At 32.1% G+C, this 72,089-nt stretch overlaps 4 protein-coding genes across 4 annotated transcripts; 3 read left to right on the plus strand and 1 right to left on the minus strand.

Moving 5' to 3' along the window:
* Positions 1-9,980: 9,980 nt before the first annotated feature.
* On the plus strand, positions 9,981-11,373 carry LOC148599556 (uncharacterized). Its single transcript, XM_088558383.1, has 3 exons — positions 9,981-10,431; positions 10,632-10,700; positions 11,266-11,373. Exons 1-2 carry the CDS (start codon positions 9,981-9,983, stop codon positions 10,679-10,681), a joined length of 501 nt encoding a protein of 166 aa, XP_088414509.1. The 3' UTR covers positions 10,682-10,700; positions 11,266-11,373.
* Positions 11,374-17,668: 6,295 nt separating this feature from the next.
* LOC148599557 (uncharacterized) lies at positions 17,669-19,037 on the plus strand. Its single transcript, XM_088557341.1, has 2 exons — positions 17,669-18,056; positions 19,021-19,037. The coding sequence occupies exons 1-2, from the start codon at positions 17,669-17,671 to the stop codon at positions 19,035-19,037; spliced, it is 405 nt and encodes a 134-aa protein (XP_088413467.1).
* Positions 19,038-24,497: 5,460 nt separating this feature from the next.
* LOC148599558 (uncharacterized) lies at positions 24,498-26,980 on the minus strand. The gene is made up of 4 exons (XM_088557787.1): positions 26,832-26,980; positions 25,366-25,892; positions 25,070-25,138; positions 24,498-24,594 (listed from the first exon to the last, which is right to left on the minus strand). Exons 2-3 carry the CDS (start codon positions 25,889-25,891, stop codon positions 25,089-25,091), a joined length of 576 nt encoding a protein of 191 aa, XP_088413913.1. The 5' UTR covers position 25,892; positions 26,832-26,980; the 3' UTR covers positions 24,498-24,594; positions 25,070-25,088.
* Positions 26,981-31,901: 4,921 nt separating this feature from the next.
* On the plus strand, positions 31,902-43,073 carry LOC148599559 (uncharacterized). The gene is made up of 3 exons (XM_088558645.1): positions 31,902-32,119; positions 34,931-35,401; positions 42,597-43,073. The coding sequence occupies exons 1-3, from the start codon at positions 32,062-32,064 to the stop codon at positions 43,007-43,009; spliced, it is 942 nt and encodes a 313-aa protein (XP_088414771.1). The 5' UTR covers positions 31,902-32,061; the 3' UTR covers positions 43,010-43,073.
* Positions 43,074-72,089: the final 29,016 nt, after the last annotated feature.

Here is a 72,089-nt window from a genome sequence, read left to right on the forward strand (position 1 = left end):
TTATAGCTAAATAAATAATCAATAAAACATCCAATCAAGGACGTATAAACATGAAAAGAGATATGTAAGCTTTTAATAATCTTAGTCCATATGGGGAAAATTAATTGCCATTTTTTTAATGTTTGTTCTAAGCATCAAGAACTGTAAATGTATCAATTTTCGCGGTTGCTAATTTTCGCGGATTCTGCCAAGTAAACATATTCGCGGGTATCAATTTTTGCGAATTTAAAAAAATGATAAGCCTTATGTAGTGTTAAAAATCAATATCGCGGGTACTATTTTCGCTCTTTTATGTTCACCGCGAAAATAGCGAAAATAAGTACACCGCGAAATTCAATACATTTACAGTATATTAAGTAAAGTAATGTCGGCATAATTTTGTCTAGAACTCGATCTATTTCATTTCCAAGACAACAAAACCCATTGCTATCATTCACATGTATACGACAGATGTTTTCGGTTCTTTTTGATTATTGTAGTTCTACATTAATTTTGAATACTATTCGTGGGAAATGTTTGTACCAGTTATAAGTTAAAGTTATCTAAAGCATATATCACCTTAACAGTAAATCAAATTATAACGGATGTGTTTTTTTTACTACATTTAACACTGAGTTGACTAAATTTTTTTGAGCATCGCACAAATTTGCACTTGAACTTTGAAGTCAAAAATGGATACTGTAGGTTTGATTACATGTACAGCCTGGCTTAACCTACCATGACAGTGTGAAACTCCTTTACCAAACCACGAAATTAATAGCTAGTTTGATATTTTCGCTTATTCTTGATTCAGGATGTTAAATATTGATTGAAATAATACACCTACAGAAATAATATCGGAAAGTGATGTAAGAGTTGATGGCTTATCAGGTGAATAAATTGCTGGAAACATTTCTATATATTTACATGTTATCCGTATCAAAAGACACTCTATTCACCTTAAATGTATATGGAAAAAATGTGCAGTTGTAGTCAACGTTTTTTAAATAGATATTATTGATTTGTTTTCTTCTTGATTCTTGTAAATGTTAAAGTTGTTTATTTTTTTCAGGGTGGAAGAAGAACGAGTATTAACAAATGCCACGAATGTCATCGAAAGGGGATTTTTTTGTCTGTTTCTGTACATAAATTTATAACAAAATTTATTTATTTATTGTGATTATGTAACGATATAGACAACATCCAAATATTACATGTTATTTTGTTTCTTTAATTGTAAATCATATTTGATCATTTACATGTACATGCATTTTCTTTTCTTAAAATACTTATTCGAATACCTGTAACGAAAATTTGTGGTTGATTTCTTTATACTGTCATAGAGAGCAATAGGGAATTCATAATATATAAAACAAATGTAAAAAAAATCATATTAATTTTACAATCCGTAGAAAAATTTCTGCTTGATGGCAAGTGTTTTTAATATCCTTTATGATTATAGGAATATACACAATTTCATTATATCTTGTTTGCTCTTAGATTAACAAAAACATAATTAAGGCAATTTAGAACTGGTTCATCGCTTGAAATTTGATAGGCCAGGAAGAGAATAAAAATTCTTACAGTTTTACGGATTGTGAAATTTGTCATTTTACTTTCACTTTAAATTGTATGCTGAGGACGCTTACCCTACCGGCACACCTGGTCCATGCTCCCAGTTTTTAGTGGAGTCTGAGTTGCTCATTTACTTTTGTTACTTTGTATGTATGATTTTAGTTACTTTATGTTCTTTGTTGTGTATGTCTGTTTTCCATGTCTGGTCTTTGTCCCTGGATTACATTCTTTTGATTACCGCTATAACCTTGGTTCCCTTGATTACTCTTTCAATATCATTGAACTTTTATGTTAGATTTTAAAATTCCTCATGGCCCTGTGATACCAAAAACTTTAACCTCATGAAATTAGATGCATCTTAACTTGACTTATTTTATTATTATTACCAGCATAATCAATCGTTATCGTTTTGATATTTCTTATCGCTTTTTAGTGCATCTTTATGATCTAGGTTCGTCTTTGTTACCATTCCTATGTTGAACTACTGTGAGAAAATTATTGATAGTGGGGTACTGATTTTTGTGGTTTTCGTGGGTTTGCTAAACAACAAAATTTGATTCCCACCGAAAAGAAAATTTTCCATTTGTTTGTATGAAAGAGTTGTCAAATTCACGAATCTTCGAACAGATAGTGTTTTCCAAACCACAAAAAAGTACATTCACAGTATTAGATGAACCATTCCAATTCTCCATTCCCACACTCCGGGTGTTTTCCCGTAACACATGCTTCGTGATCTATAGCATGTATAAATTTGAAGAAATATCTCCTTATGCTATACTACTTGTCCGACACAATAAGCTGGATCTTCATTGTTCTAGCTAACAGAAGCAATATCCCGCAACTAGGCATGTAACGCCACTTGAACACATTATTCTGACAAAACAATCCAGTCGTCACTCTATCCCCTTAATAACGCGTGCTTGGCAGATAAGCAGGGACAACCAACAATAAGGTCATTGGTTTGACTCGACCGGCAATCGAACCTACGACCTCTGGCCCATTCTATGCAAGCACGCTTCCATGAACACTAAGACGGTTATCTGTCAAGAGGTGTTAAAACCTCCATTAAAAACGAAATATATGAAATCTTCTAAGATAAAGATATTGTGTGAAATTATGCTTTATATATCATTTACATTTTTGACAGAAGGGAAAATGGATCAGGGTTTATTTATCAAATTTAAAGTTTATTTCAACATATCAGGAACTGTCTTTCAAAATTCAATTTTTTATCATTGTGATTAGTCCATAACATACGTAAAATGATTTAAGCCAGTTTTATTGGTTACTATACTCATTTCTTGAATCAAATTTCGAAATCCTTTATGCCGTAATTTTGTCCTCTATTTTTTCTCGTCATGAAACATTCAACCACTTCAGTGGAAAAATGACTCAAAACCGTATAGATACTCATTGCACCTGGTTTTTTTAAATGGTGTTGTTAATTTAGTTTAAGTTCTCTGTTTAACTTTGGAGTTGCTGTTATGGTTGAAATTATTGCATTGATAAGTCTTTATTTCTTAACTTTCGAGTTTCTGATGTAAAAGGACGACTGTTTCCCTTGATTTATTTACATGTATGTGCCTTGAATCAATCGGGTTTGCTTGTCGTTCGAATAAAAACCTTAGATTCTCTTCATTATAAACTAGATTGATAAATCGTTGAAAAATATTGCTTGCCGCTACAAATCGCCATTGTAAATAAAACTGTTGATAAACAGTGAAATATATATAAAACAAAACAACTGAACAAAGACAACAAATACCCGAAATAAAATTAAAAAAAAAACAATAATAATAAAATAAGAGCAAAGATGGACTGACGATATGTATAAATTATGTTATTACAATTTTACGTTAAGTGATATTCACGTTTATTTAAAAATATACGGATATTTAACACATACACATTGTTAGAAGACACAAATTGCGTGTTTTGAAGTAAATCAGTTTTGCATAAATTTATTGCAGGAGTCAGTATTATTTATAACGTCCAACTTTGTGTAGAGTTCACCTCTTAAAGAGTGTATTTTAAGTTCTCGATTTCTTTTTTTTTCTATCATTTCCAACAAAGATGGAGGATTAAACCAAAATAATGCTTTATCCGCATTATGCTTGTTTAAATGGATAGCTTTGACACAAATCAAGCAGTAGAAGTTATCAATTTCGTATCCACAAAACAACTAACACAAATATACACAAAAACAAAACAAAAAAAAACCAACAAAAACAACAAATTCAAAACAGAAATCTAACAAACAAACAAGTAATTAAATAATTAAGATGCATTACCTGCTTCTTTATATGATTTGAATAATAATAATAACGGTACACTAATTAAGAATATGTGGGAAGATCCAGCGACATTGAGAAGAAAGGCTTATCACATTGGTGATAAAACTAATGTTACATCACTTGGTCATGAAGTAAAGGAACGCTGGTAATGAACATGTAGCAATTTGAAATTCACAAACTTTTTGGCACAACAAAAAACGTTACTTGTCCCTACAAATTTAAGAACATTGACGTAATAATGTTTTATCACCTACTTTACATAATAAAAAAACAGGAGAACTAGAATTTGATTTGCGGTAATCAAAAAGAAAACAAATCTGGGAGAACAACTAGACAGAGAAAATGGACACACAATAAAGAATATGAAATAAACAAATTACACGCACACAAAAATAAATGCAGATGAACAAACCGGAATCCACTATAGCTACAAACTGGGAGCATGGGCTAAGTGTACCGGTAGGGCAAGTGATGTCATTTGAATTCTTTAGCGTCGGACCCAAAGATTTTGAAGAGGGACAAGGTTCTATGAAAGGGGTACCAGGCTTCGATTTGCTTAATCTACTTATATTTTACCTTTTGCTTTTGTTACTTTGTATGTATGATTTTAGTTACTTCATGTTCTTTGTTGTGTATGTCTGTTTTCTATGTCTGGTCTTTGTCCCTGGATTACATTCTTTTGATTACCGCTATAACCTTGGTTCCCTAGATTACTCTTACCCAAACTAAAGACCACCGGTACACCTGGATTCTCTACTGTTCTCGTAAGCTTATCTATTTGATAAATCTAATCGTCTACTTTAAAGAATAGTATACGAGTTGTCATTTTGTGACGGATGTTCTGCTCTGTGTGTGGTATGTGTAACAGCACATAGGTATACCTTTCAAATCTTATGTTTATAGTCGGCTAATATCTACAGAACAAGCAACAAACATACATTATTAAAAACCGAACATTTTTTTTTCCATTCAGTTCAGGTATATCTTTCTTTACAAAGGTTTATAATCATTAAAATTTACGAAAAAAAAATTTGAAAATTTCTGAATTAAACAGGCTTCTGGATTCCCCAATTTGTCAATAATTTCTTATCGTGTGAGAAGCAACAGTCCGCAGGTGTCCTTGCCACCCTTTTCAAACATATCTGGCTCGTAACCAACCATTTGTTATTTTATCCCATTTAATTTCGCGTACTTGGCGTACATATTCCAAGAATTCATATTTATAAAATATATATCACTCGCAAATATTTCCTGCAATGTGGTAAAACATTTGTATTTTGTCTTCGTATTAATCTGATATAAAGAAATAACCTGTCACAGAAATAGAATAAACATTTATCGTTTGAAACATGCCGAAATAAACTCATTTTTGAACAACAATTACAAAAAAACATAATAAAGGTATAACAATCAGACAGAGAAAATCTACATACAACAAAGATAATGGAATAATCAAATTATTTATGCATTAAAACAATGCAATAGATAATGAGCATATTGAACAAAACTACAGACAAACAAAACAAACAAAAAAACAAACAAAAAAACAAAAACAAAAACAAAAAACAAAAACAAAACAAAACAAAACAAAACAAAATAAATAAAGAATACGCTAGGTGCACCAGTGGTTTTAATTCTAATATTTATATATATTTCATGCATTTTCATGAAGAGAACACAGATTAGTTTATTTAGTGCATTTCGGAAAGTAACGTCATGGACATTGGTAAAATAGAAGGAATATGCAATGCAAGACTGGTACATGACGTGTGATATGTATAAGCGTTCCGACAGATGTATATATTAGATTTCGCCTGATAAGAAGAAATAAGGCCCAAAGATACAACGAATTGAAAGAGCAAAACAAATTATAACTTCGCAACAAACTTATTTGAACAAACAACATAACTGAGATGTAATGTACAAATTTCCATAAACAGTCAAAATTACGAGAATAAAAATAGGGATACTAATAAAAAGAAATACCAAACATGAAAAGAAAACCCAAATAGCCGAAACACTGAAAAACTCAAATTTAAAAGAAAATTAAATGAAAGATGACATTGCTATGAAGGGAAATTTATAAAAACAACATTTATACAACATAACAGAGTTTTCGTGTCATAGTCAAATAAAAGAATGAAATCATACACTATTTGTTAAACATGTAAAGTACATAGAAATATCACCAAGATGGCGAAAATTGGGTATCTGACACGATAACTTCCTCAAACTCCCTCGACTTCTTCACATCACTAGATATCGGACTAAAATGTCGAAATTTGTTCTGCCAAGCCGATCCAAGATTAACTGGAAACACAAACTTATGTTTCTACATTTAAGATTACCTGTCAGTTATTACTAAAGCTTGTAAATTCAATCGACTATTTGTTCTATGATTTTCATTATGCATCCATGGTTACGTATGGAAAAAATGATCAAAAGAATGTGGGGATGGGGGAATAAAAAAATTAGAAAATAAATAGAAATAGAAACTACGAAATACATTTATAAAACAAAATAAAACATAATACAAATAATTACTGAAGCATTCGAATAAGTAGTATTTTAAAAGCACTGTAATTATCAATAGTTCTATCCGAAATTGATATTTCAGATGTGAAAATGTGTTGAAAGTAACATATAAAAATTCTACTAGCGTTTTGTTCCCAATCAATGCAAGTGTCGAATTAAATGTGGTTTACATGTTTTATTATATCTGTTATAAGGAAAATCTGTCTGATATTTAGACTAGATGTCCAGAAAACGATTTCCTATTATTCAATCATACCACATTTCCTTTTTTAATATATGTTTAATAATACTATGCAATAAACCGCCAATATTACAGAGGATCTTTTCACGCATTACACGAAAAAATAAATCTGGTCACTACCTCCTCGGGGTGGAAAATTTTGACATACATTAAAATATCCAATTAGGTATCGTGTCTTTCAAATACTGTAAGCGTATTGATTTTCGCGGATTCTGCCAAGCGAACATATTCGCGGGTATCAATTTTTAATTCCAAAACATTATTAGACTTATATAGTGTCACAAATCAGTTTTACTGGTACTATTTGTTCGCGCTTTTATGTTCACCGCAGAATATAAAAAATTAGTACACTGCGAAAATTTATACTTTTACAGTATATTACAAGCAAGAAATTTTGAGGTTACATGGGGCACTTTATTAGTTGGTTCACATAATCCCAACATTACAAATTATTTGTTATCAGAGCGGTTCTTCCAAATTTATCCTTGACCACTTTCCTTTTGAACAAAACTTCCAGGAAACGGTATCATTACTTAAGTGTCAGTATCTGTAAGAATCAGGCAGTGGGTGAAAAATGGTATGAAAACATCCACCATTTTGATAGTATAATTTGATTATTTTCACCGTCAGAATCAAAGAAAACAGACAAGATGTTCCATATCATGCTGACCCATTGACCTACAATTTCATAGAAATGCACTGAAAATGAACATTTCAAGGGCAGATAACTCTGTCAAAAACATCATTTTTCTAACATTCCATTGAACAATTTCTGCCCAAATCCAGTGATGCAGAGATCAAATAATGGTCTTTTCAATAGAGAAATTATCCTTGAGTGACATTACAATGTCAGATTGGTTGTGACAGGCATGCTTCTGATATTTCCCATTTAGCCTGATTCTTCCAAACATTTATACTCAAAGAGCATGTCATACATAAGTCGTGTCTGTTTTGTTAATATTAGTGTAAGACTCTCGTGGTCAATTAAATTGTAAAAGTAAAACAAAGTAATAGTCCAAAGAATAATGATTTTCCAGCATAGAACATTTCGAATAAAAAAATACAAATAAATGAAAAGAAATATACAATTGATTAAAATAAATAAGCAAACAAATTAAATGAAATAAAGAGTATTAAATGAAATGAAATTAAATTAAATTATTAAACATGCTACAACACAAGTTAACGAGAGATAAATCATTTTGTCATAAATTCAATTATTTGGGGTTTAAAATGTAAATACGAGGAGACCATAATTTGCTAATGTTGCAAAAGGTACAACTTTACTAAGACTAATAACTTGAGAACTAAAATTACAATAAAGTGGTCTTTTTATATATAGTTAAACAAAAGGAATATGTGCAAATACGTAATTGTAAATGGATACCCTTTTTTTCATTTCTTCTTTCCTGGGAACAAAGTTGTATCGAACACAGGGACCCTTACATGTGCCCAATTGGGGTATTTAAGGATATTGTTAAGATAGTACAATACGGTTAGATCATTTCTGAAAATTTTATCTCATTTTGTTGAAATAAAGCTGTTTTAGACAGTCCGCATAGAAAATTGAAGTGTTTTGTCATAAAAAGTGCATATTTTTGTAAATGATTAGACTCTTTTCGATTCATTCTCTCACAATTTTAGTTCCAAAAGTTCGTGCGAAATAAGGTATTTTGAAAATCAGCCATCTGATGCTGAGGAGAGAACCTAACACGGCAGGGGACTAAAACAGATACCATTCTTTATTTAAATTACACCTGTTTACCATAACATATATTATACATGTCTATGTTTAAATGCTTAACTACATTCAAACACTATATCCACCACATTTCAACTTTTGATTTTAAGTTTTACAAAATTTGACAGGGGTAACTTGGTTTGCGAAACAGCGCGCCTTAATATAACTGTATAGTGCACCCTAACAACAAGAGAGTATTCAATAAAGTGTTTTAGAATTTAAGAAAAACCTGCGTATGATTTTAATGGTACTATAAAAAGACAATATATTTCTCTACGATGCTTACTTATACAGTCTAAGAATCACGCAAGATGTGTATACATGTATGATGTGAAACATGAAGAACAGCAAAAAATCAACAAGAAACAAACAAAAAAACAAACAAACAAAAAGACAACAAACAAAAAAAACCGCAGATGTTTGATTGCATTATCCAAGTGCTTATACTTATAACCTTCAGAAATAACGATCAAAGTGTTTGTAAAGTTTTCCGTTTTAAGATATTGATTGGTCAGTTGTCAATCGATGATATCTTTGATTTAATATTAAGTTCTAATGTAACAAAATGCAATGACTCAATACGACTAGTAAAGACTAATTTTTGTAGATTACATGTAATTAGACATAACACCATGTAAGAAGGGAGACAACGTTTGGAGTATATAACGAGCGCTGTCTTTCTAATGATCACTGTTAGTTTAGTCAAGAACAAGAATAACTTATCCAGGTAAAATATACTTTCTCTATATATGAATATTGAATCTTATATATTAAAAAAATGTATAATGTATTTAATGTAAAATGTATAATGAATAAGTTATTAATGCTTCAAAATTTATGATTTTGCATGAACTAATGCTCTTTTTTAAATAGTAAAATTATAGATTTTTCAAACTATTTTGCAGGAATAGTAATTATTTTCATATTAAAAAGAAAATAATAAAAAAAGATAATTATTAGTACATAATTTTTGTTTTCATTTTGGCACTATCGATACGCAAACAAAAAGACTGTCGGCGAACTCCGATGACATTTAAAATCATTATACATATTCATTGTATTATTTCAGTATATAATAGAATGTTTATGCTGTGTTATCGTGTGATCTGATATCATTTTACCAAATCAAAAATTTATTTTAATTTAGTACAGTACAAGCAATTACAAAAAGTTTCTATGTTTCTGTATTCTTTCTATGCCAGGGGCTCTTATCATAATTATTACAAAATTAATCCCCAAGGTACTTATAATTATATAATTATAAATAGATCATGATGCTATGCTCCGGTCCATATATTTCTGACAGTAAAGAAATAAAAAATCTTAAAAATATTGTGAAATATTAAAAAGCAAAATATTTTTATATGAATTTCAAACAATTTTGTCTAAGTTCTTTTTTTTTAATTTGACTATATTTTTATTTCATCTACAATGTCATTTTCAATTATTGAATGAACACAAAGTATTCTGAAAAGGTTACCTGAACAAAAAGAATTATGAAGCATTTTAAATTTCACGTACAGAGACTGAATTGATAGACAATAAGTATGTCGAACTTTTATTTGATTGCAAGCAACCACAAATAAAATTATGAATGTTTAATCTCCCTTTTAGAATGAAGCTTGTTATCGCCACCGTTGCTGTCTTGGTTTGTCTTTTCGGCATGAAGGGAATCCATGCTGACGACGGATATGGTTATGGTGGAAATTACGGAGTCGGAGGCTATGGAGCTGGAACTTACGGAATGGGAAGCTACGGAGGCTCACACGGTGGATGGGGAAGCGGAAGTTTCGGATACGGAGGAATTGGAAAAACTGGTTTCTCTGGGTATGGCAAATCTGGTTATTCCGGATACCACGGAGGACTTGTTGGTGGGTTTGGATCTGGATACGGAAAGAAAGGATACTCCGGGTACGGCAAGAAGGGAGGATTTGTCGACGAAACCATCGTCATTCCCGGAGTCGCTCCAGTTGGCATTGGTGCCGGAGTTGGTGCGGGTATTGGGGCTGGAGTTGGTGCAGGACTTGGAGGAGGACTTTTTGGAGGAGACAGTGCACTCCCACTTCGTAAGTCTATACAAACAATTTGATTATTAAAAATAAATAAACAATTAAAAAAAGAAACATTGCCGGAAATTTATCTAATCTACAAAGATCAGACGAATGTATCAAGTGTTTTTGAAAGATTCTATGGACGTTACTTATTTATCGCATTGTTCAAGGTACTATCTTACTTATTTTTAATCTGTATATGTTTTTTATTACAGTTGCACTTCTGTTGGGAGCCACCCTTTTGTTCCGTAACAACAACAACTAAATAACATAATAATTGGCAGGTGAGTAATCAAAACAGTGTAAATTCAAATATTATTGTGATTTTGTACTTTTAGATTTAGATGTTGAGCAAAAAATACACATTAGTCCAAATTCCATGATGCAAGTTCGGGTCATTGCGATAATAATTGTCGTATTTTTTGCAATACCAAAATAAATGGCCATATATGCAATATTTAAAGTTATTGAATGTAACTTTAATTTATCAAGGATGGGTTCCTATGAGTGTTACAACTGATTCTACATTTATGCACTGAAGAATACTTTACAGTTTAAATGCAATGTATTTGTAAAATATATCATAATGTTGTGCCTACGAATCGCTAGTTAGCAGTACGTACACTTCTAGATAGATCCTATTTCGTAGTTTGTTTACACAATATTTAAGGAATTTCTAGTTTTACTTGCATAAATTGTAGCTATTCAGTTATTTACAAAGCACATTGCCTTTTGTGAAATATTATGATTTCGAAACTGTTAATCAATTGAAGGTGATAAAAACACAACATTTTGAAAATAATTTATTCATACATGTTACATTGATATTGTGTACTTTCATATGTTTAGGTTGAAAACCTGATGACAAAGTAACATTATTACGTACAGCTGCAGCAGCATAGTAGAAGTAGACTAGTTGTAATAGTTTGTTATTGTTTTAATAAAAATAGTAATTTATTTGCATGTTTTTTTTTTCAATAATGTCGGCAAAAAACAGGTGTTATTTTTTCATCTCATACAATGACATGATAACATGTTTATAAAATGCATATAATGCTTACAAATGAGCAAGTTACATATGTAAATTGTATAAACTTCTGATTTAAACAATAGAACATCCCCGTTTTCAATTTTCATATATCCGCATCCCCCTAGAAACAGCATTTGTTTATCTTGATATAAATCATATATCATTATAATACGAAGTCAAATTCCATAGTAATACTTATAGTTGGTTCTCCGATCGACTGATGAACAGAGAAAACGAAGTCAAGAGTATTTTTTGATAGTTTATTCAGTATAGGATACAATAAATAACAATTAGTTAGATACACGGGTTATAGTTTAGGCGATATATATAACATTCACATAAACACAATCACAACAATTTGTATAACAAAGCAGAATTCAACACACATCGAAAGTGAATGTTCCTAAAGATCAAAAGGTGACATGTACTTTAACTATCAAAAATTTGAACAGCTATATATGAATTAGCAATAATTTCAAATCAGTATCAGCGAGTGTTCCTAAAAAGCAGAAGGCGTTAACCTAATTGGTGCATCTGGGTCTCATTTACTTTTGTTTCTTTATACGTGTAATTTTGGCTATTTCATGTTACTTTTTCCCTGTCTAGTCTTTATTCTCGAAATTTATTCTTTTGATTCCTGCTTGAATCTTGGTTTCTTTGATAAATCCCTTCTTTAACAATAATACAGTAATCAATTTCATTAAGAAGAAAACATTCATCGATAAAGTCAAATGACGTCAATATTGGAATTTATAAAAAGCAATACACATTAAAGGAAAGATGTCTCGGATATTTCCCAAACAGTATAAGAAAACTAATACAAACAACTAAGTTTAATTCTTACCATTTATGGAATGAGCAATACAACACTGAAATTAAGTAGGAACTCACTTTAATCAATGTCAGTCTTTAAAATCAATACACAATGATTAAATAACTTGGACCTGTAAAAAATAATTTAAAGTGCAAATATCACCAAAAAAATCCGCGTCGGTACTTAGACATATATGATTCACTTCAATTAACTCCAGAAAATATAATACAATGTACAAGGTATTCATATCAATGAACGTGCTATGTCGAATATTTACATTTCATTGCCGTGGTTTCCAATTGTCCTGTTTTTTACCCTGAATATTTTCATTTGTTATATCGTGCCGTTGAAAATGTCAACAGCAACTGAAGACAATCATTCAAGTTGAAAGCAGAGAATATAAACAAGCTGAGTAAGACATTTAAGTAGATTCGAACAAAAATACATATAAAAAGGAGAGCAAAACCTTAATTAAAAAACAAAGAAAACCAACTGTAGGATCGTTTTGTTAGAAATTTGTATTTTTAGCAACACCGAATTGCCAATTTTAGGTCCATGTGTAAATTGAATTATATAAGGTATTATGGAAAAGAAGCCCAAGGTGGTAATGACAACATTTAACTTTTGAACATATTCACACGCGGAAAATGGGCAGATCAATCGATTTATTTACGACTTAGTAATAGAGAAAAAAGAAATGTAATCCGCATTCTGTTTTCTTGCCTGTCACAATAAGGCCAAGAAGGATTACAACAAAATTACCGAACTGATAAACTCTAGCCAAAAGTCAAAACAAATAAAGATAATCTGTATAACAAATTAAAATATCATGGGAAAAACTGGAAAGTACGAAACCACCGCAATTGTCATAAAATGTAAATATTCGACATAGCAAGGTTATTGAGAGATGTACATAATATCTTGTACATTAATTTAGACAAAACGAAACTATAATAAAACTAAAATCATATAATATGAAATATTGTTGTTAAGTTTTGTTAGTGTGTGTTGAAGACACTTCATTAAGTTATATTGATCTATTTGGTATTAACTAGTCAGACGAGGGTATTACAATCATTTCTTTCATGAAGGCTAGGTTAATTCATTCTCAATTTAAATCTGAGGCATGTTTGATCTTTTCTGTTAATTAATTTCATAGTGTCGTTATCAATAATTGATTTCCGTATCAAAACCAATTAACGGATTCTATGATCTTCCGTTAAAGATAATGACCTCGAACGTTGAGATAAGAAGAAATAATCAAACATCATTTGTAATGGTTTTGTATTCGTTGCGTTGATTTGTTGGTTGAATCTGTGGTTTGATTTTACACATGATGCGTTAAGAAATAATAAATGTTTAAGTTTTGACTATGATTGATTCATCAAATGGTTATTTTTGTAGTATTACGTCTTAGGTCAGATAACTGATGAATTTAATTGCCCGAACGTTTGATTAATCAAACAGACCCTACAATGAACTAGTCAGAGATGCTGTGCATGAGTACGGTATCTCAAAGCAACAACATGGTAGACATATCCTCCCAGTAGGACTTGGAGCAATCCACTAATCATCACTATTGCCTAATATGCCATGAACATAGAGGGGAATCTGTGACTACCGAATTAATAGCGTTATGCATTACTCAACAAAGGTTGATCCGACGACTCGAAGCGTGAAAATTACCACGAGACTCCGGAGAAACGAGTATTGCAATACATCTTGCATATATATCCACTAAACATATTGTACTAGTAATTAAAGAGCGACACCTAGGACTTTGGGATAATGCACTTGAGTCTTTCCAATTTGCACCAATGCGGTAGTTTATTAAGCATGACGATACGATCTACACAGAAATAGGAGGCTGAAAGTTAAAGGTGGAGGAAAATGTATCAAAATAATGTTTGGAAAAGTTTTATATTAACAGTCTACAATCTTTTTAATCTTCATTTGACAAAATTAAATTTTGCCTATTGCGTATTCCTAACAATTTAAAAAAAATATATGATAATTTTAGAGCCATTTTTTTTAAATAAAATTAACTACAAAAGTATTTTAACAACCAACCAATAGAAAAAAAAAAAACAAAAACAAACAAAACAATTTAATTTTAGGTTCTTCATCGATAATTTTTACCAATTGAAATCCGCTCATAATCTATTTAACATTATATTGTATCCTGTATTCCCATGCTTCTAAAATTGTCAAAAATATATAGTTCCTAGACACTGTTACTTGTTGTACGAAAAGACCTAGTTTAATACCTTTTCTCTATTTATTTCACTCTCCATTTTTAGTTTTGATTTGAAATTAAGACATTTTAAACTTGAAATACCAACATATCTAGATTTCAAGATAACTGACAATTAATGGCGACAAAACTAACTAACGTACGTACTTGTACTTGCTTACTTCTCGGCATGCTGTCAGCATGTAGGCTGCAACATGGGTTACCTTGGGTCTATCTTTGGCTATTCTTTTTCCTATTTTACTCCATTTCTTATTCATGCCTCTAGGTTCTTTGTACATAGTCTTCCTTACAAAGATCTTATTTTTTTTTTTTTGATGCAATGCAATAGTCAGGATGAATATAAAATTGACCAATAGCCATTTTCAAGGTAAAAAGGAATTTAATATAAATAAAATATAATTAAAATGTAAAAACGCAGAAAATGATACCAAAATTTTCAAAATAAAAAACTCAGACTTTAACTTAATGAACAAGATGGATATCATTTTATTAAGCCCTATGCGTTTCAACTTTCTTTTGACTGGTATGGTGATAATATACGGTTATTGCATGAATACTGGTTATTATTATCCAAAGAAATATTTTATATTGCATGAGTTCCAGAAATTTGTACTTTCTTATCTACTTTAGACTAGAATACTTTGTTACCGGAAGACAACTAAATTCAACAACTAGCGGACTATTTTCGACTTAATTCAGATAATGCTTTAACTCAGTGAGCTTATGTCAAGAATTTTTTAAGGGATTTCAATGGAGACACTACTAGTAGTGGTTTGCTGAACATGTTAAAAAGAACCAAACCTTCTGTTGGACATGTGTATTCAAACATAGTTTACTTGTTATGCATTCACGAAGATTTAAGACCACAAATGTGAACAAACTGATGAACATTGGTTTGAATATCCAGTCAGATTTAGATTTTGTTGTGAAATGTATCTTTCGAAGAGAGAAATATAGAATAATATTTTATCAAGTTTCAACTAGAACTGTTCAACAACTAAAATACTAAATTAAATTGAAATTCAAATATTTTACATTTTATTTAAATGCTGTATTTTTTTAGACCTTGGTTTTAAACAGATTTCCATTGATGTGTATACTGACAATATCATTTTCAAGAATCCATGAAAGTGTGCTTCTAATCAACGAAAATTTAAACTACTTTCACAGTATTATCTTAAATGATCATCGAAACAAACGACAGCTAATACGGTTTTTCAAACAACGGATTACAAAGCTCATGCAGGAAATGGTAAATTAAATAGACCTTTCTTTCATATTTCCGACTTTGACTTTCGTTCTTTTAAATTCTGAGCAAAGTGAAATACACTTCCAACCCAACAGACTGGTTTACTGTCCGATTGGAACAATACCTAACTTCTAACTGCGATAAGTACTTTGTTAATATCGACTAACTAATTTCAAACCATTTAGGTACTTACCAAAGTGTAAATAATTAAAGTTTATAAGAAATTTTTTTTTATAGTTTTTCCTTTCCCCGTTGAGACCGCCAACCAGGTTGTCGGGTGTTGGTGGGTTACGTCTCTTTGGAGAACTTGCTACAATGGTTTGCATATGAAAAAAACTACTATTAAAGGATCTTAATGACAGAATGCCGACAAAACTTTACGAGCAGAAGGAAATCACCTTTCTTTATCAAAGATTCATCGAACAAGAATTCATAATTGAAAGAACTTAATAATATTACATATTATTAAAATTAGATGTTTAAATATAAAATACAATCTAACAAAAAAAAATGTTCAATAAAAATGCCATTCAAGACTTTGTATTATTCAATTATACCAGAAAATGCCACGATCAGGGAAAAACTTTCGTAATCATGGTACATGTCCGGGTTATTTAGTTTTACGTGAACAAAAAGTAGAATTGCAAAGACTAAACAGTAATAACTAACTAGTACGTGTAGCAGGCATGTAATTGGACATAACTCCCTGTAAGGAGGAAGATAGAGGTGTATATAAGAACTGTAGAATGTCTGGAAATCACTGGTATTCTAGTCAAGAACACGAACAAGTTATCCAGGTAAAATATACTTGTATTTCTTTGCAGCTAGATTTTAATTTTAGGGTTGTACGCAAACTAAATTTGTTCAATACTGCTTTAACCTACCATTGTGATGTTTTTAGGTTGATATATCTTTTTGGTTAAGGGTTTTGAAGTGATCGTTATATAACATGTAAAAGTATTACGACAAAATCCAAAGCAGAATATTCTAAACGGGGAAATTGTTCCAAATTCGTAACACTTTTGGATGTAGAGCATTTTTGTTTTTATTCGTATTTCTTTTGATATTTGATGAACTAATACAAATATTCCATTGAAATTATGATTTTTGAAAATTCTAAGGGAAATTGTCCCAAATTCGTGAGCTTTGAATATAAATCAAGTCTTTTTTCTACTCGTATTTCATTTGATATTTGATAAACTAATTCAGAAATTCAAGCGATATTATGATTTTCGAGTCCCGCTAAATTCATTTGCCTGTTCATCCACGAAACTCCCATTTGCATCACAGTTTTACACTACTTTAGACTCATATTTTTGTTATTTTGAAAGATTTAAAAAATGTCTTTTTTTGCCTAATTCAAAATAAGTGACAGAATATATTTCATCCAACTACGCAATCAATAGATTTAACTCAATTACAAGATAATGACCATGTAATTATCAGATATTAAATAATTTTTTTTCTGAAAGTGATATTATGCCGCCAGAGGCTTTGAACTGATCATATAAAGTACATGGTTTGATCACATACGATAATCAAAAAAAGATTATGCATGATTAGAAAGACGTACGAGTGTTCTATGAGACATCCAATATAAAAGAGAGAAAATGACACTTCAAACATTGACTTGTTTGAAATTTAGTAGCGATAAGATAGTTTTAGATATTTAGTGACAATAACGATGGTAAAATTTATGGAATAACGTGAACAAAAAGGCCATAACAAAGATTTTAAAATGATTTTTTTTGTGGAGGGGGGTTGTTAGGAATCAACACATTTTTAGAATAGTTATTATTACAGATTCGGTTTTTACATATGCCAAAAAAGAAGCTATGGGTGCAATTAAATTGTTTATTTTCCACTGGTTATGTGTCATGTTTTTTAATTGTTATCTCTTACAGAATGAAGCTTGCCATCGCCACCGTTGCTGTTTTAGTCTGCCTTTTCGGCATGAAGGGAATCCTTGCTGATGAGGGATATGGCTATGGAGGAAACTACGGACTAAGCTATGGGTCAATGGGAGGATGGGGAAGCAGCAAATACGGACTTTCCGGATATGGAAAATCTGGTTATTCAGGATATGGAAAATCAGGATACCACGGAGGATATGTTGGTGGATTCGGATCTGGATACGGAAAGAAGGGATACTCCGGATACGGCAAGAAGGGTGGATTTGTTGATGAAACAATCATCATGCCTGGAGTCGCTCCTGTAGGAGTTGGTATAGGAGCTGGAGTTGGTGCTGGAGTTGGTGGAGGACTTTTCGGAGGAGACAGTGTTCTCCCACTTCGTAAGTCTCAACAATATTACGACTTCATGCTGTTAAACAAACCCTGCAAGTCTGATCTAAAACCAAACAAACATATTTTATGCAAAGTTAAGTAAAGGAAAATGTTTATATGTAATACAATTTAAATCAAAATATGTTGCTTTGTGACTGAAAAGTTCTGTCTGTGCCATTAATAATACATGTACAAATACATTTGAGAGTTTATGCATATTTTGTTTCTTTGCAGTCGGACTTTTGTTGGCAGCAACCCTTTTGTTCCGTAACAACGACAATTAAATTATTTATTATTAATAGGTGAGTTATGACAACGGGAATATTATATGAAATAGACTACATGATTTATTCCTTTTAGAAATGTATTATCGTTTGATCGTATTGCAAAATGGATAAAATACAATTTCTAATTTATTTTTTATCGAGTTTTATGGCACAACGAATCATTTTAACTGTCAATATTTGTTCATTTTTATTTCATATTTCTAAAATATAGCATGTTATAAAGATTGAGGTAAAAATTGTGCCAAATGAAGATACATATATATATTAATCGTTATGCTTGATCAGTATTGAATCTATTTCTATGTTTAAAAGGGCATTTTAAAATGTCTTCATTCAAAATATTCGGAACATTATCTGACTTTTACTTGCAACATTTTATGACCCGAGAAAAAAGGACCGATTCCTGACTTGTCATAGAAAAAATGTGACATATATTTAACAAGTAAAGAAAGATATGGAAATACAATTTGACCTAATTTTTTATTGAAATGCTTGCTGGATTTTTTTATACGGGATTTTCTTCTCAATGTAAATTATCGAGGGTAAAAATCTATATTTTTATATGACGGGCTTCAAGGCTCTTATCCGGTAATTGTACAAACAGCAAAAACTATTATCTAAATTCATTGAAGTATGTTGCTCATGCATGTCTTATAACTTATTATTTACTTTTTTATCATTTTAGGTTCAAAACCTGTTTGATGAATTTAAATTATTTATTGGATGCAGGCAAAATTTGCCAGTTGTATTTGTTATTATCACAATAAAATGTATCATATATGAGCTGTTTTATTACTGATGCAAAAAAAAATGTGCAGAGCGTAAATAATTAAGTGTAAGTTTTTGTAAGAATCAGGCAAAATGGGAAAAATCAGAAACATGCCTATCAAAATCACACGGATCTGACAATAAGATATCACTCCAGGATGCTTTTTCAATTTGGAAAAAAAGAACTATTTGATCTCTGCATCATTGGATTTGCCCTGAAATTTGTCAATAGCATCTTAGAAAAATGAGTTATCTGCCTTTTAAATGATCATTTTCAGTGCATTTCAATGGAATTGTAACTCAATGGTCCACCATGATATGGAAAATCTTGTCTGTTTTCCTAGATTCTGATGGTGCAAATGTGCAAATTGTCAAATTACACTGTCAAAATGTTTGTTGTTTCGTACCTTGTTTCACCTACTGCCTGATTCTTACAGGGAATGACACTTAAATGATTAAGCGAAGCTTATATAGAAAAGAGGTTTACTATTACCATCTACAGTAACACTAGCATATACTATAGATCTAACTTTAAATTTCATTAGCTTATTAATGAAAACAACCGTGCTATTGAATTAGCCGTATTTGTAGGTTTTAATTCCCGAAATTTTTAATTCAGTTTTGAATTTTAGTTTTGATAACAACAAATAACGAACACCACGAAAATTATTACCTCATTAATTCTTCCACAGTATTCCTAGATGTGTTGTGCAAAACGCAGACATGATCATGATTGGATTGCAAATACACATCAACGGTCAACTAGGAATTAGTTTCAAGAAAATATAGTCGTTTTTTATGTTATCATTAAAGAAAAGAAACTTTCGGTGTCTTTGCTTACACTAACGTTGATTTGATTTACTATTAACGACGTGAATGATATATCGGGATTTATGCTACCTTTGGCATAAAAATAAGTGACAAACGATAGCATTGAACCTCTTTCTCTATATAAGTTTCTTGATCGGATCCACATCCCCCTTTTTTGTAAATATTTGGATCCGCCAGAGCCTGCATGAAATATCTGATGACAGCTTCAGCATTCCTCTCTTTATTTCATTTCTATGATTGATGAATATTTATAGCCTCGCAGGGTTTTCATTTCTAGCTAAACATTAGATAGGTTGTTATGCGTCTAAAATAAATAGACAACCTGAATATGTCGGCAGTGAAATACTAGTTGCTTAGAAATAAGCAGGTACTGATACGAGGTTAGAGGTCAACTATTTTTAATTTGATCGATGTGAATACAAATGTGCACTCCTAATTAATCAGCTAATTTAGTTCACGGTAAAAGTTGTTTATTGGGTTTGTTTATTGGCGAAAATAATGGACCTAATTTCTGTATTTGAACCTAAATGGGCTATGCCAATGGGGCTATTTGGCTGCGGTAGTGTAAGATAATTGCAGATGCAATCAGGCTTTACAAATTTAAAGGCTGTGGCGATTGCTATATCAATTCTGATCTTCGATCTAAATTGATAACAACATGCACACGGTCATTTTAAAATATGTTGTCTGTGTCATTATAAAATTCAGACACTGCCAATGGTAAAGTAGTTCATGAAGAAGAAAAACCCACCAAACAACCAGGCTTTTTCAGTCTTCATATGCTGTACTTTCTCTTAACAAGAATCATTTCTACATTTGGATCTGCACTTTTTTAAAAAGCAAACATTCATCTCCCATTAGAATTAACCAAATGGACTTAACTCAAGAACGAATACTCTTGCGAAGTGCAAATTTCATGTACACCCTATATGATTTTTATCTAAAAAGCGCAATAACCAAATGAAAAATAGGACTGGTTTTGTGATCAGTAAATATTTCTAGATATGAAATAAAACTGAATTCAGTCGGTTTTTGACATGAATCACCTTCTGCCTGATTTTTAGAAAGACTGCTACTTCAATGGCCAAAAGAAAGTAAATCTGTAATGAAGACAAATATTTGATAAATGTGAAATTTCCAGTATATACTTTTTTAATCAGAGGTGTTTACGATATGAACTAAACTATACATAATCGCCTATTTCTAAAGTCATAATATATCAAGACTCGTACATTCTGCCTTTAATAGTATATTCTTTGTTTGATGTGCTATGAAGAACAAGCAATGTTAATGCAAAGTGCCAAATCTAAAATCTAATGGCATAAAAGCAAAAAAATACCGAAGCGGAAGGTGCATGTAATACATTAACAAGTAAAACAAGAAAAACTACGCTAAAAGCTCACTCCAACTACCAATAACTCTAAGGTCAAAATATAAACCTAATCTACAAGGAGAAATTGATGTTGCCTCAGTCTGCTTTAAGACATGGCATGCATATATAGATTTTCTTCAAAATGTTAAGTAGCAATGATAAGTTGCTGTAAAGGGATCTGTAACAAAATACATGTATGTGGAATATCGAACGTCATGGTCACTATATGGTCACAAACCTTCAATTACTGATTCCGTAGAGTTCAATACATTTGTGCTCCAACATTTTTGTCCGTAGCTTAGACCATATTATTCTTTTGGATATAACACATGTATTTTGATACACCTTAGACACTCCAATATCGGAGGACGAAGTGCGATTCATTTTTACCTAAATGTCCTCCGGACTCCAAAATAATTCTTGAAACTGGGAATTTAGAGTCGGTACAAAAGCTCTACAGAGCTTATGATTTTTTGTAATATGCATCCGACTATAAATTAAAATTTCTGTTCTGTTTCTGTTCTGTTTAAAAATCCAGTAATTTTCTTTTGCGTCTGACTAAGGTCAAAGTTCATCAGAATTATTGGGCCATATACCTCATGCAAAGGTAAGAAGATGGGGCATAAAAATACTCAAAAGCAGTACAGTCTGAGATATGCAAAAGCTACGTAAAGCATCTGTCATAATAATCAAGTGATTATGATAAATAGTTACACTATGATAAGTAGATATAGTTACACAGAAAGCTATACCGAAACATTATTGATGGAAATAGGTAAACATACACACGAACGGACTCCATGATCATTATAAACATCCAGAAAAGGAGGGTATAATGGGTGATCTTCACTGGACCAAAAATGGGGCATGAACCGAGTAGATCATTTTACGTCATTTGAAGTATGATGGAAAAGATTGAAATACTATTAAATCGATCGCCAAGTCCATGGTTGTGTTGGAATCGTAGTGTTCTGAGTTTCTTTGTTATTAATTTACATGTAATTGATGCTGTGATGTTTAAATTGCCTGTTGCCCTTTTGCTCTTTCTAGATTTCCTTTTGTCCGCGAAACCGTTTTACAATAACTTCCGGTTTTGTTTTTACTTTTACTTCCACTTTTTTGCCGTCACTACTGACATAGGTTAGAATTGTATACGTTAAAAATGGTGATTTTTTTAAATGGTATTTTCCTAGACTTATCATCTTAACTTAGTTTTGATAAATAGCAGACTTATCGTAACATAACTCTGTACTTAAAAATAATTTATTGACCTTTTTCCTTTTATATTTCAAAACTGCTACTATCTTTTTAGTTCTCTATATATAATCAAGTCTGCCTTCTAGAATTAATTAATCAATTAATTGTATCTTTTACTTTTGACTATCTATCCTTTTACACAAGACTGCAACAACAACACTAATTGATTCTGTTGCGGGTTTACTGAACTGTTTCTAGATATTCGGGCTTAATCTCTTTATCATCCAACATTGTACATACAAATCACTTGATATAACCTTTTTAAAATATCAAAACGTACAGTTTTCTTCAGTAGTTTCATTGATTAATTTGCTATTCGTCATAAAAAGCTTATCGTCATATTCAGGTATTCTGAACTGTATTTATTTAGAAGTGTGGGTTATTTTTTTTTTCACATATAAATGCAACTTCATAAATTGAAAGGAAAAAATTGGTCTGCACATTGTCAAATTGGAAAACCGTTATACATAGCAGGAAGCGCTTTGGATTTTGTTATTTGGTTTTGGTTGTGTTTGTATGTTTAAAAAAAGTATATTTATTTGTTATTTGTTCGTTTGTTTGTTTGTTTTGTTCTTGCTTTATTTACTTTGCTTGTTGCTATTATCAACTGACTAAGTACTAACATAAAGAAAAAAGACCTGCACAACGTTCGCTTTACATTCAGTAAATTAAGGAGGTTGACCTTGAGTAAGGGACATAACTCTTGAAATCGGTGATATGTTTGTATCATATTCATTTGCACCAATGTTTATCAAGCTTTCATTTGAAATAGAGTTTAATCAATCCAGGCTACTTTGATGCGTACATGAGATTGGTGTAAAGTGTTGAATACAAACGTTGCAATGATGTGCAAGAGTTGTGTCCCTTACCCTAGGTCTTCCTCCTTAATTGAATTTATCTGATACCTTAATATACGAGTAATTCAGTTCAATAAAAAATTTAAATAAAAAAGATGTTCTATTTTCAAAGTATTAAATGTCGGTTTTCTCTGTACATGCATGCAAATCAACTGATTTCGAAAAGAGGTTTCATGGATATTATTGGTCATTATTGAAGATATATATACATACAATAAAAAGAAAAAAAACGTACGAAAAAAAACCCAATAAAAAGCTGTTTAAATGTCTTGCATTCCGTAAATATCTATGGACACAATATTCGAGCGGTAATCAAAATGGTATATATAAAGAAAAAGACTAGAAATGCAAAATGCACACACACTACACAGAACATAACCAAAATAATATGATATATGTTCTACTTTTAAATACAGGATAAGTTTGAGGTTTTCTCATTTTCCTTTTAACCACAATTTTGTATCGGCGGCGAAAAGTGAGGAATACATGTTTAAAGAAAACAAAATCAATAATTGGTTATACTATTTAAGAGGATATCAATGCATAAAACAGGCAGCGGATGGCAATGACAAAATTTTGTTTTCTTGAAATATTCACCTATTCCATATGACAAATGCATCCTTTCCCAAAATTGAATGTGTTTTTGATTAAAGAAAAATAAATTACAAAGAAAGTATTGAAATTTATAGAAAAAAAGGGAAATAACTCTTTATTGTATGCAAAATTTAATTGCTTTGTTAGGAAACTATAGAATAATTTTCTGAGCCTTGCATTAAAAAAAGATCTTTATATTTTTTGACATGCATATAATATAAAAATATAAGCATTACATTGGATCGAAAAATTCAGTGAGATCAAATTTACCATCCCAATCTCTGAACCAGAGGTCTTTGTATCTCCTACGTCAAACAAACACAGGGATGAAGGAGCTACCAACCTCTGTTTCGGAGATTGTTACCCCCATATTATAGGATCTGCCTAATTTTACATGGACAGCCACATAAATACAGGAAAATATTGACGTCCAACTATCTCGAGGGCAAAAAAAGGTGAGGAATAAAAATTCAACAAACAAAATAAATAATTGTTTAAATCTTTATTACAATAACAAACTATCACGTCTGGTGCTACTGGGCATACAAGCCATATATGAGACATCAAAGGATTCCTTCTCCTGTAAATAACAGTATAGCTATAATCATAGCGTGTTCTTGGTGATACATAATACATGCAGTATTGAAGCAGAATTGCGTCGTGTAAACTGACAGTACTTCAAGTAAATATTAACAGTATAGAGTAAGATTCTAACTGACATAAGTTCAGAAATTTTCGGTCATCTCTTATTATTCTAGACCAAAATGTCACTTTAAATTGTTCAATGTACACAAGCTCCATACTTTCTTGTTAACTTTTTTTTTGAAAAATGCAATTTCAATATAAATATCAACTGAAATGAAATATGGATACATCGCAATATTTTCCGAATGTAAATTCGAGTGGAGTAGGAAAAGTTGACTTTTGACCTCAGCAGTGCGGTTTTATAGATTTTTGTATGATTGTTTGTTTCAATAGTAAATGACCTTAATCAACTAAAAATAACAAATTCTTTCCTAATCTAAAATAGTTTGTTTGTGTGACTTTAAACTCACCTTTATTTCAGCTTCTCATTTAGTTGTTGTTGTTACGAAACAGAAGAGTGGCGGCCAGGAGAAGTCCAACTGCAAAACAGGGGCATAAAATTATACGTTGTAAAAAAGTATAAAAAAAACTAAGTGGAATATATGTAGTTTAGTATTATGGTACTCTGTTATATTCCAATTTTGCTGGCAATGGTAAGTACAAAAAAAAATAATGAATTTCGTTAAAAAAAAATACAGCTACATAATATAAAATTGTATGCACTTTTTTTTACAAATAAAATCAAATCAACGTAAAAAAAACTTACGGAGTGGGAGAATGTTGTCACCACCTCCGAAAAGTCCACCTCCAAGTCCACCTTCGAGTCCATCTGCAACTCCGGCTCCAATTCCAGCACCAACACCGACGGGAGCAACTCCAGGCAAGATAATTGTTTCATCAACGAATCCTCCTTTCTTTCCATATCCTGAGTATCCCTTCTTTCCGTATCCAGATCCGTATCCATCAAATCCTCCGATAATTCCTCCATGGTATCCTGATTTTCCGTATCCGGAATAACCAGATTTTCCATATCCGGAATAACCAGATTTTCCATATCCGGAGTATCCAGATGTGCCATATCCGGAGTTTCCAGATTTTCCGTATCCAAAACTTCCGCTTCCCCATCCTCCGTATGATCCGTAGCTTGGTCCGTAGCTTCCTACACCGTAACTGCCAGCGCCGTAGCCTCCGACTCCGTAGTTTCCTCCGTAACCGTATCCGTCATCAGCACGGATTCCCTTCATGCCGAAAAGGCAGACTAAAATAGCAACGGTGGCGATAGCAAGTTTCATCCTGTAAGAAAAGACAAGATGAATTAAATACCTTGTACATTCGTCATGAAAGAGATATTATACTATTACAGATTTACGAATACAGTTTTCTTCTTCAAAATAACCTAATCCGACAACTCTAAAAATGTCTAACTACGGCCAAGTAGGTGTGTGCTTCCTGCGTTCAAATTAAATTATTATTTGCTATTCAACACTTAAGTTATTTCTCGGTAATTTTCGACAAAACACTAATTGATTTTAACGATTTGCACTATTAATTTAATCTCAATTTCTTGCACGGACGGCTAGTAATTTAATAGATAAGAGTTTAGCCTCTGGCATGGAATTGAAGATCGAAGAACAAAAAAAAGTATAACGGGTTGACAGGAGCGTAACATAATTTCTCAGATCGAATTCAATGTTGATTTTTCCACGGGTATGTATGACCACTCTTTAAAAAAAAAAAGAAAAGAAAAGAATAGAAAGAGAAATCAAAAGGAATGTACATGGTACTGAAAGAAAAGCATAGTTACAATAATTGATAATATTGAAATTTTGCACACAAAACCTATTTTGAAGCGATATTTTAACTCAAAGCACTGTGTGTGAAAAAATGAAGTTTTAATTTAAACTCTACACGTCAAACAGAATAAACGACTACGAATTTAACAAACTAGAAATCAATAAATCAAAATTTGATTTGATAATCGAATCAGCACCCTTTGACCTATTTCAATTTCAAAATAATTAGCATTAATATTAACATCGTTACTTTTGAAAAAAATAAAAAATAAAAATAAACAAGATTTTTAATGAGTTATAGATTGAAAGTTATCTTAATGATAAATGAGCCATATATCCAATATTTAAAACATCCATAAAGAAACTAAATTTGTATGTATCTAAATTCGGGTTATTTAACAGTTGAAAACTTATATATATTTCAATAAATATACTTTACCTGGAAAAGTTACTCTGTACTTGACTAGATTACCAGTGATCCCTCCAAAGTCATTTGGTCTTATATACCCCAACCCTGTTCTTCCTTCTAATAGAAGGTTATGTACAATTACGTGTAAGCTACATGTATTGCACGGTCAGACAGGATGTTCGTAATGCAATCTTGTACAATTTGTACATGTACATGTATGTTATGATTCTTCAGATGTAGTAGAATTACAAAATATATATAATGTTTCAAACATATTGGTGTTTTATAAGAGATAATGTATTTTTAACTTATTATTAACAGTAAATATTTTCCAATATTGACACGTGTTACATGTTTTGTACTACCAAAACCTGCTATGATTTTTTTGAAAGAAGAAAGTATATTTTATATAGATAATTAGAACACATTTTAATGTATATATATATTTATATAGAACATTATTGTTGCTTATGTTTAATGTATAAGTATTTTTATATACATGATAAAGCCTCTCTTTTGTGTGTTTTATGGAAATATGGAATCTTTATTTGTATTTGATATTAAGTAGCACATCAGATAAGAATCATGCAAAATGTGATTCATCGTTGGAAAGCCTAAATATTTTTATTTTTTGATATTTTATTTAAAATGTTATAGTAAACAGAAATACATATATGGTCATATAACCCTTGTTCTAATGAGATAAAACTTATATAGAGATGATAAACGTGATTATTTTTCATTCAGTATTGTTAACTTTCCTTTCATCTGTGGCAACATCCCTTTAGAACCTGCGCACGGAATTTTCATGTCAGAACTCATGCATTATGCCTGAGTTTGGAGGAAATACCCAGACTTTTTGTATCGCGCTAGACTTCTTACAATTAGGCTTCTGGAACAGGGTTATGTAGTTACAAGATTGAAGTCATCACTACAGAAGTTTTATGGTCGTCATCACGAAGACGTGGGTCGTTACGGTGTATCCATCTGCACCAAGAAACTGATTTGTTCAACGTGCCATTGTTTTCCTTTCCTCTTTCGTCTACCCCGGGCTTGGCTTTTTATGACCAATACGGCGGAGTCCTAGTTACCCATTCACTTTTGTTTACTTTGTATGTATTATTTTAGTTATTTTATGTTCTTTGTTGTGTATGTCTCTTTTCCATTTCTGGTCTTTGTCTCTGGATTACATTCTTTTGATTTCCGCTAGAATCTTGGTTCCCTTTATTACTCTTATAATAATAAAGTATCAATGTATGTATTAGTTCATATTAAATAGTACTGCAGTTAAGAATAATGCAAAATGCGATTCATATTGGGAAGCCTACACATTTTTATTTTTGACGTTTTGTGTAAAATGTTATAGTAAGTGGAAATTAACATGTGGCTTTTTATATACATTGTAATCCTTGTTCATAGGAAATATGTACTATAGAATTCAAAATTAATGGAGATAATAGTGAATTTTTAATATGAATTACATCTATGCATCTACTAAGAGTCGACATATTGGAATGAATTATTATACATTTCATCATATAGACCTATTAAGCAACTACTTTAAATAACAAAAAGTAGCCTTTATTGGTGGTGTATCACATACTACAGAATTTGCATGATTCTTACAAAGACTAGCACTAAAGAGGTGAGACTTTAAAAAAAATGTATAATTGTCTTGTCTATAACGGTAAGGTTTATTATGCATTGTTTTATCACGTTTTTGTAATTACATGTACATTAGAAAAAAATCAATATTTGATTGTAGTAAGTTTGTTATAGCTATGGACGAACGCTTCTTTTCACTTTCTTCCGGTCCTCCTTTTTATCAAAGTTAAATTATTTGACTTTTTCAAACACATACATGTACCAGCATTAGGTAGTGGTCGTGGCGGAACATTTTTTAGTATTTACTCATCGTGTTTCCATGACAATAAATGATTGGGAGCATTTCATTTTAACATTTTATTGCCGAAAAAGTGTAACAGTTTTACATTGATATGATGTTTACATTACTCAAAGGCTGGAAAAAAATATGAGGAAGATTTGTTTTATTTCATTTTATTGATGGAATGTTGTAATGAGGTATCCCAAATGAGACGAGGTGTCGTCTGCGAACCTTGTATCATCTGAGCAAACATTTCCTCATGTCTACGTTTGAAGTTTTATGCCCTTCTTTGTGGAATATTACGTGGTAACTATTTTCGCACTTTCAATTCTTTATTAACTTTAAACTTTACAGTTTATCAGTAGAAGGTGAACAAACAAATATATAATGATATATAGACGTCAGAAATTATTGTTACAATGTAATATAGATGCGTTTCTTATTGTAAATGCATGACCTAAATATTTGCCTAAGTTGCATAACTCTTTTGTGTTTTCAACAGCTAGTAGTTGAACAAGTTTAAAGGCGGAAGACCTAGACCAATAATACTTTTTTATAAATCTTTTACGTAAATCAATATAACAATTACATTGTAAAATGAAGTGAAACTCATCCTCAATTACATTCATTTGACACATATTACAAAGTCTAGTATCTCTACTAGTATTATAATACCGCTCTGTTTCAATAAGCAGATTGTGCGCAGACAATCTGATTTTAGTGATATATTTACGATAAACAACAGGGATAACACATTTTTTCAAATAAAATTGAAGTTCAACATTAGAAACTACGTATTTATAAATTCTAACTTTTGAAGTAGCATCTAATACATAGTAAAGATCTTGTTGAGCATGAACAAACAAACGTTTTTTGATATCATATAAATAAAACTTATCTAAAGTAATATCAAATTGATTGTCCCACGGGTAATATAAACCTATACGATATAATATTTGCTTAATACATCGTGCCCAGTTGTTATGATTGGCACAATTATCTACTAATTCTTTGTAGCAAGACTGCAAAATACAGTTATCACTTTTCAAAATTTTATACCACAATTTTATCATTCTAAAATAACGTTCATATTGTAAAGGATATCTTCCAAGTTCATAATAAATCATGACGTTACATATTGTCCTTTTCACTCCAAGTATCATCTTACAATAATCTAAATGTACTTTTTCAACCATTGGGGCTTTATGTGCACCCCATATTTCACAACCATACAATAACACACTAACTACGTAAGTGTCAAATAGATTCAGCATAGTAAAAACATTAAAAAATAAAGATGATGTAGTTTTTCGTAAGCCACTTAAGTATTTAAGAAGCTTAAAGATTAATCTTATTGGTATTTAGCTTTGATCACAAGTTCTTGTTTCACATCAAGAATTGCGATTGTGCAGGTGATCGACTTTCAAGTCAATTAAAGATGGGATTTTTCTGTCATTGAGTTTATAATCCGATCCCTAATTCTTTATATACAGTGAACAAAAAAAAGGTAGTAATACACTATACTTTATGTTGAACTATGATAACTATAATGCTAGTTGCTTTTTGCATGGGTTTTTGTGGAATTTTGTACCTTTGATGAATAGTGTTGGATGTAACACTTGTACAATACCACAATTAGAGAAATGCATTCATTTACTTGTTTGTCCTTCAAATATCGGTTTAAAATTTGAAGCTAAGGTAAAAGGTATTTTGTGTTAAAGTTTTTGTTTCAAATAATATAAAATTTTCCATTTATATGAACAATGTAACTACATGCAAGATTTTTTATCATTAATTTTAAGTAACATTCCACATAAGAATCATGCAAAATGTGATTCATTGTTGGAAAGCATATATATTTTTGTTTGATATTTTGTTTGAATTGCCATAGTAAACAGAAATTAACATTCAGTTTTTCATATAAAGGGATAAAAAATGTATAGAATGCACTGTAGAGTTCAAAATTAAGGGAGATAACTCTGTAAATGACACTCAAATACAATAGAATCCATTGGACTTCCAATGTTGATTATCTCCTGAGAGCAGGCAGATTTGAATGAATAATTACATATTTCACAATATAGACCCATAAAACAACTTAATTACAAAAATAAAAATATGTAGCCTTTTTTGGGGTGTATCACATTTTTCAGATTTTGCATGATTCTTACAAAGACAGCTACTATAGTAGTTACATTGTTAATTTCGTCTTAGACTTTACTAGCAAAATAAAAAAAGGGACTTCGGAATACATAAAGTTGAAACAGACACACAGAGTCGTGCAAACTAACGGCATTTTTATTAAAGACTCTTTTGATAATTTGCGTCACATGATATGTTTTGTCCGGTTTGTCCCTTTATTTTTCCCCAATCAAATTTACATTAGACAAATCAATTCTTCCATTCAGTACACATGTAGTTACTGAATGGAACAATTGATAGATCTAATACATTAGAATGTAGTTTCACAAAAAGTCGTACTAAGCGTAAAGTTGATCGTTAGTAATGACGTCATTTACAGAAAAAAGCATTGTCACGTAATAATTTATGATCAATTTCTCAAAAAAAAAAAATGCAATTTTCGTTTATCACATTTCATTGCATAGTAATGATTAGTACATGTATGATGGAGAAATCTTTTAATTCCCAATAATTTATAGAATATGTTTCTTCAAAGGAATCTGTGGAAAACTCGGGAATGAAAAATGGCGGAATTCAATAACCGGTGGTTAAAAAGTCACGTGCATTTTTAATCTCCGGCTTAGAATTGGAACAATAGCAAGAAGTAACTCTCTTAAACCTGAAACGTTAAAATTTAAGGGATTCCAAAAAAGACAAAAAACATAAAAGGTTTTTAAGTAAATAGAGACGATTTTTGTATTCCACCGAAATGTGTACTGTTCAAAATGTACATGTAGTGCTTTGCAAGTCTGATAATTCCAACTAAACTTTGTTATAATGCTGCATCAAATAAATATTTAATTTCCTCTTTATTTGAAACTTAATTTAACCTATAGGAGTGAATTTACAAATGGATAAATAAATGAAGTCAAACAAACATTCACAACTAACTGATGAATAAACATATCAAAGCCACCAATTTCCTGACGTAATCCCCCCGAGTTTATGAAAGATAGTCTCTATGCCTATATTGAAAGAGACGTATAGATTTTTGCAATAAAACGATATCATCATCTTTCGATGCAAAATTTCCATCAAAAGTAAAAGTATCCTCGTTGGTTCGTGACAATAACAGTTACGGGTTCAAATCTGACAGATCGATCATCTGATTATGATAGTAATGAGCCTGAAACTACCATAAGAAACAGTTTAGTCTCAGCTGCTCGGGATGCAGCACGGTTCATAGGATTTTCAATGTATCGCAAATCTAACTTTACTTTCCATTTTGGACTTGTGTTATTCCTGTTCAAAGGTATGTTTTTCTTTTGTTTTCTCTTCGGTTACACAAAAAGCGGGTTCGATAAAGTCTATTAAACGGTAAACTTTTGCTCCCCTCTAAAAAAAAAAAACAAAACAAAACAAAACAAACAAAAAAAAAACAAACATAATGCGGCTATGGGAGACATTGCCTACATTATGTACAACTCATCTGTATCAAACCTTAAAACCAGTAAACTAGAGAGCTGATAAATAAACATGTGCCACATCTTGCATCACTTTGTTTTTTGTTTGTTAATTTCTTTCAACGTTATCACCATTTATTTTGAGATGCTATAATTTCTGAGTTTAGGAAATGTTGCTTTTTCATGGACCTCGTCAAATTTACTGAAATAAAAATTAATTTTAAATTTTAAAGGTCAAATCTTCAATGGCGATATTGTTAATATTCTAAATCTGATGATATAGTCTTTTTCTTGAATTTCTGTTGTTCTTCAACAAATGTGTATAATAAAATTCGCATTTTACTCCCACTCCAAAAAGTTCCTGGTGTATAGCGGACCAGGATACCGATTGTATTTAAGGAGGTAGACCTGGGGTTAGAGACATAACCCTTGACATCAGTGACATGTTTGTATCATATTCAATTTCACTAAAGCCTTTCGAGCTTTCCTTTGAAACAGAATGAAATAAATCAAAGTTACCTTGATGCTTATATGCGATTGATGTAAAATGCTGAATACAAACGTTCCAATGATTTGTAAGAGTTGTGTCCCTTACCCTAGGTCTACCCCTAAATCAGGCGTTCATAGGTTAGAACCCCACTTTTTTTAAATTCTGTAAAATGCGTATGAAACGTCTGCAAAAATGAGCAAATGACAGCCCTAACGCCTACATACGCCATCTTCCATATAAATTTTTAAATTTTTATAAATTTCTGAATCGAGCTACATCTCTTTTTTAAATGACTATACCTGTCCTTGGTAAACAATAAAATATGAAAATTGTAACAAAAATTGACATTTTACATAATGATTTTTTTACATGAAAGACATGCAACTAAACAAAAACACAAAAACTACACAGGCAAATATTTTTCATGTTAAATTCACTAAACACGAATTCCGTGTGAACATTTCGTGTGAATTTCACGTGAAGGCTCCATTCACCCGAATTTCACGTGAACTCTGTCACTTAGTTTTTTTGCTCAATTCAGGTGAAAATCATGTGAAATTCGTGTGAAAATCATGTGAAATAATTTTGCTTGTGTAATGAAATGCGTCCATGCCAAAGACCGTTTACTTGATCGTTTACTTAATTTACTTGTGATTCGTTCTATAATGTTCAGTTTGTTTTTTTACCAACTACATGTAGTAGCATCATACCCCTTCACCATTCAGACAACACTTGAAATATTCAATGTTTCAACGTTTCAAAAAATTCTAATACAAAACAAGGTAAAGTGAACAGTTCCCAGAACAATGAAATTTTCACGCAGTAATCATGTTGTTCAAGATTTAAAAAATAATATCAAGAACAAAAGAGGATATTTCCTTTCCTACGTTTTTAAAAGCATGATTGAACCCCAATGTATAGATATGACCTAATATAGTATCAGTATAGACCGCATATACGATGCAAGTACAATGTATTTACATGCGTAAAAAATAAACTTTTAATTTTTTATATGTCCGTCCGGCCGTGTATATAAACATATCGCGACATTACTTCAGACTTACATAAATGTTCATAATAATAAAATGCTTCTTTTAGGGTATGAAGCTGATCAGAATTTTTGTAATGAATCTAAGTCTTAAAAGTTAATCCCCTCTTCATATACACGAATTTTTCGTACGAATCCTTACGAATCTAACATATTTACAAGAAAGATTACTTGCGTGTCAGCCACCTATATATAATATTTGAAAGTTATTTACAATTAGTTAATACACCTTTTACACACACGAATCTTTCTACGAACCTCCAAAATTTACAAGATTTGTAAAGCTAACATGTATCCTTGCCACTTTTACGGGTGAATTGCAAGTGTATTACGATTTGTTATATAATAAGGTCTCATCAGCTGGAAATAGAGCGTGGTAAATATTTTAATATACCAGCAGTGCAGAAAATTTGTAAATAATGTAATAACAATTTTGAAGATGAGATACATTTTCTCCTATAATGTCGTGTTCTAGATCATGCTAGAAGGGAGGAACTAAATATTAAAGAAAACTAATTAGGTCACCTTAAAACATTTGGATGCTCTGGGTAATTAGCATGGCTTGTGCCAGTAGAGGGTGGTGGCTGTATACACTTCAATAAACAGCTTGATTTTCTTAAGAAACGAGAAGTTGAATTGGATATATATGCTATCCGTCTCAGTCTAGGCTTTCATTTCCGCATTTATCTTTTTTTTTATTATTATAACATGTTTGGCTCTCGGTGTCATACACCCACTACAGATCATTGTGCTGTTGAAATACTTTATTCTGTCTTTGATATAATTATATACAAAAATCATTTCAATGAATGCACGAAAGTATTCTGCGTCTTTAAATTGACAATACAGTATTTTTTATAGTATTGTATTGGTTACGGGTATGAACTATCACCTTATGATTCACTTTATGATTCACTTTATGAATGAATGCGATGTGTTTACGATAACAGTTTACGATTCATTGCGATAAAGTACGGGCAATTTACGAATGCATACGATACTGTTAAAAATAACTGCAAGTTCAATAAGAATGGTTTCAATTTATGGCAGTAAATCTTGGTTGATTTTCCACCGTTTTCACCTCCATGTCAGTTCACAAATTTATATGCATTTTTTTTTCAGCAATTGTTGATGCAGCTGACGATATCATCCTTTGCACAGACAGATCTACACAATTTGCAATTATCAACACAGTACCAATGACACAGAACAACGCTACTTCCGTTGTTTTCTCAGTCAAGTCTTGTGAGAATGTTCGGCTTATCTTCACCGGAAATGAAACTTCTCTTCGCCCTTCATACATAGTTGTAATAGGAATAAACCAAAAGACTACACAGGTTTCTAGATTAACCACATGCATGACTTCCGGTTTTTCGAATTGCATTTATGATCCTAAAGACACTCCGGATATTTTAGACTGTGACAGTTTCAGAAGTTTCTGGGTACAATGGGGTGACAAAATGAGTTTTGGCAAAGGAGATATTATCAACAACGATGTAATAAAATCTCAGCAATGGAACTCAAAAATCAAAATGGACTTTATTGGAATACAAACTGACTCCGGAAACCGGGATATGTGGATTCTAAAATCAGGTATAACTATTTATGTAAGACACGTACGTACAATGTAAAAGAACGGAATCATATAACAAAGAAGGCCAATTAAAAGCTATCATGGCACTTAATTTTGCAATTTAAAGTGGTTTGTTTTGTAACTCTTTACCGTTCAGTGTTTCTTTGACGGGACATAATCACATTATTGGTGTTGTTGAAAGCTAAAATGTGCAACTGATGTGTCAAGACTTCACTTAGAACTAAACACCATAGTTTTAAAGAACGCTAATAGTCTACTTTCTTTTGGACAAATGCCAGAAAGTCATTAACTTACTAGGCATACAAACAGCGGAGGCACAAAAGTCACCATAATTTTCATACTGATTAATTAATAAAAGAATAATTAAATGGAAAGAGTCAATAATCAAAATATTATCACGAGTGCCGAAGAACGCCTAGATTTAACAAGTGTGCAGAACTTGTTCTGCTCACGAGTTAAATCTTCAAGCGTTCTTGCCTACTGATATCTATATAATAAATCGGAGTATATCGACAAGTTTCAAGATAATTAAAAGCAGTATTCAGATCCATGGACATTTTGTTACTTGTTTTGCGTACATATATTTTAAATAGGTTTCATTATTAAAATTTTTTGCATTTTTTAAAGATGTGAAGTCATAAATATACCTCAGTTTGTTTGTTGGACATCAGTACATGTACACTTTAATTGTTGTTTTTAACTAGTAGCAGAAAATGTACACCAATATTCGAATAGAAATATATCCAAATACTACTGATGAAAAATAGGTATTCCCTATGCTAGCCAAGACTAGTGTTGTACATAAATTTATTAGACTTTCTCATTAAAATGCTTAAAGTGCCTAACAATTACACATCTTTCGTTAAAATGATTATAAAACACAGTTCAAAACAGACAGATTAAGGTATCTGGTGCCCTTTTACCCATCTTTCCTTGATGGTCACAGTAGCTGAATGGTTAAGACAACAAACTTCAAACCAAAAGGACACTGTTTCGAATCTCGTAGGTGGTCAACAAAAATCACACTACCATATTAAAAGAATGAAAGTCATAGATATTATATAGAATACGATCTCCTACGCGACTTTTTTTTGTATTTGCATAAATTTTATATCTTCCTGATCTCCCTCCTTTTAGCCAGGTGAGCTTATGCCATCAGTTGGCGTCCGTCGTCGTCGTTGAGGACAAATTTGCAAAAATCTTCTCCTCTGAAACTACCAGACCGACACGTTTTAAACTTGGCAAGATTGTTCCTATACGGCGTTTTGCACAAAATGACCGTTGGGAATTTTGATCCATGAAAAAAGATGGCCGCCGTTACTGAAAGTAGAACATAGGCAGTTTTTGCAAATTTTCTCAAAAAACCATTGCCTTTAGCAAATGTCTTGCTTTAGTAGTTTTGTTCGGCATCATGAGACGGACCTAAGTCGAAATTTTCAAAACAAATGATTCGCTGATGTAGGAGTTACGACCCCTCAAATAGTTTTTGTGTTTTTTTCACATGTACAACTTTGAAAATCTTCTCTAAAACCATTAAAGAACATTTAATGAAAATAAGCACATTAGTTCTTTTGTTTATCGTTCTCAAAATGACTGTCGTGATTTTTAATCTGTGAATAGATATGGCTGTCTATACTTAAATGGAACATACGGGTCGAAAGACAGGTTTTCTGAAAATAATTTTAAAAAATGATATCCTGGTTCCTTAAATGATATCCTGGTATCCTAAATGCCATAAAACGGTGATTTTATCGTCTTCTTTCTATACAAAAGTTACAAAACCAAATTATCCCTTTTTAACCGACGGTTTTAATTTTGATTAAATGAAATTCGAAATTTTTTGCTGTTTTTCGCGGCAAATCGCACGTGCATTTTGACCTAGAACGACGTCACAACATGCTTAAACCTACAAATTTGTATCTTATGTTGAAGGATGGATATATTGACTTTGTAAAAAGCCCAAGTTTGTCACTGTATGTCTGTTAGGATGTAAGCCATTGTATTTTATAAATTATTGACGAAATTGTAGACAATGAACGATAAAACACAGAATAGTAAAGAGTTAATGTCTAGAATCGGTTGTTTGAATTCTTAGTCTGGATTCAAAATGTTGCATGTGTCATTCCCTTAAAACTCGTAACTAGATAAAGTAGTAGTCTACACATGTATCTACTCTTTTCTACTACATTCTAATAGCTGATACACAAGGTTTCCATACTAGGCTCATGGGTTTTAAAGTCAGGGTAACATATTTCTGCTTATACAACTTTCTTCCGTCTCGATCAACAGTTACATTGCTCCTCTCGTCAAGTGTTATTGACCCCTGACGAAGGCCATCGTTATTATTATTTTTTTTTTTGTATTTAAATTGTATTTAGTTCCATATTAATTTTTTAAATGTAAATATGGCTACTTTTCACTTGTTAATTAATCATATGCACGATTAATTTACACAGGTCTACATTGCAATCAGGATTTTTTTTTGTTTTTTTCACGATGACTCTCTATCGCGTCTCCCCTCTTCCGGTTTGTCGCTCATCTACTTCCTCTATTGTATGACATCGTAACCACATTGTATTTAAATCGTATGTAATGGAAATTTGTTGCAATCGAAATCTAAAACAAAGGCTCCCAAATGGACTCATTCTCCTAGTCATTGTTATCAAATATAGATATAAGAACATTAAAATTATTCCGATTTATGATTATATTTACAGAACGTATTTTATCTTTATTCAGCAAATCTAGATCAACATTCATTGAACAATAGAATGGCCGGTAGTCATTACTAAACAGATAATCTCAATACTATAAACAAATATGCTTTTCAAAACCATCTACGGGAACACTTTATTACCAAAGCATTTGCTTTCATGACGTTTCAAGTCAACCTGAAGTATTGTTTATATTGTCATAGGATACGTTGTCCTGTATTTAGGTCAAAGTGATATTTTTTCATACGGATAGTTTTTAATTTTTGATGGAGTTATGCGAAATAACCAACTACGGGCAAGTTTGGGCTTCATGAAGAGGAATATTAACAAGAGTATAGTGTCCAAAATTTGATTATGCAAGCATAACTTGGTCTAGAATCCTTATAGTTTTATGTTTTAGTCCTGGTAAAGATTTGACAATCAAAACGTTATACGGTTTGGGATTGATTTATCCGCAGACAACGGACTATTATTTTGTTTGGCCTTACCTCCAAGAATTTACCAGCTCGATGTTACTTTGTTATAACACTTTATATAGCAAACAATTCAGTTTTTAACCTTAATAATTTGTTTACTAAAATATCGTTCATGTTTTTAATTTTACACGGATACTAACTGTTGTAGTTATGTCCAGAACTCAACCTTTCGACAATTCAGTTATTACCCTTTCGGCAATTCAGTTATTACCCTTTAGGATACAAAAGCGCAATTATTTGTAATGCATTTTCCATAGGGTACCTATGTAGTTTGAAAATTAATTCCAAGAAAACCACACAAATTAGTAGAAAATGGGTTTCAAATCCTAAAACTAGAAAAGCATACTTTTTATTTGCACAAAAAAAAAAAGTATATGGTCATGCGGCAAAAGTTGACCTAAATTTCAGTTGTTATAGACTCTTGAAAATTCAGCACAAAATACACTGGATAAAAAATGAAGCACCTAGATTTTATTTATGAGAAATCATTTCAACCCTATAACATTTTGTTAATTATTACCAAAATAAAATCAATCATAAATGGGTAAGCTTTGAAATGAAAATAAATTTCAAGCCATATCCAACCAATCATTCAGTACTCACTACCATGTTGGGGTAAAAAAAGTTCCCGGTAGAAAGTAAACAAATAATTGTGCATTTGCATCCTTTAGTGCTGCGGACAGGTATCAAAAAGTGCTTTCGTTTTATAGTTTAATGGGCCTAGAAGGTATACGGCTGTATCATATGTCAATAGAAAGATACATCAATGTAGTTTTCGAATATCGTACTCATCAAAGTGAAAAGAGGTAAAGTTTTGTGCTATTTTGCATTAATTAGAGGAGGGGTCAAAGATCAATCGACCCCAATATACTTTGATAAGTAATTTAAATGGAATCGTTCATTGTAGGTATCGGGAAACAAATAACATGTAAAGAACACATGTATACAATTTCAAAAATGTGAAATAGAACTTTTTTTCGAACAAAAGTTGACTATTAAATCACAGAAAAAAGTTGCCCCTAAAAATGATTGCATTTTAGTTCATTTTCAATGGTTAAGAGATAATAAGACATCGTAGAATATTACAATGTATATCTAAATATTCTTTACTGAATATCAAATGAAATAAACACAACGTTCTCGATTCGATCTGCAACATGGGCTTTGCAAAATGAGTTTGAAGTTGCAAATTTTCACATATTTTAAAAACTAATTATACTAAAATTGTAAAAATACGAATGCAATTCCCGAAAAACCTGTCCTGTTTCCGATTTGTTGGTAAAACAGAAAAACATGAATATCATCCAAAGTCATTTATCTCTTGACATGATCAAGATTTTAAGTGCTTTTTAAGCAGATTGATAAAAGTTTGACATATTTTTTTCTGTTATTCAATAATCGAGCGCTCAACAATGTTCGTTTTCAGGAAATTGGAATGAAGAATAGGATATCCATATATAGTCAAGACAAAGCACCAAAAATACAAAAATAGTCATGAGAATAATATATATAAATTTCAAGAATTAATAGCAAGCCAGGCTTGATAAAAAAACTGGGGGTTTGGACCAGGTTCATTGGTGGTATATTAATTTTAACGCCTTTTCTCTGTTTTCCTTTAGCGCCCGTCGATCTGTTCTTTTATAACTGATGTCATTTCAGTTTAAACGAAAGAGGGAAACTCTGGCATTGCTAAAAAGTCATCTAGAAAGTGACGGTGAAAAAGAGAACGTTACAAAGATTTTTTTTGGATTATTTCAAATAAAATCCTCATTTACTATCATGTAGACCGATGAAAAGTTTCCAAATTATGAGTGGCTTATTTCCGATTCCTATATTTTACAACATCTTCGTTAGGCAAGGGTTACGGTGCTGCCCCTCCCATTGCGTGAATGGAGGGGGCAAGACCGTAACCCTAGGGTAGCGGAGATGCTTTTACAGTTGTGATCCCATATTCAGTTTAATTCTTATTTGTATTTAGAATATAACAAATCAGAATTAGAGTGAACCATAAAGTGGCTCACTTATTCATTCTTTGCGTGAAGCAGACAGACATGATTAGCTGCCCAAAAATTAAAAATATGACATTGTAAATGTTCAAAACAACTTTTCTACCTTGTCAAAATATGACATCAATGCACAAACCACTTAGTACAAATGCTCGGTACATGTATGTTTACGCCGCAAAAAAAAAGAAAGTTTATAACAACTTACAGACAGTAAATATAGCAAACGATAGATTGTATCCCCTGTCTCGACCAGAGCCCCTCTCTCTTGTTTTCAATATTCTTGATTCGCCCCTGGCCTGGACAATGTTGTTTCCTTTTAAACTAATATTCTATAACAACTATGTTACCATTGTGAGCTATTCATACGGCTGCTAAAACTGGAGTCTTTTTGAGAGTTAAAAAAATCGTAGAAGTTTTGATTGCGTCTGAACTTCTTACTTACTTTTGCGTTAGAATTAATATTTTTACAAGGAATCTGGTTTGTTTTTATCATCTAGTTTAGTATAATCCGTTCAGAGCAGCGGCGGATCCAGAGGGGTGTGCATGGGAATGGCTTCCCCTTTTTATTGGAAAATTAGTCATTTTCATGTGTAAAATTGACAAAAATGATATCCTAGCACCAACCATCTATTCTGAGGAACCCCGACTGGAGCCCTCCTTTTACAGTGTGGATCCGCCATTGCAGAGGATATTGCATTTCAAGCATCAGATTGGCGCACAGTTAAACATCATAAGACCTTAAATATTGCGACAACATGCATGTACATGTTTGCACATGGTTCCATGCAAAGTATAAGTTCACAGATTATGTATTGTCAAATGTATTACGAAATCCAGCCTTATCATGAACCGCCGAGTCGCATTTTTTTGTTTGAGAATCCCTGATTCCTGGTTACATCTTGAGGGTTTTATTTGAAGTCCAAGCATATAAAGACAAATGCAACAAAAAATATGTATAATATTTGTATGTACAAAAATAAATCTCAAAACCTTACATCTTTTCATCAAAACGTAAGGTAGACTCGATACTTGACATGTGTCTGTTCATAAAACAGTCCGGAAACTAGACAAATTGCACGGAAACGATTCCGTGTTATACAATTTTAGTACAATTAATAGCTTAAATATGTGAAAATTTGCAACTTCAAACTCATTTTGCAAAGCCTATGTTGCTGATCGAATCGAGAACTTTGTGTTTATTTTATGCGTTATTCAGTAAGGAATACTTAGGTATACATTGTAATACTCTACGGTGTCTTATTATCTCTTAATCAATAAAAATACACTAAAATGCAACCAGTTTTAGGGGCATTTTTGTTCTGTGATTTAATAGACAAAAGTTCTTTTTTACATTTTTGAAATTCTATACGTATGATCTTTACATGTTACTTATTTACCGTTACCTACAATGAACGATTTAACTTAAATCATTTATCAAAGTGTATTGGAGTCGATTGATCTTTGACTCCTCCTCTAATTAATGCAAAATAGCAGAGAACTTTACCACCAGGCGCGTAGCTGAGGCCAAATTGAAGTGTAGGCAAAATTACGGCTGGGGGTCCGGGGCCGCTTAAGGTCCCCAACAGGTCCAGGGCGGGGCCCTTGTAGGGGGTCCAGGGGCGAATAGCGTTTTAGAGCATCATTTATGCATCTCCTGGATATATTTTATCTAAAAAAAAATTGGCAAAATTTAGTGCAGGCAAAAGCTTTTTTGCCTAACGGCAGCTACGCGCCTGACCACTTTTCAGTTAAAAAAGAATGATATTCAAAAACTACATTGATTTACCTTTCCATTGACATATGATACAACCGTACACCCTCTAGGCCCATTAAAGTTCGAAAAATCCTTAGCCGTCCTCAGCACTACTTTATATACAGTTCTGGCAAATTATATTTATGGGACTTTTTGCAGGTCATTCACGAACATGAAGACTTTGTTTTACTGTAAGATGATATGTATGCTATTGATTTTTACACAAATTTTGAATTCTATTTTAGGACAAGGACTTCAATACCAAAGCCCTGTACCATGTGAGGAACAAACAACCACATCTATCATAACGACAACATCATCAACTGAAACAGTTACAAGTGTTTCTTCAGACGTACAGACGTTGTGTGACTGTCAGTGTTCGTATTCCAATAAATGGGCTTACTTGCAAAATCTAAATTTGACAATAAACGAACTACGGTATGAGCTCAGAGATCACCTAAAAAATCTCACAAACGCAGTGAAAGTAGACACAAAGTCTACAACACGATATTTAAGCCGTAAAAAGTCGGCACCAGACGCACGGTCCTCGTCGGCATCCATAGGTCTAGTTGGGGCTTTAATTATAGCTTTGGTTCCTGTCTGTTTTGTGTCAATTGATATTTTAAATTTGATAATATTTCTATCTGGACAAAAATGAATTTGCAGGATATTTACGATTCCATGCTCACTCCGAATATGTCTTTATCAGGATCACAATCATACATGTATTTATTGCATGTGCACTTTTACGGAATCTTATTACAAAAAAGTAATTAGTTTTCAGTTCTTATGACGTACCTCTAAATATTGATGTACTTTTTTTTTAATTTGAAACAGAAATATTCATTTCACGTACCCTTTTCGTTGAAATATTATTTTTCGATTCGTGATTTCGTGATACTGCTTAAACATTTGTGAGTTATTTAAACCATCATTTCAACAAATCGTGGGAAAAAGACATTTCCCACTTAAAAATATTTCATATGGATGACAGTGAATAAGCAGAATTATTTACCAAGTACGCTATCATCCTATCCGTCTTTTTCAGTTTTTGCTATCATACCACATTATACTTATTGTGTATTTTAATACAATACAGAATCATATTGCAAAAATATCGCTTTTTATTGGTATGAAGTACTATTGAGAAGCTGTATATGATAGCTATAACAGCCCGTGTATTGCATTTTATTTAAATTTTAAATGGGACAATTTCATTGTGAATAGATTTCCAATTAGTCCATAATTCGTGACGAAAGTAAGTTAAATTACTGTTTCACTAAGAATTATGTAGAATATATTCATGTCAAGCAAGAAACAGATTATTCCCTGCAACGATATCGGATGAAGCATGCCTCTTATATTTATTACTGAAATTCTAATGAAACCTTGCTCATTATTTCTTCAATTGCATAGACATATTATTTAAATTATGTATATTATTACAGTGGAACTCCCCTAAACCGGCCCCTCTGAAAACCGGAATACTCCGAAAACCGATCATTTAGTTTTGGTCCGGAATTTTCCCCTATATAATTAAGTAAAAATTTCCTCCCTAAACCGGCCCCTCTGAATTCCGAACATCGGCTGCAAAATTCGGTCCCAAAACCCATTTCTTTGTAAAAATTAACCTCCGAAAACCGGTGAAAAGTTTGCCGACAAGTAAAATCAATGAGCCGTGTAACATGTTGTAAACATGTCAATCACGGTAAGATCAATAAATCAGTACTTCAAAAGGCTAACACCGATCTTGATTGGCATTAACAAGGAGTGACACTCTTTTATTCATTAATTATCACAGATAATGAGGGCAATAACCATGATCCTATATGTAATTAACTTTTTAACAAATGTTAAATTTAAAAATTGTTTTGATAACCACATTTTCAAACGATTCTGTAAAAACAGAAAATGAAAACTTCAAAATATGTTGTGCCGACCGCTTGTGTTCTATTAAAAACAGAAAATGAAAACTTCAAAATAGGTTGTGCCGACCGCTTGTGTTCTATTGTAAAATGAGTAAATGAAATTAAAGTTATGGCTTGAAAATGGTTTTCCTTAAATAGCCGGTGTTACAATTTTCAAATCATTCTGAAATTTGCATTGCTTCTGGTTTAATCTAAAATTACTGCTAAAATGTCAAAACCGCCGGCTAAAGTCGTCGTTTTGAATTAACGCTAGAAGACAAAATTAATTTAATCAAAGAATCTGAAAGTTTTCCAAAACCATCTCAGAAATCGTTAAGTGAAAAATTCGGTGTAGGAAAAACGACCGTTTCCGATATTTTAAAGAGAAAATCAGAATATCTTGCAAATTATGATAACAATGACAATTTGAAGAAATTTAGATTTGGTAACAAAAGTAAACATGACAATTTGAACGATCTGATGTGGGACTGGTTCCGTCAAGCTCGAGACAAGGCTATTCCGATTTCCGGGCCTATTTCACAAAGCAAAGCCTTAGAATTTGCCAGTCAGTTAGACATTTCCGATTTCAAAGCCTCAAACGGGTGGTTAGAAAAATTTAAGAGTCGCCATGCTATTAAAGCGTTTACCGTTAGTGGAGAAAGTGCCGGTGTAAATGTAGAAACTGTTGATGAATATCGCTCGCGTATTCCAGAAATTTGCTCAGAGTTTGAACCTTGTAAAGAGTACGATTACTCTTTAATTAAAAACAACAATACAACTTTTACGTTTATTCTTGATTTGAACACAAACATACACAAATACCTATCAAAGGATGTGTGTAGAAACATACAAACAGTGCAATCAGATAATCATCAATAGGATCGGATCGATCACAAGATCAATAACATTGTACTTCCGGTATCCATATACGGAACGGATACGAAAATTTCCGGAACCTCCGAAAACTGGCACCTCTGAAAACCGGTCAATTTCTTTGGTCCCATGGGCAGCCGGTTTTCAGAGGCTCCACTGTATATTACATAAATAACATATAGATGTGAAGGCGACAGAGCAGTTTGTTACATTGTACCCCGAGACAATTCTTGTCACCCCGAGGCGTAGCTGAGGTGACAATATTTTTTTCAAGGGGTATCGCACTATAAGCTATATGGCATTTATTTTGTTATACTGAATGTTCCTTTGTCATATTTTCTTTTCAATTTAAACCCTAACAATTAACAACGAACAATCACTTTAGCATGTTTTGTTGATTAATTTTGTTTTCTTTTCTTCCAAGTTTTCTTGTATATATTTACTTATTTGTCCCACTGTAACTGTTTTTACATGGCAGCATTAACAACAACAATAAGTAACAAAAACAAAAAACAAAGCAAAAATAACACGTCACGGGGCATTACATGACCCTATTTTAATGTCCTATGCTTACATTTTATTTTGACATTTTGTTTTTAGTTTTTCATAACTTTGGCTTAATTTGCCTGTAACAATCACATTTGGAATTAATATTAATGTTAAACATTCGATCATTTAATGTAACTGTGGTGTATATGTTTTATATCTTCAAGATCGACATCTATTCAAGTTCAGTTCAATTAAACAAGCGTCCGTGAGTTGATCTTGAACTTCATAAAACCTAAAAGGACGCCGTTTACGCTGACGTGACACATGTGCGTCTGGGATAAACACATGTTAATCGACGACTCGAAATTGAAACATTATCATCCTCAAGTTATTGTTTTATGTAAATTAAAATCCAGAGAAGCCACTCCTCTTCACCAGAACATAGTTTGAGGAAAGGAAAAATTAAATTATCATAATACTTTCCAAGACAGCAAAAAACTGCTTCTACAGATACAAATAAACAAGGGTTTATAGAACATCAAGTTTTGTCGGAGCCGGACATGTCTGCTCGTCCTGCTCAGTGTAGCACTGAATGTGTAGACAATACGCTAGGGCCAAATTCATTAAAGCCACAAAACTTTGATATTGCATCATGCAAGGGGAAGGTTGACGACAAATTAAAGTTCTTTCTACTGAAAAAAATGTATGGGTTGTTCCCGATTCGTTTGTATTTCTTCTAACAGAAATTTGGGGAGTGAAAAGGAGTTCTAATCGAACATGGCTCGATAAACATCCTTGGTGAAGATATTCCGAGTCAGAAATGCAGTGTATTGTTTGTATTGCGTTTTTTTTCAATAGTTCTGATATGATTTTGCAAGAACCCCTGTAGATGATTGGGCAAATGTGACAACATTGAAAAAACGACACTTGGGCCAACCTGGTCATGACAAGTGTATTGAAATGAGTGAAAGTTTTATGAAAATTGCTGAAAGTAAAAAGGATGATGTTGTCTCAATGTTGAGTTATATGTCCAAATAAAATATCAAGAAACAGGGCTATCTTGAAAAGTACTTTGAAGACTCTTTGTTTGTGTGGAAAGCAGAACATTCTCCTACGTGGTCATACCGAAGATAAAAGTAATTTCATTACTCTTGTCAACTTCAGGGCAGAAAATGATAAGATTTTGTCTGACCATTCACAAAGCAGTCCTCCAAACGCTAGATATCTACATTGTATCAAACCAGATAAAAAATGAGTTCATTCATATTTGTGGCCAACAGTAACGACATCAGATCGTCGATGAGTAATTGTGCAAACTGTTTTAGCATAATTGCAGATGAAACTACTGATGTTTCTACCGTCGAAGAAGTTTCTTTACGCTTGCGTTGTGTCGGTTCCATTAAAGAGGGTTGGCGAGCAAAAAAAAATCAAAACAAAAAAAAACAAACAAAAAAAAAAAAAAAAACACAAGAAAAGAAAGAAAAACGAGAAAAAAGAAAAAAAGCTGGCTTTGATTCTTTTAATTTATACACCTTCCTCCAAAACACTTAACAATTTTGATAATGGATAATCAAAGCTGTTACCTTAATGAACAAAATGTTATTCGATCCCAGACCCCCTGCTTACATATCTTAAATTTTCGACTACGCCGCTGGATGAGTGTAAAAATGTCTTTTTCTGATATAATTGCCACTACAGCATCACTGACAATTTCCTTTAACTTCATAACATCACATCAAAGATATGTATGGATTTATAAAAATGGTAATTTTCATGGATCTAACGACAATACTATTTTTTATGGTATCCCAAGATATTGATGATATGACGTCTAAATTTACCGCTAAATATTTAAAAATTGCGAAGGAGTTCATTCCCTGCAAAAAGGTTTCAATTAGACCTAACGACAAACCGTGGTTTAACTCTTAAATCCGTAAAGAAATGAGAATTCGTGGTCGATTTCACAAGCAATTAAAAATCAAGAAAATTCCACAATTAAAAGCAAAATACAAGCGCCAAAGAAACAAAGCCAATAACATGATGTCATATGCTAGGGAACAATACCTAATAAATGCTAATGAACTTCTCGACAAAGAAAAATCAATAAATCCAAAGTCCTATTGGAATTTAGTTAAAAAACTCAAAGGTGAATACAAAGTCCAAAACATTCCTCCCCTAATTAACAATACAGGTGAATTCATAGTAAATGAAAAAGAAAAGGCAAATCTGCTAAACGAATTCTTTTGTTCGACATAGACAATTCATACCATGATCCACCACATTTTGGAACTCGATGTGTAAATAATCTAGATATTGATCAAATTAACCCCTGATGAAGTTCAAGATGTTCTTGAGACGCTACAGTTAGGCAAAGCTACTGGCAATAATTGTATTAGCCATCGTATGTTAAAATATACTGCTTCAACTGTATGTTACCCCCTGTGTATTATATTCAACTATGGGATGGTAAATATCCGTCTAGTACCTGGAAATCTGCTAATGTACTAGCCTAGCTCTTTTCAAAAAAGGGTTAAAATCAGATCCAACTAATTATAGACCAATTTCATTGTTGTATACGTAAAGTCTTCGAATATATTATTTACAAATATATGTATAACTTTCTGTTAGATAATTCCTTAATGTACCGGTTCCAGTCAGGATTTATGCATGGACACTCTACAGTTCATCAATTGATTGAAATTTATCTTAATATTAGTTTAGCTCTTGATAAGAAAAAAATTATGTGCACTGTTTTTGTGATATATCGAAATCGTTTGACCGCGTTTAGCACAAAGTCATAACTCTAAAGATAAAGACATATGGTATATCTGGAAATTTATTAAAATGGATTGAAAATCATATGGCAAACAGAAACCAAAAGTTATTGATAGGAAATCGTCTATCTGATATAGGTACTATTAAAAGAGGTGTTCCCCAAGGGTCAGTGCTAGGACCTTTTTTCTTCTTATTGTATATAAATAACATTGTTGACAATACCACAAGTCTGTCCAGATGATACATCACTGTCATATACTTCCGGAAATATAAATCAAATTAAGGAAAACATATTTAGAAAAAAATAAATAACTGGTAAGAAAACTAGTGTGAACACTTCCAATTTACCTCCAAGGTTTTATATGTGAAATCATTATATTATTTTTATATTAGTGACAGTGACACCTTCATTTAAGTAAGAATTCTAAAAATTCTGAAAAATGTATGAGTGCGAGCAGTTTTATTTTTCATAATGGTCTGAAACTATTGACTAAAATTCTAATTTTTTTTTCAATATAACTATCATATTGTGTTTGTGATACATATATTTCTGTCAGAATTCTTCAAAAATGTCATGTTCTTGCAATATGTATGAGTGCGAGCACTTTTTATTTCCATGAGGGTCTAAAATTAATGACTAAAATGCTAAATGTTTCAATATAACTATTATATAGGGGCTGCGACATATTGATTACAGTCAAACTTCTTTATAAATGTCAAATTCTTGCAAAATGAATGAGTGCGAGCACTTTTGATTTCCATGAGATTCTAAAATTATTTACTAAAATGCTATGTTTTTGTAATATACCTACCATGTGGGTGACTGCGACTTATATATTTCATCAAAATTCATCAAAAAGGTATATATACATAAGTCGAAATTCTTCAAAAATGTCACATTCTTTCAAAGTGTATGAGTGTGAACACTTTAAAGTTTCATAAAGGTCTAAACTTTCTGTATAAACTGTTCAAAATTGTCAATATTTTTAGATACTCTATTATACCGGTGTCTAGATCTGCAACCAAACGAATTCAGTCCAACATCTTTAAAGTCAGGAGCGTAGAAGGTAGGGCAGGCAGTATTTTTTGTTGGTACATGTACTGCATGCCATACATGAAAGTTGGGTAAAAAACAGAAAAAAAAATCAAGTTTAAACATAGCAAGGCTTCCTTCCCGTCGTACGAATCGGGATTCGGGTGCTACGCCTTTTTTCGGAATCACGTACATGTACTGTATGTAATTCAGCCAGAGAAGTATTATCGAGCTAATGACTGTCAGAATCTGTCAATAACTGATCTAATCCACATATCTGTTCTATCTAGAACAGTTCCTGACGTACGGAGGGTGTCAGGATCTATGACAGATATGACCGAGCTTGTCCGGAGCCCTGAAAAGGTGTGTCGCGGGTCAGAACAGTTTTTGACAGTTTAGAACTGTTCTACATGTATGACAGCGAATCATGACAGGATCGAACAGAGGTAAGAAGTGATCGCAACTGTACATCCCACTTCTGGGTGCACAAATATGATACATGGTTATCAAAATTTTCCATTTGTGTTATTACCAATTTAACTTAACAGTGTTGGAACGAAGCGCGATTGCCTTTAGTGTTTCCGTGCGTTAGATTGTAATCTACATGCCTACTTGAATAAAAACTCGAATAATTCCTGTTTCTGCATGAGAGATACGGTCCGTTCCTTTTTTTTTGGTGGGGGGGGGGGGGGTGTTTGCTATGTTGCATGTTTAAGTTTTATTTTCATGTTTTGTTTTTTATGTTTTTATTTAAGTTCTTGGGTAGCTGTGATAAAACATGTTTATCAACTGTTTAGTTCATAACTTAACCAATACATCTGGTCAACGCACAAGTTAGGAATTAAGCTCGTATAGGCGATAAACATTGATTTGCTCTCTTACTAACAGCCACGGACAGGCTATTATCTTGAACTCTTCAAATCGGGGGTCACGTAAAGTATTTACATGTACAATACTCCGATTTTGCAAGATTCTTGCATTTTCAAAATGGCTTGTCTACACCGGGTAGAGTGAGTTTCGAACGCCAGACGATTATTAATGTTGAAAGATGACCGAGTTCGGTTCGTCATACGATTCCACGTGTACTGCACATTTTTGGTTATTCTGCAATAGTTAAAAAAGGATAAATGGACAAAATTATAGTACAATGAAGAACTTTAAATTACAAAATGAACAGCTGGAAAAACACAGACATCTTCCAAGCATGCAGCTATTGATACTTTTATAGATACATATATTTTAGAATTGCACCACATTAAGCTACTCATATCTGTAAATTGAATTCATTTCGACCTATTCTAGATAAACGTATTATGAATAAATTCAAGAGCTTATGGAAGCAATTGCCATGTATTGCTTATAATTAAAAACGCGCGTTGATTTGTTAACTTCAATCTTAAATGTACTTCGACAAATACGTGTAATATTTTAAGCCACGCGGTAAATATGTAAATACATGTATATAATAGCAATATGTTCGATTTATTGTTATGTCGTTAATTTCCTGTTGTATAATGTGTATTTGATTTTGTACATTTTATTGTAGTACCCAAGTATTCCTCTGTTGCTATGGACAACGTAGTAGAGTAAAAAAAAGGAAATCAAGATTCGAACGGAAATTTCGAGAATATATTCCTAGGATAAAGACTTGACAGGGAAAATAGACACACCTAACAAAGACCATGAAATCAGCAAAATGACACATACAAAGAAACAAAAAGTAAATGAGCAACCAAGATTCCACTAAAAATGGGAGTATTGACCAGATGCACCTGTAGAGTAAAGAGTAATCATTTATTTTTTTCGTGATAACTTCTGGTCAGTTTTTTTGTTCTTAATTTGCTCTGTAAAACTTCTACCTGCTCTGTGTTGTTTGTAATCAGTAAACCCACCGCGGGACCGATTTCACTCTGACAGGAAGTTTATATGTAATACCGAGTAAGGATCTTTACTAGTTTTGTATGTTCAAAAATCTTTAATTCACATTCAAAATGTAAATAAATTCAACTTCGTCGTCCTCCTATAGGTTACACGTACTTCATACTAAGTATGACCATATATATGGTAGGAATGACTTAGCCAAAAATTTTAGTCAATATGTTTGTATTTCATTGATAATTTATTTTGGAATTATTGACGTACTTTCAGATCATTCTTTATACAAGGTCATCTTTTTTTTCTGTTTTATAGCCACTTCTGTTAAGACTAATAGGATAATTAATTGAAAATCGAGAAAAAAACAAAATATTATCACGAGTGCCAAAGAACGCCTAGATTTAACGAGTGTGCGGAACTTGTTCCGCGCACGATTTAAATCCTCAAGCGTTATTGGCACGAGTGATCATATTTTGGTTATTCAATTGATTATCCTATTTATCATATACATTTTCTTCATAATGTATCGATATTTTGAATGTGAATTCTGTGATTGGCGGATTGATATCAAAGTTGTGACGTTTTTTTGCGGGAGAAAGTCCGAGAGTGAAATTACCGAATTTATGAATTATCGAAATTTATTACATTTGGAACATTTGATAGTACACTGCTATCTATATAATAAAATACATCATTATATGTAGCTGTTCAATGTATCAAAAGGGAATTTAAGAAGAACTATGAGCCTCGCACTGTAATATTTATCGATAATCTGCACTGTTTTTCCTTTGATCTTGTTGACAGATATTTTTTCTATCCTTCGTATAAGCGTACCTGTCAAAATTTTTGGAGCGATCGTGACTTTTATTTGCAAATTTGACAGTTCTAACATCGTTGGGAATTTTTCAGGCCCTTTTATATATTATATATCTAGTTTTTATCTAGATATTATTCAACAGGAAATAAGTTTGTGTTAAATCCCGCAGACTTTTTATGACTTAATATGTTTGCAAAGCTGATGTTTAATTGTTTATCCAGTAATAACTTCCAAGCTCTGCGGGAAAAACACATAAGAAAGATTACACTCAAAATATGGAACCAGGAAGCAATTGCTTTGCTTTCATTACTACTCTAAGAGACGGAAATGCAGCAAACTAAAATTAATTCTATAACATCAGTATCCTGGTTCCCGGGACTACGTTCCAGGTATTATTGCGATCGGGAACCAGTCTATAACATCAGTGACTTATTTATGCTCTGTAGGCGAGAATGCTTTGCATTACGTTTTCTATACAATTTTCTGTGATATTTCTGATTGTCCAGTAAAATATAACACTGAGATTGTTTCTTGTATTCTATTGGATGCCAGTATCGTGTATACTTTCCTATATAATGTCTAGAAATAAAGTAACTCGGATTTTCGTTACCAAGTACTTCTCTGATGGCAAAATTGATTATTCTTACCACATTATCTACTTTTGTCCAAGGTCAGTTTTATTTTTTTCTGTACAGCCCTTGTTATTTTTTATTTCTTTGCTTGCTACTGTTCTCTTGAAAATATGGAGCGTCTCCTTTGCTGCAAGCCAACTTAAACGAAATATAATTAATGATTACAGAGTAAATCGTGAAAAATTCGATAGGGAATTTCAGTTGTATTGAACACTCTTATCACTACAATCATCGACTATTGTTTCATATAAATTTGTTTTTATACCATAATATCCGCATATTAAATGGAAATTTAATTTCATTATTTATTAGTACTGTTTTAACAATTAATGGTTTTAACATCCCGAAAATTTTTTTTTTTAGGTAATTAAATTTATCGTTGGTCACAAATCTGATATTACACCCAAAATTAGAAACATTTTGTAAATTAATGCTTAAAGAAAAATCTGTCAAAAATGAATTTCTTTGTTTTAATCTATTTATATGATTCTGGTACTGTAGATGAATGAATACTTTTGAAATACGTATACAATACAACAACGTTTAGAATAATTGTGCATGATTTGTGTTTTTGTGTTTGTTCAGTAAGCCCGAATATGTTGATAAGTTTTGAGAAGTACTCATGCTAAGAATAATGCAAAATGTAATTCATGGTAGAAAAGCCTACAAATTTGTATTTTTTATATTTTGTGTAAAATGTTATAGTAAACAGAAATAAACGTGATTATTCATACAGCTTCTGTTTATGGGAGATGTGAATTATAAAGAATGTACTATTGAATTTGAAATTAAGGGAAATAACCCTATAAATGATATTGAAACACAAAAAAAACTATTGAATTTTCAGTGTGAATTATCTCCTAAAAGCAGAGATTGGAATAAATGATTATATATTTAGTCATATAGACCCACAAAAAAACTTCTTGGCAAACATAAAAATGTGTAGCCTTTTTGGGGTGTATCACATATTACAGAATTTGTATGATTCTTACAAAGACTACTAGTTATATTTGGCATACCTCTCCTCAACGAGGAATGAAACAGGAGAATAAATAATGCGTTCTTAATTTTGTTTTTGTTTTGAGTTGATGGCAATAATTGTCAAGTTCTGTAACTACGATAAATTAGTGTGTCTTATTTAAATATACATGATTTTTTAACAGGCCAAAAGATTTTTACAGACAAAATCGAATGAAGAGATCAATTTAGTGCAATAAGACCCACTTACAAAATCTTAAAAAAGAATAGACGTTAAGTGTATTTGAATATGATTAGTTTCAGAGGCAGCCAATTTCATTGATGTTTGTCCTAAAGATGTTTCTATAACGACGATTATAAACTCCGACCCAATAACCGACACTGGAGTAAAAGCAATCGTCTTTTCCGTACAGTCATGCCACGGTGCAGTAGTTACTTTAGCAAGCGACCCTAGTTTTTCGGAGCCCTGGTACAGGATAATGATAGGGATATTGAACCAGTGGACTGACCCTCCATTCTTTACAAATATTTATACTATCTTGTGTAGTGATAAAGTTTTTCCATGTGAAAACAGGACTTGGTCGGAGGATGCTGCTCTGGATTGTTCATCGCCAAAAAACTTTTGGGTTTCATGGAATGACAGTATCAGTTTAGGACGAGGACAGGATGTTCTAAGCAACACTATACTTTCTGCAAATCTCCTTGATGGTTTCAAAACAGATTTTATCGCTATAGAATCAAGCAATGAGGAAAGTCTCGACCAGTGGAGAATCAAATTAGGTATGTATTGATGTACATCAGTAACATACTTTTGTTAATTTTGCAGTCGGTAATTTTTGCACTAATTCTGTAAAATGAACCAATTCGCGTTTGCTTTTGAGACTGAGAATAAAATGCTAGATAGTACACTAGATAATTTAAAGATTTGTTTTGTTTTATAAATAGTTTCTGAATCTTTAAATCTTTAATTTCTCTATGACCAACACTTTTTTCGATTTTGTTTCATGATTAATTGACCAATCTTAATTATTTTCATTTAAAACTTGATATGAAGCTAGACAGTATGGAAACTTTTAAGCCATGGGTGTGAGGTAATATATATGATCAGTCGTTTTTTTTCATATTTACGGAATACAAGCCATTTTAGCAAGTATTTCAAAGGGACGTAACCTACCAACCCAACAGCCGACAATCTGGTGGCGGTCTCATTGAGGAAAGGAGAAAAAGTAGCTAAATGGTTTGAAATTAATTAGTCAAAAGTACTTACCACAGCTACAATAAATCAGATTTTTTAATTAGAAGTCTACTGCTGTCCATTGCTCCAATTGGACAGTAAACCAGTCTGTCGGGTTGGAAAGTTACTTCACTTTGCTCAAAATAAAAAAAAACAAAAACAAAAAAAAAAACAAAAACAAAAAAAAAAACAAAAAAAAACGTCGGGAATATGAAAAAGGTATATTGTTTTAATTTAGATGAAGATTCCTTCAAACTTAGCAATGCTGTTCGTTGTGGAGGAACGAGCTTCGATTTTACAACAAATAATATCGATGGTTTCATTTCAACGAAAACTTACCCCACTACATCTTCATCGACAAGAAAACAAACTATAAAAGGTTCATTGATTGAGATAACAAGTATCAATAATCGAACATCTGAAACAACAAGTCCGATGCGCTCATCGACCAATTCTTCAAATGGAATTATTTCAACACCTCAAGCTACGCCTGTTTCTGGCTATTCATACTTTAGCTCTACTGAAAATTCAAGAATGACAACGAATGATAATACAAATAATTCCACAAACAATTTACAATGCTGTTGTGTTATGCCCCTGTTGAATCGTTGGGCATACCTGAAAGACATGAATCTAACAAAGGAACAACTTCGACTTGAACTAAATGAACATCTTACCAGCTTAAGGAACTCGATCTTAATTGATAGAAAACAAACGAGAAAATTTATAACCACTAAAATATCAGCACCAGATGAGCGAGTGTCCTCTAGATCAATCGGATGGATGGCCGCTTTTATTATCTCTCTAGTCCCAGGGTCAGTTGTAATTATTGATATCTGTGGTTGTATGAAAGCCAAAACAAATATGAAATCATAATGATATTTCATTAACATATATAAAGTTGTTGTTTAGGAAAAAATCCCAGTTACGGGGGAGGAGGTTGAAAAATGAGATGTTAATTTGGATTTTATATTCGATATTGGAATTTTGGTCAAAAGCGAATAATGGTGGATTCAACATAAACGTTTACCACTGACATGTACTTAGTATAATAAATTTTAGATAATGATGTTTCTTTCCTTTCCTTTTTTTTTTTTTTTTTTTTGGGGGGGGGGGGGTGGGTGCATTCATTGTGAAATTACTAGTACTTTAAGCGTGTAAAATGGATTCATCGTGCTGGTACAACCTATATATATATATATATATATTATTTTGTAAATGGCGTTAATTTATATTTTCTCAGTGTAAACATTTTGATTAGCAACACTTTATAATAAATTTCACTCTCGGACTTTCTTCCGCCAATACGTTAAATCTTATATATCAATCCGCCGATCACGAAAAAAAATATGTTGCAAATAGCACCAAATGAAGGACGAAATATGAAACAAAATCTATATAATAAATATGAAATTAAATTGAAAAGAGTGTATCTAATCTGGCCTTGTTAAAGCAAAAACAAAAGGCTCATGTATTTACCAAAACAAAACTGAAAAAAGGTGATAATAAAAACTAATAGAAAAAAAAATAATAATGATAAATCGAACAGAAAGAAACAAACCAAATCAAAACAGATTAAGACAATGCAATACAATACATAGCAAAAACAATAACTAAAACATGCGTTTCATTTCGACAGAACCATTATACTGTGTTACAAAAATATTAGAGAACGAAGTCATTATAACGCTATTCAATGCAAAATAAAGTGTTAGACTTGGAAGCACCGATAACTTGATTTCAATGTGATTGAAATTAACGTACTGAGGAATTTTTCATTTAGCCAAAAAGATTTTTTTTTTCATATCAGAAGCGAAAAAAGTATCTGGTATTCAAGGCATGATAGACGACCATTCAATAAACGCAATTAACTACAGGAGTAATCAAGGGAAATAAAGGGAAATCAAACGAATGTAACCGAGGCACAACGATCAGACATGAAATAACCAGAATAATACATACAAACTAACAAAAACGGACTGTACTAAAAACTTAGGAGCATGGACCAGATGCACCTTAACTCCGCCGGTGGAGGGTCATGGTCAATAGTTTTTATCGGAGGTAGATTTGTTATACCCTGAATACGTATTAGCCTGTCTGCATCTGTTATATAAATAAAGTGAAACATGTGTAAACCACACAAATAAATACTTTAAAATTGTTTGGATTGAACAGGTGTTTGGTTTACCAAGGTTTAAAAAAACATTTTAACTTACACGATGTGACTTTGTCTGGATAATCTTTTTTTTTATTTATGCAAGGTTCATTTTTGACAGGTCTGAATGTTGTGCGCATTTAATACGAAAAAAAATGTAATTGCTTCGCTAGATCTGGAATAATCTATGTCTTTAAAGTAGATTGTTTTCTAATTTTTTTTCACACAATTATTAGCACTATTCTCAAATTCCATTTTTTTTACTAGACATAATTATACTTTTGTAATATCATAAATTGAAAATAAAACACAAAATAATGAATGCTCTTGCCACGTTAAGATTCAGTATATCAGCATGCCCTTATTTGATTGCAAATGATCTAATTGTACAAGCATTCTTGCAATACATTCAAATCGTGTTTTTTCTTAGTAAATGATGATGCTTCGTACTATAAAGATGTCTACCAAAGTAGATGGTAAAAAACAAAAACTGACATCTATGCGATATTATGGTGCTACCTACTTTCACTGGATGTTTATTTAAGTGCGCTTAGGATCGGTATTTCATTTAAGGTACAAAGGCGTGTTTAGCCTTTTCCCAGAGCCTGCCGGCGATTTAAGCTGTCGGAAACGGACATTATGGTTTAGTCTGGCAATGTTATTGCAGAAGTCAATATTACATTTGCTTTTATTTGTAGCAACTAAACTGTTATTAGATAGATAAAGTACAATAAATTTGTCTAGATTTTGTATCTTATCGATGGCAATGAGACTTAAGGGAACCAGTGTTCGAACGGTTATGAAGACAAAAATGATTCAAGGATAACGAAAAAGAATGAAGACACATACAAAAATAAAACCCTGAAACAACTAAGTTACACGTACAAAGACGTTAAAGTAAATGACCGACAGGTTCTCTACCAACAATTTGGAGCACTGACCAGGTTGACCGGTAAGGTAGGCGTCCGCACAGATAAAACATACAAACAAAATAAAAAACATACACAAAATGAAATTCCTAGATATTAATTAATGCATCAACCACACATTTTAGGAACCTGTACTGTTTTTCTTTTGATCTGGTTGACATAATTTTACATGAATACCTGAGCCGGAGCTTACTGTAGGAACAGCCCGCTGGTAGGCATGCCGCTCACCTTGGGCACAATATTCAGACTCCAACCGCACTAGTTGGCACAATAACCCCTTAAATACCGCAAGCATGTCAGAGAAGCAGGGACTAGCAACATGGTTTGATTAGGTCGGGGATTGAACCTACGACCTCCCGCACTCGGAGCGAGCACGCTAACGAGGCAGTTGCCACGGGCGTCAAAAGTTTTCAAAAAACGGTAACACAAAACTAAAATACTCTTTTTCAATTAGTGAATTTATTAACGTTTTGATAAAATTGATACAATAAAATACAGCAAACAATTAAATTTCAATGTCATTTCTTAAATGACAAAAAAAAAATTAAAAAAAATAAAAAGCTAATATGATTATGTCATACAGCGATATATCAACATAAGGGTACATTATCATCAATGAAGGTACTTTTAGTACAAATAATTGCTATTTGTTATAAGGTATTTGTTATGTTGCTAGCCATTTTTATTTTTATTTTATTTTATTTTTTTTTTATTTTGTTTTGTTTTGTTTTTTTATTTTTTTTTATGTTACCAGCCATTTTTACTTTTTATTATTATTATTTTTATTTTTATTTTTATTTTTTTATTTTTATTGCTATTTGATATAAGGTATTTGTTATGTTACTAGCCATTTTTTGTTTGATTAGTTGATAGTATGCAATATTATTCTCGTTATTTTATTTTTTTGAACAATTTAGGCAGTGGAGAAACGTAGAAAAAATAATCAGCCGATTTGACAATATTAGTCTTTTGCTTTTGATTTCCATATCATATCGGTATAATTTCTATTTAATGCACAGAAATGAATATAAGGAGCCAACTCTGTCCGAAACTTCGATTTTGTGACTTTCTCGATAAAGATAATGTAGCGGTCAATTTAACAGAAAGTCGGATTTGAACCACAGGGTTATAGTCGAACAGAGCATATTTTAAAGAAGCAAGATTTTATTGAGTGAAATTGAAGGTATTGAGACCGGCAGGTTTTGGACATATACGTTTCAGATTTTCCTATTTCGCGCAATTTGTATAAAAACGCACTTATAAAAAAAATAAAGAATTATAATTTTTTAGCCAGAACATCTGTTGCCTATTGCATTGCATATAGAAGATACATTGACAATAGGGTTTATTTACTTATCAAACTATTCCCTCCAAGAATACATGCAATATCGCCTATAGGGCGTTATACTCAAATTATTCAATAAATGAATTCGTCGATCCATCAGTCAATCCATGACCTTTAGGTACATGTAATTATCAAACTTGTGATTGAATGATATGAAACATACATTCATCCAATGTTTACATGATTTTACAGAACGTTATCAAAGTGCCGAATTGATAACTGATTAAAAAAATGTGATATATGGAATTTAAGTAGTTGTTATAAACACATACTGATAGCATATGATAGTGTTGTCATTTTACCCCATATTGGTAAAAAAAAGTACATATTTATTTCATCTAAGTCATAAATTTGGTCTAAATGTCCGAAAACTCATAACCTTTGATCCCTGACTATTTTCATGTACCTTATTGAAAGGTTAACATATGTACCAAATACCACATGACCTCAGCAAAAAAAAAAATAAATAATAAAGATTAAATAGAAAAAAAAATCTATTTAGGCAGAATATTTCTTTCATTTCCTGTTTAAAAAAGAGAACATTACTGCCTTTAAAAGACATATTCAATGATTCAACAGGCATGCACGTGTTTACGTCTCTTTTTCCTTTGTATAGAACCACAGCAACTTAGGATATCAATGGTCAGAAGAGTACCTATAACAAGGGAAATAATTAATGCTCCAAACAAACCAAGGGAAGCTGCAGACGTTCGACCATCATAAACGGATATTTTTGTGGCTAAGAATCGTTTTGTCGTTTTCCTATTAACAGAAATCGAGTTAGACAGTTCCTGAATGTGTCCTTTTAGTTCGCATCTCAATTGATCAATGGAAAGATTTCTATTGTAAAGGTAAGCCCATCGATTGTTCGGAGTACCACACAAACAAGTACATGTGTTGTTCGACTCTTCCTTGCTTTGAGTTGATTGAGTTCTTGGATTTCTTGTGGAATTCCCCGAGGTGACAGGTATTGCTGTTGTTGAAGTTTCCGTATTTACTTCCGTTGCGGGCTCTTTACAAAGAACGTCGTTTCGAAAAAACAAATGAATCTAAAATTATAAAAATGATCTTTTATAAGATTTCAAACTTTACATTGATATTGTCCTTCAATGACAACAACATATACTAAAAGAGATAAATACAGTGGACCTTGTTGAAACTGAATCCTGTATAAACGGAAAACATGTCTAAACCAAACGCCTTTAAGTAGCACTCCACATAAGAATCATGCAAAATGCGATTCATGGTTGGAAAACTAATATATTTTTATATTTGATATTTTGATCAATATGGCATAGGAAAGAGATCATAGCAACATGCCAAAACATTTGACAACTGGAAATCAACAGCATCAAGCTAACAACATAGCATTCATTATTTATAAACATATTATTGCTTTATTTTTTTCCTTATTTAATACCATTACACCCGGTAACACACTTATATAATAACAATTTGCTATCCCTATATGGAATTATGATAATCAGGGTAATGTCGATTCGTAAAGTACAACTCTACATGAAAGCTAGCTAGAAGCTAACGATAAGTGATTTGTGCATTTCTTAATCCAAAAAGGATCTTTGATAAAAAATTCTTCAGGCCTCATGAAAACTGTATTTGACAATACGAATGCAAATGGAAGTTGGTAAATGGCGATATTAATTCTTTAAATTTGGCTTTGTTCTAATAATGAAAAGTACAGGAAAATATCCTGATAGAATTTATATTATACACTATAACCAGTCAAAATACTTCGATATATCTCAGGGCTATACGAAGCAAAATGACTGTCTGACACTACTCTTTGGCAATCTTCAATTTTTATTTTGTTACAAACAATATCTGTTGTTGAAATATTTTAAATAGGCAATAGATGGTTTGTAGAATAAATCAAGAGTGTGACTGTTATGTAATAGAATACGGCAATCGACAAGCAAATTTTAAAGTGAGCAAACGAATCTAACACCGCCCGAAAATACAAGCCTAAGAAATCTCAGACACACTCGGGTAAGATGTCAATGACCTCTAACTCGGCAGAGCCTCTTTAGAGAACTTGAAACGTTAACCACGTCCGTTTGAGATTTCTCTTTATTGCATTCTCTGCGGTGTTAGTTTGTCATATCTTATTGGGGTTCTTGCGGTTTTTGATTTATAGCACATTTTATGATTTCATGGTCCCATAAGAATTTGTTTCCATTAACTACAAATACACAATTGTAGGCACAGTAAAATTCTTCCAAAACTAAAACCATTGACCAAAATTTTCATTCCTTAATGTCGACTTTCATATGTCATATATGGCAACACGAACAACTCATACGATATGCCGTAACTACGTTGCATTTTTGTACCGCGCCGAACCTCTTTCACTTAGGCTTTTGGAACTGGGTTATGTTGCTTAAAAATTGAAGTCATCACTACACAAATTTAATGGTCGTGAACATGAAATTTTGGATCGTTACGGTGCATCTAACCACACCACGAGAACCGATTTCTTCAACGTGCCATACTTATTTTTTATCCACTTTTGTCTTTCCGGACTCGACTACTTATGAGTAACTGGTCAAGTAGAAAAGCAGAGGATTGTTACCCAACCAGTGCATCTGGTCATTCCTCGCAGTGTTTATTGGCATCCGAGTTGCTCATTTACTTCTGTTTCTTTGTGTGTATTATTTAGGTTATTTTATGTTCTTTGTTTTGTTTGTCTGTTTTTCCTACCTGATCTTTGCCCTGAGTTATATCCTTTTGTTTTCCGCTAGAATCTTTGTAGCCTTGATTACCCTTCCAGGTCTTTATTTCTGAACACTTTTGCATTTTGTTTTCGCATTGTGAAGTGTATCGATAAGGACCTTAATAATTTCAAATGAAATTAAAAGTATAAGAATGCAATATGTGTCTTATATCTGAACATTCTGAGTTATTAAGAAACTTATCTGAAAGTATTATTGAATTATTTAAAGATGTTCGCTACTCTGTTTAAGAATTACAAAGATTATAAGGGTGGTGAAATCTTTCATTTTAGAACAATACAAAAAGAAACACATGACTCGGTTTTTTTTATAGATATAAGCATATATATAAGAAAAAGGATTTCTGTTGATTTTCTATAGGTTCTTTTTTAGCAGCCTATCCTGCAGTGTGACGGTTTCCTAGTCGTTCACTGAAGACCCATGGTGGTATTGAACTTACATTGTTCATCCCAGTGGAATATTTGTTTCTTTGATATATTCACCACATTCATTTTCGTTATATACTATTTATTTAAAACCCCAACGAAAAAGAAGTTTCATAGAAAACTTCTTACACAACAGTTTAAGTTGGTAGTGTTTAATAAAATTATGAAAAGAAAAGTGGAGTTCATTGAACAAAAATATTTTAACTAAGAAATGATTAAACTATAGGAGTCCGAAAATCAGACAAACCTAACTGAAAATTAGCAGCTATTTGATCTATCATATAATCATTCATCACCTGATTTCATCATCCATTTGTCCGTCTTGTATAAGTTACTGGATTTCATAACAAAATAATCAATAATGATGCCTTCATTTAGTGGCCCAGTTAAAAGAGTTTTATTATGAACTATGTCACCTAGGCCAAAGCTTATGCTACTTTTCCAAGAAATCCAGAATGTTTTTGTCTCATTGCAATGAAGAATTTCATCTGTTACTTTTTCTTGTAAAACTGCATTATCATCCTCATTATCACAATCAACCAAGCAGGTCTTCAGCTTTGAGATAAACGTTCCATTGGAAAGTTTTTTACCAATAGCTACTTTGTACTTTGGGAAACATGTACTTTGGTTGCTTGTTAGATTTATAATCACCTTTTGGCAAGATCGTATTTTGAAAACGACCGAAGTCTGGTTTGTGCTACTAATACAGTCGGAGTTTATTGTGGTCTTATTTTCCATCTTCTGAGGACATAATGTAGTGAAAACTGCGCACGCATTACCTGAAATTTATGTACGGTTTCATTAAGTGTGTTTCTATATTTGAATATTTATAGATTAGTCAGAGATACATAGATTCTCCTTCAGTCATTAAAAGTTAGAAATATTGAAGGAAGAATTGGCTAAAGGAGAATCTTTTTCCCCTTTAAATCTGTAGAACAAAAATAATTTGATTGAATTTGAAAGAGCAATCACGGGAACCAAGGTTTTAGCAGAAATCAAAGAATGTAATCAAGAGACAAAGACCAGACATGGAAAAACAGACATACACAACAAAGAAGATAAATAACTAAAATAATACATACTTGGTAACAAAAGTAAATGAGCAACTTGGACTCAACTAAAAATTGGAAACATGGACCAGGTGCACCGGTAGGGGAAACGTCCTCTGCTTTTCTAGAAACAGCCGTCGAATTGTTCATAAAATGTCAAGTCCAGGGTAGACGAAAGTGGAAAGAAAACTATGACACGTTGAACAAATTAGTTTTCATGTTGCAGATGGATATACCGTAACGATTCATGAGTTCATGGTGAACACAGTAAAATTTTTGTATTGACGACTTCAATCTTGTAGCAACACAACCCTTTTCCAGGCGCCTAATGAAATGTTTAGGAAACCTCACGCAGAAATTTGATGACCACCTTATGGCTATAAAGTAACGTTGGAGAAATTGCTTTAAGTCACTGTTCTTACTAATAAGGTTTTACAGTACTCTCGACTTTACTTGGTTATATATTATTATCCAAACACATGCACTGCTTTAAGTAGCAGTCTTTATAAAAATAAATCAGAAAGGAGGTGATTTATGCATGTCGAAAACCCACCGAATTCACTTTTAGATATTATTTAGAATCAGTTACGTACCTCATTACCGGTCGTTAGATTTTCATTTGGGGGAAAAAAACTGTCACGTGAAAATATAGCATATTTATATTGAAAAAGCATTGTTTGTTCGATGGGGTTTTCTTCACCATGAATCCCTTTAATATGGGCAGTATTCAGTCGCGTTTCTTTTGGCTTGTGATGACATATTTTTCAGACTGAGTACTGCATTCCAATTTGGATTAAAATGTAAAAAAAGATTTTTGTAATTATAAAGAGATCTTTTCCCGCGATTTTCGTGTGTGTATGTGTGTGTGTGTGTGTTTTACTATAAAAGTTTAAAAAAGAACGCTCGCAAATAAACTTTGATCACTAGAAACTATTTACATACATGTATATTTTTAACACGGAAAACTGCAAATGCATCCATTTACCTTTAAGTGAAAAGACAAATCCACAAATGATTAAACATGGAAACTTCATGATAAAAGTAAGAACTGTTTTGTGAGCATCGTTTCATACTTGTCATTTATATGGATATTTGCATTCACTTTTAGATATCATGTTTATGATAATTTCCCTTTCTTCTATTTTTCAAACTCTAAATGATTAGCATTTTTGGCTTGTCATGTTACACAACAGTTAACACGTTTTAAAGATTATTCATCAAGACAGATTTTATTGGTTGTTTTATTTTGTTGTTATGAGCAGCATTACAAGCTGTCATGGTACATCATTGTGCTTCAGTTGAAATCAAACACAATTTATGCAAGCCACTTCCTTGTTTGTCCATCCCCACTGAGTTCACAATATCTACCCTGGTATTTCTTATGCAACTGGCTTCCTTGTTTGATCGCTGCCGTACAATTTACAATAAATTTTGGTATTTTGATTAAATATATTCAATGCTCATAATTGTTACAATTGACTTCATTGTTTGAAAATGTAAGGGCAGTTCGAATATTGCTCTCTTAGCAACGAAATTACTTCCGCATACTTTCTACTACTAATTTCTAAAAAAAAAAAATAATAAAAACACTCGTTGGATCAATTATATATCGCTATTCAAGGAGGCAGACATAGGGAAAGGGACACAAATCTAAAACAATAATTGAAGACAGCTCATTCGTTCAAATCTGGAAATTACATATTTGTTCGAGTGTAAGTGTTTACAGGATATAGAACATTTATATCCAGGAAACATCATTCGATAAACCTTAATGTTTTTAAGTCATTCAACTCCTTTTTGTTTAGTGAAAACTAAGCGATTTGTAAGGATTGATGTGTATATTTGAAAACTTGTCTAGTTTTTGGAGATTCTGTAAATTTTTTATTTGTATATACCTAAAGCGTACAGATGAGTATCATTGTTTTCTTTGGGTTCCAATTTGTTTATTGCGCGAAGTGAAATAAACAAAATATGCACATGGAAAATTTATGTTATTTTTTCAATAGACAAAATTTTTAGTATAGTAAATTCTTATAAATTAATTTTAAAACATATTTTTGTCTTTAAATATGAGAAAAGTAGCCCTGAATAGGGGCGTGTCAATATTTTTGTTATCCATTGAGATATAACAAAATTATTTAAACCAATCAGATTACAGTATTTATCTCAAATTAATTTATTTGATGATAACAAATGTTATATTATTGAATACACAGAAATATCTATGCCTATACATGAACAAAGGCGTGAAAATATTTTCAACAACTACAACTAAGATCTATATCGGCAAATAATGCAAATTTATGACTTTTACATTTATGCAATTTAAGGTGATAGATTTTAGCTTTCTTAGTTATGTTGAATATGAACAAAATCTAGAAAAAAAATGTTATTTTCTGATCTTGTTGAAAACGTTTGAAAAATAAACACAATTGCGCTCTGATAAGGTAAACTCTATATACAGGTTCGCTGGAAAGTGCAACTCAAAAGAAATGTAAATCTTTTTTTCGATGCATTATCCAAAGAACATCACTAGTTATATTATTCAGTATTTTGATCGTAATGTTTTAAACAAACCGTCTGATTGGTTGATTTTCTGTTGGCATTTAATGTAATTTTGTACAACCTAGTATGATGCTATGGCCAGACTTTTCCTACAACACAAAATGCAAAAACTACATTCTTCCGTCATTTTGTCATCATGTTTTAGTGTTGGTATTACTGCTCGTTTTTTTCTTTGTGAGCTTTTTACATCGTTGTTTATGTATTGTTTGTTCTTCATATATTTTCCTGTTGCTGTTTATATTTCTACGAATGTCCACATTATATAACTATGGTAGGTTTTGTTATTCTTTATTTTCTTGGAACAAAACTATTTTAAGGAATATCAAACTTCCAAATTTTGTTACGCTGTAATGTACTGTCTGTAGATATCCTTTATATATATATTGGTATTCGATACCACAGAGCAAAAGTATGCACCTATAAAACAAACTTGTTACGCAGGCAAATATTTTTCACGTGAAATTCATGTTAATTGAGCTTCACGTGAAATTCATGTGAAATTCACATGAAATTCACATGATTTACATGTGAATTAACTACACACGAATTTCATGTAAACATTTTGTGAACTTCACGTGAAGGCTCCATTCACCCGAATTTCACGTGAACTCTGTCAATTTATTTTCTCAACTCTGGTGAAAATCATGTGAAATTCTTGTGAAAATCATGTGAACATTTTGCCTGTATAGTCGTGCTATGTATATTACAAAAAGTCAGTTATGCGTTTTAAATTTAGTTTAAACTTTCAGTAAATTGGTAATTTTATAAATTTACCTATATATTACAGTATGAAATGAAATTTACATATGTATATGTGTCCATGTTACATTGAAACGTTCAGATAGTTTTGAAATAGTTTTGATACATGTAGGTAATGACTCGTACAGGCGACTACTTTATTGTTGTTTATTTTATATCGCGGATTACAGTGGGTAGTTTTTCATAAAAGTTCGCTTCATGAATTAGGGTTGTCTTTCTTATCATTTGCAAGATATTAAACATACAAACATCACAAGTTCAGTATCAGTCTGCAAAGAAACACTGAAAAATTATTGTAAGCAGTTCAATCCAAAATTGTCACATCAACTTATTTATGCTGTCTACAAGAAATGCATTAATGGGGAGACTAATAGGCGAGCTTTCTGCATGTGTTTGGATTTGGGGCATAAATATGAATTTATTTGAAAAAAACAAACTCTTTTTACAATATTTGTAGAATTTAATTCTATGGAAGTCTTGACAGATTGTTATTTGATCACACATTTCTCCATGAATAATCAATGAATAAGTCAACCCAGGTGTATATATATTTTGCTTGACTCTGTGTCTAAAAGTTTTCGAATTCCAGTCTATTTCACATAATATGTTTGTAAGTCATGAAAACACATTTTTCTCAAGTAGTTACATAAGGTGGTTAGTAATTTGTGTACCTAGGTCACGCCCGGTGCCCAATTCAAGTTCCCTTGATTACTCTTTAATAAATACATAAAGCGATCAGAGTTACTCCGCTTTCATTATATTACTTTTGTTCCTTTATGTAACATAATAGTTTGGCCATTAAAGGTTCTGTCCGACTCACTTCATCCTAAAAATATCAATCATTATTAGTCAACAACAGATTTATCTCTTGATTTTACTGATTGTGTATGAGTAAATAAATCTATTAATATAGGTAAATAGCAAAACTCAATCCTCAAGGTTTTTCGGCTCTGAAATATATCGACCATTTGTTTAAATATGACATCAAATAAAACTTTGCAAAACAAATTTTCGCCTTGTCTGACGAATGTCAGTTAAAAGGAAAATGCAAAATTTAAAACCACGTGAATATTTTGTTTCTGACATTACCTTCGGTCAGACACATTTTGCCATGACCGCATTATTTACAACATAATATTTTCATTCGTTAGATACCATGATATGTCTACAAACATTATTATTTACTTGATCGTCATAATTGATTCTGTAAGCGTGCACGTCTTGATTACCGGAAGGGGTTTGTTCGTTTCACTGTGAAAGTGAAAATTTATTGCTGCATAACCTAGCGCACGTCAAATGATAGACAAAATATTTACCCATACTTTTAATTCAGAAGAAAAAATGTATATATATGAAAGCATGGTGAACTGTCTTCTTCAGTTTAGTCAGCTTTACAATTTACCTTAACATGTCAATCATATAAATAGCAGGATGTATTTGATAATTCCAACGTTATTTCTTTGAAATATCTAAATTCATTTAAAAAAGACGAACAATTCTATAAAAAAATCTATTCTCAATCGACAAGAGAAGCATAATATCACACAACCTCATGTTAAAAATAGCAAATTGTTCTGATAGAAAATACAATAAAGCCAAATAAGAGTTAGCTATAATCTTAAAACCATCTCTTATCTTCATATGGAAAAGTCAACCTGCTTGGTTGAATATTATTGAAGACTGCTTTATCGAAAAAATAAAGAAAACAAAAAGACAACAACAACAACATCCAGCTTAAAATGTCATTTTTATACAGCACGTGTTGCTTGATTCATTTTAAAAGAGTAATCAAGAGAACCAAGGTTATAGCGGTAATCAAAAGAATGTAATCCAGGGACAAAGACCAGACATGGAAAACAGACATACACAACAAAGAACATTAAGTAACTAAAATCATACGTACAAAGTAACAAAAGTAAATGAGCAACTCGGACTCCACTAAAAACTGGAAGCATGGACCAGGTGCACCAGTAGGGTAAGCGTCCTCTGCTTTTCTAGAAACACCCGCCGAGTTGCTTATCAAAAGTCAAGTCCGGGATAGACAAACGAGGGATGGAAAATTATGACCCGTTGAATAAATCAGTTTTCATGATGCTGATGGATACACCATAACGATCCATGAGTTCATGATAACGGCCATAAAACTTCTGTAGTGATGACTTCAATCTTGTAGCAACATAACTCTGTTCCAGAACCCTATTTGTTAGAGTTCTAGCGCGATACAAAACGTCTTCGTCAAGCTCTGGCATAACGTATCAGTTGTGATATGAACACTCCATACGCAGGAGCCGAAGTGATGTTGCCACAAATGAAAGGAAAGTTGACAATTCTGAATGAAAAGTCATCACGTTTGTCATAAAGTTTGGTCAATAGTTTTCCTTTACCATCGATTTCAAAGTGTAGATCAAGATATGAGGCTGACTTCACAGTGTCTGTAGTATCCTTTATCTCAAGGTCTTTTGGGTAGATGCGATGTATCAAATCCCTGAAATTAGGATTGTTTAAAGATAATACGTCATCTATATAGCGGAAACTGAGATTGAAGGATCTAGCCAAACGATATTCTTTCTTTCTGATCAGATCAGCTATAAAGTCAGCCTCATAAGAGTGAAGGAATAGGTCAGCAAGTAAAGGAGCACAATTTGTTCCCATTGGAATGCCGACCATTTGTTGAAAATCACGTCCACCACAATGGACAAATATGTTGTCAATTAAAAATTCCAGCATTTTGTAAACATCTTCCTCTGAATATTTGGAAGATGATTTGGAATTATTTCTTACAAAGTATGAGGAATCTCTACATATTTAACTATATATTTGTATCTAGGTGTACCATTTTTTTTGGGGAAAAACAACGATGTATAATGTTTTTAAGTCGGGATTTTAAGTATGGGGAATAGAAGTATACAGTGTTGAAAAATCATAGGTTTTAAAGCTATTATATTCAGATAATAGTCTTGAACATATTGTCTCCAAAAGATCTTTCGAATTTTTTAGGATCCACATTGAATTAATACCACTACGGGAGTAATAAGTGTTGTGGTAGGACTGTAGACCCTCTTTGACAGTTGTGAGTATAGAAGTTAAAAGTTTTGAAAGAGGTTTGGTGGTACATTTTGCAGATCCAGCTATGAAACGTTGTGTGTATGGATGCTTGTGAAGTTTAGGAATCCAGTACATAGACGGTAAATCAAAATCATCCTCCTTGGTAGAGAGACCAAACGAGGATAGCACAGATTTATGATTTTCTACAATCTCTTCTTTGGAGAGAGTGGTAGCAGTGTAGGTCTTATCACTGCTATGATCATAAAAGTGTTCGGTAATAATGTTGTTACTCTTTTCTGACAATTTATCAAAGAAAAATCAAGGGAACCAAGGTTATAGCGGTAATAAAAAACAAAGCAATCCTGGGACAAAGACCATACATGGAAAACAGACATACACAACAAAGAACACAAAGTAACTAAAATCATACATACAAAGCAACAAAAGCAAATAAGCAACTCGAACTCCAGTGAAAACTGGGAGCGTGGAACAGGTGTACCGGTAGGGTAAGCGTTCTCTGCTTTTCTAGAAACACCCGCCGAGTTGCTAATAAAAAGTCAAATCTGGGGTAGACGAAAGAGGAAATGAAAACTATGACACAGAGTAAACTATCTACAATAGTTTACTTTGATTTGAAACAACCTTCTTAATTAGTGTATTCTCTGTATGTTATAAATTATTGCCTGGTTTAGCACTGTATCATTTTTAGCGTCGAATGGTTTTCAGTTCTATTTTTGTTAAGAAATTAGAGAATGCTATGTTTTTTCTTACATGAAATTTGTTAGCCAAAATGTGTTTATCAACTATCAAACAATTGGAAGTTGACTATCTTTGATGTTTTGTCTACTATATCCAGTTATCGGTTATATAAGGGAAGAGGGACAGAGGGGAAACTCGATCCTCCCTTCCCTATCAGTAGACCACCGCCTCCTACCTTCCCGACCACCACTTCATTCCCAAACCCTCCCATTTTGTCCTCGGTAAATGGTCTGTAACCATGATACCCCTTCCGATATTTTTCACTCCCCGTTCCCTGCCCCTTCTACAATCGTTCCAACTCCATTAACCCTCGTACATGTATCCGCACCCTTTCCAACCCCATTTTTTTGTCATTATATTGGAAGACATGCTATTCGTACAGGAAATAATACTCCGTAATATTTCGATCTTGCTTTACGGAAGCGAAACATTTCGTCTGAATAGTAATGTTTAAATGTATAGAATTTTCCTGTTTAGTTTAGAAAAAAATTGGTTATAAATTTGACGTACAAGACTTTAATGAACATATAAATATATAATACATAGCTAAAGTGTTTTATCATGATTCTTACGAATTGATTACTATTTATTTATTTTCTAATATGACTCCTTGATAGGCTTTGAGATCACAACTGTGGTCGATTTTCGATTGCTATATGGGCGGCACGCGACTTATTGGGCGTGGCTTGTGTGTATGTACATTACTGCCCATCTTTATTATGTAAATCCACACATGTAACATTCTGATGTGTATCAGCTGTTTGCATTCATTTACGTAGCGTGCATGAACATCAAATTCATATTTAATAAAAATATTAAATGTTATGTTTTAGAAAAGTTATATTGTATTCCGTAAAAATCACTTACAGGCATATTCGGTAGCACTCGCAACGCGCCACGTTCGCCACCATGACATATCTAACATCGCTCTATTAAATTGCTGCTTTCCTTCATTATCAAAAATACAACGCACTAGTGACCATTTCAACTGACATAGATAGCGTAGAAAGTACAACCAAATATGGACAAATATGACTGGTCTAAGGTTATGAAATATGTAACCAAAATGTAAAAAGTAAACAAAATTTTAAAAAAATGTACCGTTATGGTCCTAATAGAATCGAAATAACCATCAAGTCAACTTATACGTATTACCGGAGTAAACTAGTAAAGTAAACATCATAATACAGAAAATTTGATTGATTAAGGAAGAAAAAACAAATAAAAATAACAAAAGACAAACAAAGCAAAAACGAAAAAAAAGAAAAAAAAAGAAATAAACAAACATACATACAAAAACAAAAATAGAAACAAAAAACAAAAACAAAACAAAACAAAACAATT

Source organism: Perna viridis, chromosome 13 (assembly GCF_037379345.1).
Source record: "Perna viridis isolate PV_CMFRI_1.1 ecotype Kerala chromosome 13, ASM3737934v1, whole genome shotgun sequence".
Taxonomy (NCBI): Eukaryota; Metazoa; Mollusca; class Bivalvia; order Mytilida; family Mytilidae; genus Perna; species Perna viridis.

Excerpts from the sequence above, each read along its gene's own strand:
- LOC148599559 (XM_088558645.1), top strand. The coding sequence starts at position 32,062 with ATGTATCGCAAATCTAACTTTACTTTCCATTTTGGACTTGTGTTATTC. Across the intron at positions 32,120-34,930 it reads TGTGTTATTCCTGTTCAAAG|CAATTGTTGATGCAGCTGAC; the intron begins GTATGTTTTTCT and ends TTTTTTTTTCAG. Across the intron at positions 35,402-42,596 it reads TATGTGGATTCTAAAATCAG|GACAAGGACTTCAATACCAA; the intron begins GTATAACTATTT and ends ATTCTATTTTAG.
- LOC148599557 (XM_088557341.1), top strand. The coding sequence starts at position 17,669 with ATGAAGCTTGCCATCGCCACCGTTGCTGTTTTAGTCTGCCTTTTCGGC.
- LOC148599556 (XM_088558383.1), top strand. The coding sequence starts at position 9,981 with ATGAAGCTTGTTATCGCCACCGTTGCTGTCTTGGTTTGTCTTTTCGGC. Across the intron at positions 10,432-10,631 it reads AGACAGTGCACTCCCACTTC|TTGCACTTCTGTTGGGAGCC; the intron begins GTAAGTCTATAC and ends TTTTTATTACAG.
- LOC148599558 (XM_088557787.1), bottom strand. The coding sequence starts at position 25,891 with ATGAAACTTGCTATCGCCACCGTTGCTATTTTAGTCTGCCTTTTCGGC. Across the intron at positions 25,139-25,365 it reads TGACAACATTCTCCCACTCC|TTGGACTTCTCCTGGCCGCC; the intron begins GTAAGTTTTTTT and ends CCTGTTTTGCAG.